This window comes from Drosophila mauritiana, chromosome 3R (assembly GCF_004382145.1).
Source record: "Drosophila mauritiana strain mau12 chromosome 3R, ASM438214v1, whole genome shotgun sequence".
Taxonomy (NCBI): Eukaryota; Metazoa; Arthropoda; class Insecta; order Diptera; family Drosophilidae; genus Drosophila; species Drosophila mauritiana.
In genome coordinates this window covers 2,311,835-2,377,345 of record NC_046670.1, presented here as the reverse complement: position 1 = coordinate 2,377,345, position 65,511 = coordinate 2,311,835, and the positions used below count along the sequence as shown (strand labels likewise).

The window sequence follows — 65,511 nt, the reverse complement described above, 5'->3', positions numbered from 1 at the left end:
AAAAGTAAATATAGCGGGACTGGGAAGGAAAAGCCATCGCGGATGAGGAAAGCACTCGAGGAACTCAGCGAGCTGGGTGCGGGGACTGCGGACTAATTGCCGCACAAAGCACTTAATTGACCTCTGGCCCGGTAGGTGGCGCTGCAGCCGGAGATGGCTGAGGGCTGCAGTAAGGTGAATTAATTATGCAGCCGGAGATGCACCGACTGCAGTCACTTGGTCATTGCGTGTCTGTAATGCCCTTTTTTTATTATGATTGTTTCTTAGGGTCCGCTGGCATCGGGGAGCAGTGGAGTGCGCATAGTGGAGTGTCATAAAGAAATTGCTAACGTCGGCTGCGGCATCTGGCAACTGGGGCAATGTCGTGACAGATAAGAAACCGCAAGCCACAACTGAAGTGTCGTCTTTGGTCGTCCCAGCCTCCTGCCCCGTGCCCCGTGCCTCCTGTGCCCCAAGTTCCCTGCAAAAACCCCCTAACCCCTTGGTGTCATCCATGTGGATAACGTGACCAACATGTGCGTGGCAAAGAAGCGAGAGCTCCAGTCGCAGACTGCCTGCAAATAAAGTGACTGCATTTGTGTCTACCCATGTATGGGGCAGGCCATGACTACGGGGCTCACTGGGAAGAATTTCGAATTCCTGAGCTGAAATTGTAATATTTTTTAATAAATTAATCTCTGCAACTTCTATCTCAAAGATAGTTTTCGTTTTCCATACTATGGTTAAAATGCCATGCAGTGTAAACACTGAGACTTATGTAGCACTCTTATTGCCACAAATTTATCGATTTCATTATTTATGTCATTTAAAATCAATAAAGTTTTTGCCTCATAAAACGTGTTCGTAAGCATATGGTATATAACTCATCTTAAATAATACTCATTGAGAGTAACTAATTTCATTTCCAGTGCATCCCTCTCCCCAAAGCGTTTGTTCATGGCCTTATGACTATAGCTGCATCTATGGCATGGATATGGCTTTCGTGCCCGGTTCGAACCCAGAGTCAGACCCCAGCTCCGGCTGCAGCTCCAACTGCAACTCAGACGTAGACTCATACTCATACTCCGACTCCTCGTCTGGAGGAATTGACGGCTGCTGCACGCTCTTGTGTAACCTTTTAATCCGTTTTGTAAGCAGAACGCAACGCACGTTCGCATAAAAAGCAACAGCAACAAAAAAGCAACAGCAATTGCGGGACCGGCAGCGGAAACAAGCTGCACACAATGGATCCATACCCGAGCTGAAGCCCTATACCCATACCATACTCATACTTATACCATCCATACCCATTTCCAATCCCATTGCCATTCCCATGCACATGGCAGTCCACGTTGGAGATGCTAAAGCCTGACAGGGCTTAATTTAAATATTTTCAAAACCTAAAGCATTCTTTCATTACCTACTATATATATATACTAGTTTTATCGGAATGTTGTTGTAAGTCCATATAAGTCTAACTGAGACCGAAGAAACCCCAATTCTATAGAAGTTGGCTGTAACACTGAGCAACAATTTTTGACTTCATATACACATCCCCCCAATGGTATATATGTTAAATAAGAAATCATTGCATTCAACGTTGACTGAAAAATCGCCAAATTGGTGGCACCGCCAGCCGCATCCACATCCAGAGGCAGGCAGGGGCGATTTCCGAACCAAGCCCAGATCAGACTGTGTCCATTGTTGCCACTGCAGCCGCTTCTTTTTTGCAAACTGTTTGCGGATAAATGGGCGAAATTGGTATAAATGATGGAATTACATTGTTTGGGTTCGCCACATCGGGCCGAAGAGGCAACGAGAGCCACATGCAGTTGCATCCACGCCCGAAAATTGCTTTTGGAGTCGGGGCTCCGGCTAATTATTGTAACCCAGTTGAATCGCTTAGCCGACCAGCTCATAACTGCTCTATAAGCTGCTCGATCTGTCGGCTTTTTATCCGATTCTCTTCGGTTATTCGCTCCACATTTTGCGATGCGGTGGTTTAAAAAGAGTGATAGAAACTAGTCCAATGCGATGGAAGACCGGAGGAAAGCCCAAGCAGCCGCTAAGGTAAGCTCTTCCGTTAGACCAGAGTAATCCCATAAAAACATACTTATGCAGGCCCTCCTCTTAGGAGAAGCGGAAATTAATGATCTGAACAATGGATTCATGTAGCTAACAGCAATTGAAAGTCGAGACACGAATTGTGCGGTGTGCAGACAGGAAGAGGACAATTGGAGATGATTCTATCAATAGATACAGTTTGGGAAAGTATGTTCGACTAAACAGTCATTGAATGAAAGCCGCGTTCCGAATGGCTTTAATAATAGTTACTTGTTTTAAAACACAGTTGCCAGTTAGATCGCACAAAGCGATATTTGTGTTCAGGCCAGTTATTGATTAAAGTAATCCGATTAAAGCGGAATGCATGGTATTTATTCTTAAATAAGAATAATAACGGTTTTAATCCAACCATAAAATGATTCGCGACAATGGAACGATGGCTTTCATGGGCAAATGCGTCCCGTCTCTTACCCACCAGACAGCATCAATGTTTAATTTATGCCGCCAATATTAATCAATTAGTGTGTGGACAGCAAACAGCACTTATGGTCGTCTGATTGGCAGTGAATAGGGAGGGGGAGTGGCAAAAGAGGGTGAAACACCCCCAATGACGGGCTTCAACGCCCTCCAAAGACCAAAGGGTCGGCCCAGTGGGTCTAGACCGCGTGTATCGCATCGTTGCGGCACAAAGGCAACAAGCAAATCCAATAATAGAATTTATTATCAATGCCAGTCCTCGGATCCACCCCCGAGTGCCAAGGATGCCGGGGTGGAGGCTTCATAAATAACGCCACAAAAAGCCAGGCCAGGACCGCTGTTACACAACATACTTTCAGACGGGCGGAATGTCTTTGCCACATGCAACACAATACAATTAAAACCTAATTAGGTTTTAATTAAGGCTTATTAATTAAATTATAACGCCAGGCGTAAATAATACGCGATTCGTTTTAATTAAAATGCGAAGTGGCTGAGTGTAAGGCAGGAACCCCGCCGAATTGTGCCTTGGATTAGTCGCAGTCAGCTGCATCTGACGGATGCAGATACTCGCACTCGCTGTTGTGCAAGAACCGAAAAAAACTGGCACAAATGTCACGCAGCCAGATACAGATACAGCTAGAACTACAGCTACGGATGCGGATACGGCCACAGATACTGGCACAAATACAAATAACGCGACTTATGGGCCGACTTCTGGGCCATATCTGTAGCTAAAGAAGATTACGTTAGCGCAGTTGCCAGTTGCGGTTTCGCTCTGGCTTTTGGCGCAGTGCTAACAGAAATAAAATCCGACACGAGAAGGAGAGGCAAATAAGAAATAAATATCTTGTGCTAAAAAGCAAACACAGATACGATTACGGTTACGGCTATGGCTCTGGTTGTGGCTGTGGTGGCCGTGTAAAAGTATCTGTGGCTCCGTATCTGTATTCGAAAGATACGCATAAGGCATAAGGCCGGCCGACCGGCCAGCTATTAAGGGGCGTTTCATTTTATGTTTCATTTGCGCCGACGTCGCTGATGACGACAAAATGATAATGACTCCAACAAAAGCACGATGACGGAGACGCTGGGAGGGGATGTAGCTACCTGTATGAATGAGCCGCTCGGCTTGTGGGCCATCTCGGGGTATCTGCCGGGGCCCACATGTATTTATAGTGGGGACTGGCTGCAATGAATGGCCGGTCTGGTCTGCCCCCCTTCGGAGCCACCGCTCTCCTGGCCGGCGATTGGGCCCAGTTAGGCGCATGACTAACTCGGCCGGCTCTACAACAACCAACTCGGCAACAACTATAAAAACAAGCAAAACTACGACATCGCAGCGCAGCTTGTCGTGTCATCGTCGAAGTTGTTGTCGTGCAACTGTAAGCAAAAAAGATACAAGGCAAAAAACAGGCGTGTGAAGACGAGGGTGAAGTTAGAATACTCTGGCGAATACTTTATGAAATACTTTCGAAAACACGTCTGCTTAAAATAAGACTGCAGCTAAAGATGCACAACTAATAAAACTTTATTTTGCGGAGTTTGCGAAAATAGAAGAATTCTTTTGACTCATTAGGAAGCTACAAAATGTAGATACATTAGGTAAATACTTTAACTGCCTGAATTTTAATTCTGAATCTTGCAGTAAATTGTTAACGTAGCGTATATTTGAATTATATTTATTTGTTTCGTGCTTAGAATTTAAAACTATATGTTAGATATGTTAGGAGGAGCTTGCTTTTGTTATTTCTTTCACTTCGAGCTGAAAGATCTGATCGCACACCACCTGCCCTGCCGTAAGGGTAACCGAAAGGAGTTATATCTGACAGTGGGTATATAATCTGATAAGACAAACGAGTTTGACGCTTCAAATAAATGTTCGCCGGTCGGCTGTGCCCTTCCCCCAACAAAGTAACCTTTTTATGTGTGCTCATGCTCGGATCCATCTCTATTTATGGTGCGACGCTTGATGCTTCTGCTTCCCATGTAGAGCGCAATGTTATCTAGCCGCTGGCATCTTGCGGATGCGAAAGAGTATCCGAAGTTGCCATGTGGGATTCGGTCAGCAGTTTGCGGCCGGGGCTTTTCGCATTTATTTGCAATTAATTTTATCTCGACGTCGACAAAAAGTGTCCCCAGACCAGGACGCCTCCACATTGACACGTGCTGCGGATGCCAATATTGCTGCCGACGATGATGGGAAAATGTTTCGGATAGTTAGCCGACTCAGAATCGAGGACCGACGTCCTCGCCTCCGACCACAAACAAAAAGTCGTGAGGCAACGGCTGATGTCCTAGTCTATGCAACGTGGATGCAGCTAATTTCATTTGACAATCGCTCAGTTTCGGTGGGGCAGATGAGTTCTTGAATGTATGTAAGTGCAAAAACATGTTTCCAAGAACTTCAAACCGAGTCGAGACGAGTCGAGTGGAGGGGCAACACCACAGTGTGGTGGCGATGATGTCGTTCTGTGGCTGTGATTACACCAGGCTGATAATCAGCGAGTGCATTGAATGGTCTCGCAGTTGGAGGTCGTTCTACCCCAAAAGTGCCTTCGCCGACCCCCACCTTCCTCTCGAACATTAATGGACAGCAGGCGGGTAAACGCCCAACGGGAACAGAAGATGGAAGACTGGGACATGACTGACATGTAGTAGAGAAGGGCGGAGTCGGCGGAATGGGTTTTACAATTGATAAAACTCCGGAAAGCAAGAGTGTGGGGCTACGCTTGTGTAGTCTGCGGGCAAGATTGACATTAAGGAAAGGCATTAAAGATATTTAGATGAAAATGTGCTTAGCCTTCCACTCGGGGAATGAGTTTTCCGATGTAAGGAACTGTATAATGAAGTTACAACCACTCAAGACTAGTGCCTCCGATTGAGATCTAAAAACCCATTCACCTTGCCCTCCAATCAGACACATTTAGAAACTAATAATAAAGATGAAACATATCTGGTTAGATAAAAAGCTGAACAGAATGGAATGACTCTCAAAACTCATCTAAAAATAAAATATCATAGGCAATAGTTCAGACAAAGAAAATCAGATATACTATACAGCCGCGTTAATATTAAATTTTATTGTGTTTATTTCTTTGTGTTCGCTGTAGCGTTTCAGATGCGAGAAATCTTGAAATTACAAGCTGAGCAATTAACAAACACGGCACATACGTGTTTCCTGAATTTCAAAAACAGAAAAAATGACTTCGGCGAAAAGGCCTGCCATAAACAAACAAATTTATGTATTGTGTTGGCCAGACTTTGAGATACAAATGGCAAGCCAGAACTAAATGAGGCTCGACTTGCGGCGAATGACTTGATATTTGAAGCACAAAAAGCCACTTAAACAGAAACAACAACGAAAACGGCGAGGCGGCCAGAGAAGTTGCCATAATAATGGCATAAATAAGGCTCGCAGCTAATGATTGTTATAAAGCGATAAGGCCAAAACGTGGAAAAGCCAAGGAGCGAGTCAGGGGAAAAAACCGAAAACCAGGGGCCGCAAAAGCACCGTGGAAAACTTTGATTGGCAGTGGGTGGGCGTCGGGTAGCGAAATGTCATGCTCCCCTTGAATCATTAGAAATGGCCAGCGACGACTCTGCGGCCAATCACTCGCCGCGTAGTTTTGATTAATGAACTCCAATCAAATGCCAAAAATACACTGATGGGCCCTTCATTCTCCATATTCATGACGAGCTCCGGCGGAGTGGGCGGCTGGTCGAGTGGATTCCTCGGTTAGATATGACTGGAGCCGGCTATGTAAATGTTTGTTTAATTATGCCCATAAGTAATTACGCCTGAGTATGTGCACGGGCATTAATTGGGAGCGACTGGGTTTCTTGCCGCCCTGCTTTTGAGCCCCTGAGTTCTCCGTCGACTCAAAGTAATCCCATTTTTCGTGTCTGCGGAGTGGCAGGCGTCATTAGGAAATCGTCTGATATATTCCTTAAATAAGCTGGGTTGTCTGGAATGGTTGTCTCTAACTTTCTGACTCTAATATTGAATGTCAAGTCACACTAAAAGCTTATCTGTGCACATAGTTCAATCGATACAGCTCAACACATAGTAGTTCAATTCCAAAGTTGTAGCCCCTTCTTTTAGTTCCGGCCACACATACGAACGAGTATGAGATATATGAATATGCAGGGTACTTCCAGTCGAGCAGACTTGATCACTAATCAGTGGCTTATGCACTTCGCGACAACACATGACGCCTCTAATTATACGAATTTGGCGCCTTATCTGAAGGCGAACACGACATATGGGCGGCGATGTGACGCGGCTGTTTCATGAGCAACATGCCATATAAACGGACCAATGCTCTTCGCCAACCAGACTATTTTCACCTCAGCTCAGCTCCACGACCAAATCAAGAGACAATTATCCGCAAGACGCTTTTGGCTTGGCGAACACAACATGAAGCGTTAGTTTCCTTACATACCACTAGTAATGGCCAACATACAAATAGGCGAATCTAAAAGCCCGGACAACGAAATCTACTAGTACTACAGCCAAATATGCAGTTTGTTTTGCCGCTTTTGGACTTGGGCGGATCATTACAAAGCTGCAATTTGGGCCTAAGGCTATTCCAGGCAGAAAATGCTGAGACGTAGGCTTCATGATACACAGCGAAAAATCAGTGATGCTGTTGCGTGTTGAACATTGAAATTAATATCAATAACACTTAAGCATCTTTTAATGTGCTATGCAGTACTATTACATGGTTAGTGGGAACATTTTAGAAAGTTCATATATTTATTCTTATGGAAAACCATTGTTCGTCACTAAACTGGTCATCAGAGTTTTGTATGTTGTTAATAGAGGTGCATAGATCATGGTACATAGATATTGGTTTTAGTATCGCCAGTATTGAAAATCTATCTTTATACTTTCCCTCACGTTTCCTTGTCTGTAGAGCTGCAGAAGTGAGGAGAGACAGTTGTTGGTTCTTGTGCCTTGGGCTTGGCTAGGGTTACCTACTGCCAGGGGGCATTAAAGCCGTATAATATTTAATCCGTGTAATTAAGTCCAAGGAGAAAGAGTATCAAGGGAGAACAGGGCAATTGTGCATGTGTTGTTCGGCTGTGTGCGTCCCGCCCCGGCTTTAGTCTTGGCGCATAAAAATGAAATTACAAGTTGACTGTGCCGGCTGTTAATGTTGTTGTTGCGTTTAATTACCACCACGAACTCACTGGGCCACAGGTACTGCCACTTGCACACGGGTCTGTGCCTGTGCCATAAACACACACATGCTGTGTTGCCATTACTCTTTGTGTACGCCGTCCATGTGTCCATCCGTCCGTTCGTCCGTCTAGTTGTGTCCGACTTTGTCCGTTTGGGCTGTCCGTCCGGGATTTCGGGGTCTTGCGAGTGACAAACATTTTGAGGTCACGGAGCGGCATTGTCATGGAAATAAGAAATGGAAATGGGAAACAAACGTCCGAGCAGGGAAACAAATAAAACGAAATAAGCCCGTGGAAATCCAGGTACCAGCGTCCCCTTGAAGACACTCTTCGCCGAGATCGAAATACGTAGACTGCGCAGCGGAAAGTGCGACTTGAGCCAGTGCCTAATGAGCTGATTAGGGTTTGATCTTATTGTTCCCGAGGACCGGGCTGCGAAAGGTGAGATATCCCGAGATAACGCGAGAACATCTCCGAAAATCCCACTGCAGGAGACCCCGACTGCAGGCAAAGTATGACAAAGCTGAAAACTGATAGATCTGCATTTCATCGTAGATGATCGTTCTACACGCGGTGATCTCAAGGTGTCTTATGGCCAAGATAATCTTTTCAGATGTCAAAGGGTCTTATTAAGTATTGTGTAACATCGCAGGATGTTGGCATGAAGGCGACTTAAGGATTGTACAGAAGAGCAATCTTTCATGGGTGCTCATAGAGGATACGTTCCTTTAATGATAGATGGATTTATCTATTCTTCTGCTAAAATTTCAAGTTTCTATATTAATATTCCACCAATGGATGAGTTCAATGGGTATCTGACATTAACCTTCAAATTCTTTTACTTATTCATGAATTTAATTATAGTTTAATCTATCTGAGAAGACCGTTAGCCCCAAGAAGAGCATCTCTTGACTTGGTGACTTCAAGAAACGCACACCGAAAGCCATTGCCCGCCATCTTCGAGGTCTGGGGCTGAAAATGGAAATGGAGATACTGGAGATGGCTGGGGAATGCTGGCCAATGTATATGACTTTGCTATTTGGTGCGTGTAAGATTACACTTCTCCCCAGCTGACACCACTTTCCCCCAAGTGCCCCTCTGCGCCCCTGGCAAAGTCGAAGACGTGTCACTAAGCCGCACTTGTACGTTTGTCCGCTTGTATTTCTCCATCTAGTTGCGGTTGGGAGCGTTGTCAGCTTTCCACTCCGTGTTCGCAGCTTAATACCCATTACACCTTAATATTTCGTGCAAGTGTCATACAAAATTCACTTTAACTGTGAGCGCTTTGTGCTACCGAGCACGTAACCCAATCCCGAGCTGGTGAGTACACTCTAAGAAAACCTTTGGACTCCAAACACTAATCTCTGCTAGTCGGAGCCATATAAGCGGCTTACTTTGAAAAATAACGTTTTATATTTTTGTCGGATTAGTTGTCACATGACGAGTTTCAAAAATGAGGCAGTTGGTTTTTACCAAGTCAATAGTCAACGAAAAGTCAAGTCAATGAAATATATTTGGCAGAAATATTGGTAATAAACAATCGGAGTATACAAATCTGTAATAGAAAATATCGCCGAGATATTTTGATATAAATTAAATATATTAACAACTAAATCAGCAATGATTGATGTATGCCAGCTCAGTCTGTAGTAAGAAAAGGTTTAAATGGTTACATGTACATATGTAAATAAGTGATTGATTTGTTTCAGTGCAGGCCTGACCGCAAAGTTTTTAAAGCTGAGGCGGAGTGCTCGACTGATACTAAAAAGTAAGGCCAAAAGCTGACATCGGCCTACCTGAGCCGGGTCCACTTCGCAGTGGTGCGGTTCGATTATTATCAGTTTCTTAAAATATTAAATTGCTTAATGACCTCGTTTCGAATTTGTGCCCCAGGTCCTGGCCAAATGGCCACGTAAGCGCTAATCCGGACGATGGCCAACCCCAGTGGCAGGCCAGAGCCTGGGAATCGGCACGGCTGCCGCTCCTCCTATGTCCTTTCGCCCTTCGTCCTTCCAGCTCACCCTCGATTGAGAGAATGACTGGCTGATTGACGTGTCGTGGACAGAACGGCGCTTAATTACAGGCTCCTGGCGGCCCCTGTAATTTTCATGCGCCCGTTAAAATAGGAACTCATTTAACTTTTATACTCGGCCGAGCGGGGCATCGACGAAAGTTACTCCGTGATGGTGATGGTGCAAATTATGGCAAATAAAAAAGTCAGCCAGCCGGTCGATCTGATGAATAATGCAAAAATGGCCGCGTGGGGGAGGCATAGGCACAATGGGCTTACAATTTAGAGGCTCCGCGACTATAATTATATATGTGTACATGGAGGGGCTTGGATAATAAATGGCCTGATTACCTGTGACTAAGCCACCGCACATTCAGCCTTATAGTTATTTTCTGATCATTGATGGTCGGGGGGTGGTATTACTGCTAGTGGTTTAAAGTGGCCAATTACAGGAGGTCAGGAGTATCCATTACAATGCTATTAGGTTCGATATGAAAGTGGCTGTTGTTTATTCAGTGCCGGCCAAGTGCTTGCATTAATAAATGGGGTCACTGTTGATCTACTAGTTTAATTGAGTGCGGCGTTCCTAAAAGTCATTAAGTCGTGGGATTAAGGGACCGACAAATATGCGTTCGAAGTTAATAATATAGATGTATTAATAAACAGGATATGACTGTTCACAATCGGATGATGTTGGAAACGCTTTGAAATTAAGAACCATGCTATTTTATTTTATATCTTGTATCCTTAAGATTGGCTTGTACATTTTAAACTTAACACTACTTTTTCATTTACGAGAAAAGGCTTCAATGAAATATTGATTTCAAATATAAGCGGACTTCGCATGTTAGGCAATCAACGGCCATATGTTCTTTAGCAAAGCCGAATTTCAGATCCAGAATCGTGGAACCAATTCCCTGCGGTCATTATGCTTATCCCCTGCAATCTGTTATTCTTCCGCCTGGGTTCGACATCCAGCCCACAAGAAATCCCAGGAGGCATTCATAAGTAATCCATCAACTTCATGCATAAAATTGAATGGCGAAGCGAACAAAACGCCAGCATATGTGATTTTGTTTGCATACAATTAGATACAAATCGGAATCAGCTGCCGCCAAAGTCAACCCAATTGAACTTGGCTGGGAAACTCTATCCCAGTTCCCAGTTCCCACTTCGCTGACTGTTTGTCAAATGTGCCTGTGACAAAAGACAAGAAAAGGGCTGGAACCTTGTGCTTCCACTTTGTTTGCCCGATACCGTGGGCAAATAAAATTCCATTCCATTCCATTCTGCCCCTCTAGAATAACGGCAAAGTTAAGGTTCCTGTTTGCCAAACCGCACACACGCAAAAAGTTTTAAAATTCGAATTTGTGTTTGCATTTGGCACACAATGTGAACCCGATGCGAACCTCAACCCCAATCCCAGTTTCAATCCCAATCCCAATCCAAACCCGAATCGGAATCTGAAAGCCGAAAACCAAAACCGAAAGCTTCACTGCGTTTTTGTATCTTTATCTGCTGGATGTGCATCCTCCCTGCTCCCTGTGCTCCCACCTCCGCTCCGAATCATCCTGACCCCTCGGCGGCATTGGCGCTTTAAAAAGCAAACACTGGTTTGTGGGGGCCACTGGCGAATTGTTTGCTCTGCACTGTGACGCCGTTTTGTTTAAATAATGAGAGGGGAAATGGCAAAAAAAATGCGAATGTTTTGCGCCGCCTTTAATGTAAAATTCAAATGTTTACCCAACGCGGGCTTCCTCAACGGGGGAGGGGGCGCAGTGGACGGAGCGGGGGATGGGCGGCTGGGGTGGCAAACTTATACAAGCGGTCGGCATTTGCATGGCTTTCCTTGTTGCTCGCCATAAGAAAGAAATTTAAATAAACCAAAAACATTGTTTGAGTAACGTGTTCAAAATAAACGAAGCCATTCATGGGCACCACTGAGAATTGCAAACAGAGCCGCACACACTGCACAGTCGAGCTTCCCTAACGAGAACCATTTGTAATTCAACGGAGTGGAAGTGGTGTGGAATGTATTTAAAGGGCTTTCTATTAGTTATAGATGCAGTGCGTACGTCGTAGTGCTTCAACCTCTCAGACCTTAATTTAGGATACGACCTTAATCTGTGAGATATCTTTTTTTTTTGTTAATTATTGGACTATCAAGCACCTTTGAATGAAATTATTTGATTTGGAATTGGTGTTTGACCGAAATCCCAACATGTTAATGAATCATAAGCGCATAATATCAAAAGATACATTTTCTTAGAGTCTCATGCTCCATATGTACATAAATACTCAGATATGCCCCGCCGGTTGTGCAATTCGCAGACTAAAAGCGAGGCCCCTCAATCATGCTCAATCATCCATCGTGGCGCCTCTTTCGGGCCAAGTCGAAGCTAAAGTTGCGTTTCCTGTCGCGCAGAAAACTCAACTTAACTCAACTCAACCAGACCGATCCCCGGACCCTTCTCCACTTCGTGGGCCACTACGCCACTGGCTCTGCCGCTGCCATCCAGCGCAACTCGCAGCTCAAATGAAATGAAATGAACGGCGACAAACTCTGCTCGTAAGTGGCATGCATTCATTTCTGGGCACGAAACACGACCAAAGTCCCATTCGATTCGCACAGGAATCGCTCGTTTCCGTTTAAATCTTTCGCCAAGTGTCTGAGGCCCCGGCACGTTTGTGTTTCGCTTCTTTGTACTTATGCGAATATTTGCTCGGGACCAGCGAAAATATTTATTGAGCACGATTTTGAAATATGAACGTTTTCCAGCCGCCCGTCCCTCGCTTCGCCTCAGGTTACGCAAGCAATTAGAAGGGACTCGAGCTCATGGCGGCAAGGGTTGTCACTCATGCCATGCAGGCGAAAAAAGGCCAACCGCAGTAGTCCTCCTGTGCACCGAAGGGGAAGTAAGCCGGACTACCGTGGAGGGTACCTCGAACCTCGAACCTCGAACCCCTCACCACGATTCCGTACCCTCGATGCTATCAAAGCAATCAAGTGAACAAAGGACAAGGCCTCTGGCATTGGAGGGCACTAACAGAGGTGGCAAAAGCCTCGAAGGGGGCTAACGACCTATGGGGAAACGTGACCCTTCTCAAAATATGTATGAAATTAAGCTCACAGGCTCAACAACTTGCTCTGCTAATGATAACTACTATGCCCAGTGAAAGGGAGCAGGGACTTCACTCAATTCGCACTTGAAAAGATGGATTTCCTGGGAGCAACTTGGACAATTGAACTGGCTACCTGTCTACCTTTTGGTTTAAAGAACATAGAAGACGAAGCTTACACTGTAATGCTTCGCAGATTCCAGTTCCATTTGACAAATATATATACATTACTTGGTGTCAACTTCGGTATAAATGGATACTCAAATGCCATCAATCAATACTGAAATATATTCAACATTCTATACATCTGAGGCAGTTTTCCAATTATGAGCCACCAAGTAATTGCTTTTAGCTAAATGCCAAGACCTTTTAATAACTCCACCCGGTTCTGGGCTGGTTTCTATATATATGGCTATATCTTTCCTCGGGTCTGGTACAACGCCCTCCCCTTCGCCCCCTGCACCACATCCCCTTGCCCATCACCATGGGGTCTTCACATGCAAACTGCACATAAAGCTCCGCCCAGGCCGACTTGTCTATCTCCTACGAGTGGAGCTCAACTCGTCGCGTGCGTGTCTGAGGCCATCAGGAAAGATATATCACTAGCACACTGCGCCGACATTGTTGCATACGGGAGGGAGTACATGTGGACATGTGGACATGTGTAGACGGGCAGGAGGCAACAACCATCGGTATTCAACAACTAGCACGGGTGCGGCCCCTCCAAATTCATTAAAAAAGTCTCTGATAATCAACAAATTTATAGGCGTATGCCAACACACACCAATGGCCGAGGGTCGGGGAGTGTGGGGTCGAACCTCGAAGCCCGGGGCAGGTCTCTCGTGTAATTTGCGCACGCTTATCATATTGTAAAATCAACTTTCAATTCGAGACAAGAGACTTGCCGCAACCCGAGACGTGAGCAATAACGAGCCGAGTGATATTTCGCGTTCTCCATAATAATTCTGATTATGGGAAATCGATAAAAATCAATTTGCAATTTGTAGACAGCGCCCTGCCGATGGTCGGTCACACCCAGTCAGTCCCGAGTGACTCCAATCCAACTCAAATCGCATCGAGTTGCACACTCCTATAGTTATTTCTATACTAGATACTATACTGGGAAAATGTAAAAGATACATCATATTTAGACAAAATGTATATGGTTCGAATCGATCAATGAAAAAGTCATTTGCCGTAGAGCCTTTAATTACACACGCCTCGAATTAGATGCAATTATTTTGTAAATGAAAAATGCCCGATGATTGAACCAATTTAACCATCCCCGATGAGGGTTAGAGCCCCCTATAAAACCCGCTACCCCACCACCCACCATCCCCTTCGACTCAACCTGCCGGCAAAACTAATTAGGTGGCGTGTGAACGGATACACCTGAGCTGATGTGGCTTTTGTCGACGGAGCCAGCGGCGAAAAAATCAATTTAAAAATGTCAAAGACGAACGCGCATGGGACAGCAGCCCCCGTCCCCTGCCCACGACACCCAGCCCCAATCCCCTCCCAACCACCCCTCGTCCTGGGCAACAGACCGTGTGAAGTGACAAGGGCGACAAGCGGCAACGCCCTTCACCCCAAAGCCACCCAACCCAACCAACCCAACCAACCCACCCCACGCGGCTAAAGCAATTTGTATATTTTAATAGATGAAAGTCAGCTCGCTTTGAGGACGCCGAACGGAGAAATTCTTTGGGCGCCCTGCCATCCGAGCATCGGAAATCGGTTGCTTCTCGTTCTCGGTTCTGGCCAATAGCTCTTAGAATGCTCTGCCTCTAATTGAATTACGCGCTGGGTTCTTCTGTTGGCCTGGCCTTTGTTTTTTGGCTCAATGCGCCTTCGACTGACGTTCAGAAACCTCTAAGAGCACTGAACACTTTTCAATGCCGTCCATTTGTTTATTTGGCTTTTAGTTCGGGAAGCAAACCCAATCCAAAGATCAGAGGAGCACAACTTCTTGACATTCGATCGCATCGCATATGGGGCGCCTGCCACACAAAGTTGTCTGCCAGCTCGCTGTTTGAATTTAATTATGTGAAAACAAACAATGAGGGCACAGTAAACCAAGGCTCGGGAATTATGATGAGGGTCGCTAAGAAATGTCGTGGCAACTGGCAAATGGAGAGGAAATCAAAATAATCATAATAAGATACAGGCCAAATAAGATACAGGCCATTCGAGAGATACTTTCGAGTTGAATTGAAAGATGGTCCATTGTGCGCTCATTTAAAGTCCCTAATCCCTCCGTGACTCATTCAAAATCTATGGGCAGCTTGGGGATCTGCAAATGAGATCTTCATGAATTAGTCTTATGAATATTTATTATGCCAAGTGCCTAGATGGGAACATTTGGCATCCAGGTCTAACGACTTTAAAAGGGATTTCGATATAATGTGTTGAACTTGGAAATAATTTATTAATGAATACTTAATTCTAATGTCGCTTGGGTATAAGACCTTTAACTAGCTTAAGATGTCGGAAAGAAATACTTCTACCCAATTTTGAAACGACTACTATTCCCTACCTGACTCACTCACTTCCGAATTAAATCGTTGGGTCATGGGTAGTTTTGGACCATAAAAAGCTATACGCATGAATTTAATCCCCCCACTGACGCAATGCCCTCATTGATTCCCATGGTCTTTTTGCCCGGTGGTTATCTTCTCCGCCCGATACAATTGGATAGGATACCCAGCCCAGACAATGAGCTCACTAGAGCAGGCCCCGTTCTCAAACTGCGAGTTTATGAATTCATTTTGAAAAGTCATACGCATTGTTTGGGCCACAATTTATCACCGCCGGAGTCTCGGATCGGATTGGAAGCCGGCTTTGTGCGCCGAATATGGCAGAAAGTCCAAAGCCGGCTGCCAGCAGCCAGCAGCCAGCAGCCGCTGCCACATCAATCACCGGCTGACAAGCCACCTAAATACAATATAAATATATTGTGCTGCCAGGGAGGCCAGTCGCAGTCCGCAGTCGTTATAATCTCGGATAGGCTAACCCCGCCGACTTATCGCATATCGCATATGTATGTGCATTACATTAAGCTTAATTAGTATTTCAGAGAGCTGACTGGCGGAGGAAATGGAAGTTTGTACACAGGAAAAACGAAGGGTTTTATAATATTATTATAACAATTTATTATATTTACCATACTAATTTAATTCCTATGAGTCCGTTTATGTTGCATAATATTTTCAGCAATATATCCATCACTAGATAGCTAGGTACTACACTCCCGAAGCATATCTATCTCATGGATACGCATGGCTTTCGGTCTGTGTATCTCGCAGTCTTGGAGCTGTGGGAAAGCTCGGACTCTGATTAATGAAGCGTTGTGTTCAACATTTTGTGCATAAATTGCGGCACGTACAATAAATTACGCCAAATAATAAATTGTAAATTATGCAAAGCGAAATGAAAAGTTCTGAGTAATCGACGGGGAAGGTCGTCGGGGGAGAATATCTCTGTCTATGTGTCTCGTTCATGCGAAAGATATTTGCAAACCTGATTCGCTTGAAGCCGCAGACCGATTGCACACAACCCGATTCCTCTGAATGGTTCCACCACAACTCCGTAGAATTATGGATTCAAAATTCGAATGAAAATCCAATTCGCTTTTCTCAATGGCTTCGAGTGACCGAAGAACGGCGAATCGGATTGTGGATGAAGCGACTTTCGAGCATTTCCCTTGAATTATGGCGACCTTTTCGCTGTGCCTCGGCCCTTCATTTCCCCCTGCAATTTATCGTAATGAGTTTTATTTTTATTGCGCCAACGTGTCGAGTGTCTTCAAGAGCCAGATGAAAGGAGATCCGGAGGGCGCAAGTTGCGGAGTGAGTCGGAGTCAGCAATTAATTTCCAAAGTGCCAGTCGCTTTGATGAGGTTGAAAGTTGTTGATAACGCCGAAGATGCTGACTTCCCCGCCCGATGTGCATTTTAATTAGAAATCAGCGGAGGGCCAGTGCCGCTCGCCAGGTAAATGACATTAAAAATGCATGCGACACAATTAACAGATACTCGCAAAACATTTTAAGCTCACACTCGAGTCTCGCAAATCGCAAATCGCCAACTGCAAGATGCACGAGAACTCCTACGGGGAAGTAAATTGCTGGCTGAGTTGAAGTTGCTAAATTGACATGTAAGGTGTAATTGGGCGTGCAATGCACCAAAGGAAGCAGAAGGGGTACTTTTGCAACTGGTGTTTGCCAGACTATGAGTCTGGCAATCATTAACCGAGGTCAATTTGAGCAGTTAAGCTTTTTAAAGTATTATGATCGGAATGGAAAACTACAAATGCGTAAAATGTTCCTTCAATGTACGGATTTGCTATTAGATTATATTTATTCTATCTGTTTATAAGTTGGGTTATCACAGAAAAGATAAATAGATGACCACTTGCTACACCAGTGATTCCAGTGAATTAAAAAACTCCCAGAATGAACAATTTCCAGCTTAGGTAAAAAATATTTTCGTAGCATGTTTCATTTGCCACTGAATTTGCCAGTAGGAATCGCTGCTCCATTGTTATTTCGGTTCTTCTTCAGCTATCTTGAAGAATATCAATTCTCACCTCAGCGCTTTCTGAAATTCACAAATGAGGAACTTTGCACATTGTAAATTACCGAATACGAAGCTCTTAAGAGCTTCGAACTCTACTGCTGCAATGAATGGCCATTCACAATGAGTTCACACCACATCGTGCGGCAAAACACCCACCGTACGCCCCCCCATTTGGCACCCCCAATCGCGAAGTCAGTGTGTGTGTAGATTGCAGATGCATGAGACCGTTTCGTAATGCAACATCGGGCGAGAATGAGTTCGCAGCCATACGCCCGCGTAAGTAGCAACATTTAAAGAGCTTCAATACCAGCAGTTCCCCCACTTACCTCCTTACTCGCGGCCCCAACGGCCTTTCCCCATCCTTTCAACAATGGCTCATTTGCAGACGCGTCGGCAACTAAAAACAATTTAACAGACACGCTAATACACATCTCATGTGCGACGTTTTATCGCGGCTCTGGTCCAATGTGGGGCAATGTCCGTATATGTATGTCCGTATATCTGTCCGTTGTCCGTATATCTGTCCGTGGGTCCGTGGGCAAGTGTGATTTACAGTTTTCCCAATACACGCTGGCGGCGAAGGCGGCGGGATCGTAAAACCCCAAATATGCCGGCATCGAAACGGATCGGATCGGAATGGGGCATTATCGCGGGGCCGCTCCGTTCCCTTGCCCCGCAGCAGAACCACTTTCGTTAGCTCGTAAAACTGTCTATAAAACGCAATGACAATAAAAACCCAGCACGGACGACTCATTTACGTACTACGAGTATATACGTATGTGTGTGTGTTCGGAAGACCTCGCTTTTGTCTGGGTCCCTGAGAGCTCGTCCTCAGCCGCGTCTGAGTTTTGACGCCTCGCCTCGACCTGCTGCTCCTCGTCCTTTGGAGGCACTTAGAGCCCGATGAACGAGATCCGTGCATTGCCTTTCACGATGCCTTGGTAAATTGCTTTTTGAATTTCGTGAATGCGCATACTCACACTGGGCAAGAAAAAAAAACTGAGGGACGGGGGACAGACTCATAAAACGGGGAAAATCTTTTTATGGTTTTCTCTTGGCTGGACTCATTTTTATTGTTGGCCCGCTTTGTTGTTGTCACCAACTGTTCGTTCGGCGTTTCTTGCCCTCGGATCCTTTGACATTTGAATAGTTCATTAATTTCGCAAGAGAAAGAAAAATGTGTATAAAATACACTCACATTGTCGCGTTGGAAACTTTGAAAGTCGCTTTTCTATGCCCGGTTTTCTTTTGTCCCCGCAGCCTTTGTTGCTGTTCATCAATTTGAAAGGTAAGGTAAGCCGGCAGTTCTTCCAGTTCCACATCCACTTCCAAAACCCACTTTGAAGCTCAGTCCCGATCCGGGCAACAGTTTCTTTCAATTGAATTGTGCGTCGCTCCATGGAGCGAAGTGCTCTCCTCCTTCATTCGTTCATTCATTCAGTCGGTCATTCAGGCATTCACTTGGCAGTCAGCAACACTGGAAAAAAAAGGTGTAGAAGACTCGATGAAGCACCCGTTAAGGATGTGTCTTTGGACTTAAATAATATACAAGATATACCTACAGATTAATATTTTCTTTCAGTGCCCTCGTTTTAGTTACTAGTCACTCAACAATGGACTGACGTCCAGTTTTCGTTTCGACTCGTTTGTTCGCCGCTCATTAGCATTTCTTTTTTGGACCACTGAACTGCTTTTCTTGCCAATTTCGGGCGACAGGAACTGGCCGCTTGTCTCGACCCTAGTTTTAGCTAATGGGATGGGATGGGAGCGGATCGGATCAGATCGGATCTGTGCGGTGATTGGTGTAGCCTCATCTGCCTTCCAGTCTGCAATTTGGTGGCCGACTAATTGTGAGGTGCTCTCAAATGGCCGGAAATGGTTTGCATTGTACCATTGCTAATTAACATAAATGGAACTTATTCACAATGTCATAGGATAAAAAGCAATAGAGTGCATACAAAAGTAACAAGTTTGCATCACATTTTTATGAGGCATTTATGTTTTCAAAATAAATATGTACATATGTCACCAAAGTTTTGACTATCAAAAACAAGAAATACTTCGTTAGGAAACATCCGTTGCTGAATTTATTTTAATGGTACAAACTGTTACTAAGACCTACATATTTTTGTATCATTAGCTTACTGAGAAATAATCATAAATAATCATATGACTATAACTTTAGAAAGGTTGATTTGCTTCTAAGCTGCATTGAAGTTACCCATAATGAATACTTTCCGAGGTCCCCCGATTTGATCTGACAGATGTTTGTGCGTTCTGTGGAAAACCTGAGATTATGAAAGATATGTATGAAATTTACTGCATATTCCAGACCAGTTCGAAAAGATGATCCTCCCCCTGAGGATTGCCGGCCTCCATCTGTGGTGTCAGCTTGTTCCGTAACTAATTCCCAGATTAATGCATTCAGACGAAAATATTTATCAGGCATGCTCATACGATACCCGGCAGGCAGCTCGTACAAACACCATATTTCGGGGAAGCGGGACTCAACTTCTTCTAGTAAGTCAGTCGGTGCGGTGCGGTGGCAACCATCGGCAGCCCCTGCAACGTGAACAAATTACACTCATTCGAGTAATCGGCCTTTCTGCACAACTAAGCAACCAGCACCACCAGCTCGAACAAAACAAGCCCGAAAGGAAAAACAAAGCCGAGGGAAAATAACAAAAAACACATTTTCGGGGCAGTCAGCTCGAGTTTACTAACTAGGTTGGATTTCCCAGAACTCGATCCGAGCAACACGTCCACCAACGACGACAATAGACCACAGGCTCGACCGAGGGCAGATAGGAGCTCCCATCTCGTATCTATTACGAGTTTACTGCTTCATTTTTTAATGGGCGAGAACACACAGGGGAACCCGAGCACGGAACACAACAGTTGTCCGTGGGGACCTCAATCTCCAATCTGCAATCCCCATCCGCATCCATGTGGCCGGTTCTCATGTTGCCGCTGCTCGACAACAAAGATGATTATGTATTAATAAATGTACAATATTTCGCCGTAAGCAGCGTCCGCACAAAGGGACAGGGCTCGCGGGGAGCAGCGCCATAAAAAGCCGAAATGTAGTTAAAGTAACATTTTTGGGGCCGGGGGCGTGGCAGTGCGTGAGCTTAGCCCATTCACTCCGAAGTCCCAAGGCCCAAGTCCCAAGTCCTAAGCCCCCAGCCCGAAATCGTACCCTTTCCGGCGCATTCCGAGAATCTTCTGGCTTCCCGGACGATTCGGTTTGAACACCGAGCTCTGCGGAATGAATGAGTTTCAGCTCTACTTTGGGTTTGCTTCTGTCGCCGCATATCTCTTTGTTTCAAATTTTCAGTTTTAGTTGCGTTTTAGTTTTCTTCAGCTCGTGTTTTGTTTCTGTTTTGCCATGACCGAAAAACACACAAAAACCACACGTATCTGGAAACAGTTTCCACGGACTTTGTATTGCTCTTTCCAAATAAATTTGCACAATATCCTTGTCCTGATTTGCAGTTGGCATTGACTTGAAAAGAAAGTTTTTAATTGTATTATCATGGATTGTAAATGAATGGTGTCTTCAAATATATATCACTTTTATTAAGATACATAGATAAGATAAGATAGACTTAAACTAATTAATATTATTCGCTTATCACAAATATAACAGATTTCCTTTTACTTACTATTCATATTTTTATTGTACATAATAATGTAATAAACTCTCTAGTCACATCCGGGATTTTTCCAATTATTAAAACCAGTCCAGAGTACCTACCTAAGGTATTGTCTTGCATTCACTCAGGTTCGATCGAAGAACATGATTTCCTGTCATTCTGGGAGGATCGTCGATAGATCGAGGGGAAATCCCTTAAGATTCCTTGAAATAGCAATGTAAAGAGCATATCCAATTCGATGACATCCTCGGCAGCGGCTATTCATCTTGTTTTCGACTTTATTGTTCTCAATGTTGACAAGAACGTACCGAGGACGAGGACGAGAACGGGAATGGGAACAAGAAAGGGAATGTGGATGAAGAATACATAGGTTGAGGACGAGGACAGGACGTGCTCTGGCGGCTCTGGCTGCTGGTGATGTTGTTGTTCGGGGGAAAAATGTTCCAAGTTTTCTTTGAACAATCCACTTTGAAGGCATAAATTATGCCTTCAGTTTTCACTGTGCATGAGTTGTTGGCTGTCAGCTGTCGCCTTGTCCCCTCTGCCCCTCTGCCCCTCTGCCCATCCTCCCCTGCTCAACCCCTCTACCCCAGATAGTCCCCCCTGTGCAGTCACAAAAGCTTAACTCGCTTTTGTGCAAAAAGTTTTCGGGCCTGCAGAAGAAAACAATCTCCAAGGGTTGTCTGACAGAGCGGCAGACAGGCTGGTCGGGTCTGTCCACCTCCCTCCCTCCTTCGGGGGGCCTCGCTCTGTAATTAATTTGATATGCAACGAAGCGTTTTTGAAGTTTATATTGTTTGTCTTACTCGAATACGCCCGAGTGTGCGTTTGAGCCGGACTGCGAGGCCTCGACCCGGAGAACGGGTTGAAGTGCCTTTCGGTACTCGAAAGTTCCTCCTCGGACACCAAGCTACACGGAAAACAATCAGTTTCGCATAGAATAAAAAGCAGCTATGGCCGAAGAACCTCTAGGGAAGTGATGTATCTCTGGAATACCCAGATATCTTGTATCTTTCATTGGATTTTTCTTCAGTGCAAACACTGAGGCAGCTGATAGCCAGCTCATCTTTGGCTCAGAAATATTTATAGGCTTTGATTTATGCATGCCTCACCATTTTCGTGCCCTGGCCCAGACAATAGTTTTCCATCCATATCCATAATCCCAGCCCGGATTTTGTGAGTTCAGTTCGGCTGAGTTTGGATCAGTTGGGCTTCTGTCGAGTTGGTCTCCACCGGAACACTTGTGTTCTTTGTTGGCCCAGACTCTGATGAGGTTCGGTGTATTGAAACTGGAACTCGTCATTGTTATGCATATTGTACAATTGTTATGTGAAATTTATATTGTACACACACAATACCTTCGATTGTCTGAGCTACTTCTTAGAAACGTGCTTTACGAGTATTTTTCATGACAGAAATTTTCAATTAAGACCCTCCAAAGACCAAAATCGAGGGGCGAGATGTGTGCCTCATATCGCAGAGGTAGGTCGTCCGATCGCGAGGTGCGGCTGCCATTCGGTTGGTGAAGTTGGACGAGGGGCGTTTGATTGATGCGAATTTTGATAGATGATTCAAGTAGTTTGGACATGCGTGAAACGTGAAATAAGTCACAAGGCAAAGTTTTGTTCATATAAAAGCTTTTCTAGCGAGGAAATGGTTGCTCTAAGTGATCGACTGACACTTTAATCATTTCAAGTGAATAAATGGAGATTGCAAATTTCAAAATCAGGAAAAAAGCAGTACACTGATTTATGAGATTGGGCCAGTATATAATCTTCTTTGATATTTTTGTAAAAGATTGTATTTATTGTGGATATATTCCTTTATAACAACTAAACATAAAATCCTTCCTTAATTATTCACTTTAAAATACATATATGTACACAGTTACACTTGTCACTTAACCACGAGATTTTTAAGTATAGCTCAACGAATTAAAGTATTTATGCAAACTTCACCCTGCCAGCTTGACAGCAAGAATTTGCGCGAACATAAACGCTAAAATAACTACTTAATTTTTTGCCGAACTTTCAGACGAATAAGGCCAGAGCATTGTTATAAGTTTCAAGTTTATTTCATATTCAGGAAAACCCATTAATATGCCTCAATGTCTAAATTTCGTCATGTTGCAGGCTAATGGAATTCCTCCTTAGTTTCATCATCATTTCCGTGAAATATTCATACGCCCGAGACTCCGTCACTTTGGCCGTGTCGAGAAAGGCTTGCAAAGTTTCCCGAGCTATGTACACACATGTGGCGATGGCGATGGCGATGACGATGGCGATGAATGGGAGGAAGGCTGTGCCGAGGGCCAAGAAAACTTCCCGGGCCTTTGGTTCCTGGCCGGCATTGTTGTCGCAAGTGTTTCATATTCCCCGCTTTAATACTTTTATTTCTGAAGTTGTGGCAGCACAATCATCCGTGCGGCGTATGCAGCATATTTTATAACAATAAAGCAGCTACGACAGCAGCAACAAAGTGCAAAGTGCCAGGCACTTTTGTTTGCTTGAGCACATGTACGCTGTGCGTACATCTCACACAGATGTGGCTAAAAAATTGCATATAGAAAATATATAAAATAGTAAATATGCAAAGTTTTTTAAACCATGCCATTCGAGCAGGGACAAAAATTACATTTCAGTTTGAGCAAGCCGATAAGTTAGTTAAAAAGTTGTGTATGTAGGGGGATTTAGAAATAATATTAGTGGAACATATGATTTTATGATTCCAGTAGCACTAACCACCATGCTGTTCCATCCATGTATCCATCCGACAGTTCTACACACCTATGGGTATACATATACCTTGGTAGGAGCACTGCCTCATTTGTTTGAGCAAGTGCCGGCAAACGACCTCGAGCTGTACATAGCACACTTGTGCCGAATCCACCTCACATACATACATACATACTACAGCCCAGACTCGTCGATTCTTCACCCTCGTCTGGGTGTTTTAGCCAGAGTCTCGGTATTCGCATAACGAGGTCCAAACTATCCGCACCATGCCACAGCCCACCCACTGTGCTAAACCCATGCCACCCACACCTACACCCACACCCCCACCCTCTCCCACTCCCACGGATGTCGTCGGGATGGCTCGGCTTAAGTTAATTACATGCCGGTCGACGCCTCGTTGCATAAATGTGTGACCCTCTTCTGCGGGCGAGCTGCCGTCTCTTTCGCCGGACTAGCCCCGTCTCTTTCGACTCGCCCGTCCAGCTGTGCGGCGGCTTGGGCCGTTTTACAACTGTTGGCAAACGACCTTCCCGAAATGCGGCGATTGTTGCTGTTGTTGCATCGGCTTCCTTTGTTTTCCGGCTGCTCCTGTGACACGCCTTTCTACCGCGCAGGCGCTCGCCATTCAGCGGAGAGCCGAGAGGAAATCGGGAGAAATGGGGGGCAGAAAGTGCGCAGAATCGCTCCCTACGGCTGACGAGAGTGAGACTTCTGCGGGGCAAGGCGAGCACACGGGAACCGTCGATGGCTTCCAGTGAACCTGAAACAGAAAAGCCGACTGTCTGCGCTGGAAGTGAAAAGCAGGAAAACTCCGGCAAGGCGTGGCGGTGGGCGGAGGGGCCGGAAGGTAGGTGGGCGGGCGGGGGTTGACGGTCTGGTCTGGTCTGGCTCATGAAGTTACTCAGACATGCATAAAAATGCCGGTTTTATTATGTCGTTAGGTTCAGTTGGGTGTCTGCATGTGTGGGTGCTCTATAAGTATCCGTGAGGTTGTGTATCTGTATCTGTGCGAGCCTCTGTATGAGTGTATGTGTATCTGGGAGTTGGTCCTTATAGAGGACTCCTTTAAAGGCGCGACCTGAAAATAAAAAGAAAACGGGAATAAGAAAAGCTGCTTTTATGTGTATGCCCCTCGTTTCGGAAGGCAATTTGACTGAACTTCAGGGTGCCGGCTATATAGACAGATACTCGTACATACATATACAGATAGATAGATAGTTAGTTGCAGCTCTGGCGAGCAGGGCATCGTAACATTTTCGGACCCAACCCTTTTTGGGCATAAACGAGCTTTATGTAACACTCGCCCACGGCATACATAAAATGATATATAAAAACGTCTCTCGCCCCGAGTTCTCCTTGTTTTATTTGCTGGCCTGCATCCTTGGCCCCGTCGAAAAGAGAGGGCACGACTTAGCTTATATAGATCGTGGATGAGCCTGTTCTAGTGCATGTACAATTTTGAAATATGCTTGTGACTAATTTAATTTATTTGCCATTGTTGTTCGTGAATTGTGGGACTTCCTCTACTCTTCTAGGTTTTCATTGTGCTCGCCATTCCTCGCAGCACTTTCTGTCGCTGCTGTTTGGGAATTGCCCTGCCATTGATTTCATTCCATTTCATTTTTCTTTCCGTATTTTTTATTGGCCTAACGAGCTACCAAAGAGCTGTGTGGGTGTGGGTGTGGGCGGTGGGTGGTGGGTGGTGGGTGAAGGGCTGTGGGTCGCGTCGACGCTGAATCTTCGCCGGTAATATATTGGTATAATTTTGTCATAAAAATGAAAACTTTTACAATTAGGATTTCTGGCGTTTTATTTATGAGCTCGAGCTCGCAGCCCGTGGGATGCTGTACGCTTGGCAATTTGTTCAATTGCCAGCACCCTCGAAACGACGACTGAGATATATATTCGAACATATATAAGCGGACCTTCGAGCGAATGGGATGCGCTCGAATGAGCTGAGCTGAAAAGCTGCTGACTCTGTGACGCAACGGAAATCTTGACAAATTGTCAACTGGCTGGGAAAGTGCAGAATGGCTTCTAGAAGGAGCACCCACATTCCAAAGTGCAGGATTTTACTCTGGTACAGTTATCACACTTATCTGAAATGAATAAATGCTTCGGAAACCATAACAATTCAAATACAACAATACATAACAAATTATTAAAGTTAAGGAATTCAGAGAGGAACATGGTTAAAAGATGAATGGAATAATTCGATTGTATCTCATAGCTGATGTTTCCAAATCAAGCCGATGTTATGTAACAAGCCACAGAGATTCATTCTGGCCATGTCAGAGAACCGCATCTGCGAATTGAAATTCCGCCCGGAGCCGGCAGCGACTACCATAAGCATTGGGCTTATATAATTCAATTTGGTTTTATTGTCCGAAGCGCATTACAAAACATTTTCAAACGGCATTTATCAAAATTTCCAATCTCTGGCTGCCACAACCGAGTGTGTGTGTGTGTTGGTCCCATTGATTTGGCCAGTGGTGCATATCTGATTTCCCCAACCCGCACGGAAACACCCACCCACACGACCTTCACAGCTTGTGCGGCCATAAGCGCCGAAATATATGGCCAATAATTTAGTGTGCGCCAATGCCAAATATGCAAGCTGCAAAAAAAAAACCGGCCAAACTATCCGGCAAAGTCAAATCTAATCCAATCCGAAACCCGTGGGCAAGACCAAGCCAACGTGATAAATTCAATTGAAATGGGGGAATCGGGGGAACAGTGTCATTGAAATGGCCATCGCAGAAATGGGAGAAAGAGCCGAAAGCATTGAAATAAAAATAAGAAGTAGGAATACAAATATAAATATAAATTTAAATTAAATGCAATTTTTAATTCCGCTCCGCTGTGTCTGTTGACACAAACTAATTTATGGCACTTACACGACAACAACAACGGCGGCGCAGCAACATTTTTGCACATCAACAATTTCCATTGCCTGCTGCGGCAAATTAGCCAGCAAGAGCCAGTAATGTTTTTCTCCTTTTAACTTTATTTTTTTTACTTTATCTCATTTTATTTTTTGCTGCGCCAGCCGCGCGTATAAATTTCGCAACAGCGGCGAAGGAAAGAAACTGCAAGAGATTTGCCTGCAGCCGCAGTCGCAGTTGCAGTTGCAGTTGCGCTGCTGCATGTATCTGTCGCTTGTTTTCTGCTTAAATTATAGACATTTGACTTGGCTGCGACTACACAAACAACCAAACAGCATTTGGCATGCAATTTTTCTTGCTAATTTGCATGACAGTCGCTGGCGCATATTTCTCTCTCTCCGCTCCCACAGCGCCTGGGAAGTTCTGGGGACAACTTCCTTGCAACTCGGGGGCCGCGGATGCCTCCAATATTTGTAATTAAGCAATTTATTTGCCGCCGCCTGCTGTGGACGCCGTGGATGCTGCCGAGCAACATTTCCGGCTTGACTAAGCTCGAGTGGAAGGGAAAAAGACTGAAAACTATTTTCGATTGATCGCAGAGCAGGGCGACGCGACGCGAGGCGGAAGGGAACTGTGCAGCGGATGTGACCATTTTGGCTCTGTAACATGGCAGCAATTAGGGAGCAGAACAGAACTCGGGCCACTTGTGAACAGGGCGTATGCGCAATGTCTTGCAGGGAAATGAATGGCGAAGCTAAATAGTTTATGAGAGTTCGCAAAGTATGAAGTATATGTAGTAAGAACTGGAACTATTTCTGAGCGATGCCTTCTTATCAGTCGGACCTTAATATATCTATGCATCTATACATGGACTATATTTAAATTGAACATTTTATTTAAAAATTAAATAAGGAGAACCAATTTGCGAATTTGTACGGAAAGATGATACGTACATATATCTCAATTTTATCTGTATTTTAGTAAATAGGACCTTCCAAAGTATCTTCTTTTCTTCGGTTTGTTTGGAATGTTACAGAGCTGCCATGTAGCAGTATTTACATGTGTCTTGAAATTCAAACATAAAAAGGTGGCAACAGTGTGCATTGTATGTTTAATGAATTTAATTATCAAAGCCACTTAGCAACCAGTGTTTTCGTTTTCCACCAAATAGTTGGTCTAGAGCACTGTTTTTTCTTGGAATAGTATTTCAAAGCTGATATTATTCGAAGATTTGGTACGTTTTGTGGGTTTTCAAGTTAAAGGTAAATTTAGGTTGGCATAAATTAAGTTGCCCATATGGCTATCTGGAAATATCCTGTCCAGCCAAGACACCAAATGTCCAGGCTGCGGAGCTTTTCCTCCTCGGGATGTTGGTAGCAGCTGCATTTGCTGGGCTCGCTCACACGACTGCACATGGAAAATGGCAGGATGTGTGCGTTTGTGGAAACTTCTTATGGCCACTCCCATGATGACGACATGGGTTTGTTTGCCAAGAGCCAAGACATGGCTGTAACTTTGTCGTGGCTGCCACTTCCACCTCCTTTTCCCCCGCCACTTGCAATTCCCCTACGTCCTGGCAGCCATGTCCTCATTGAGCTGTTCGCCTAAGTGGGCGACTGTGTGAGTGGCAGAATTCAGATTCCTCCGGCTCCAGTCAACATTCATGTCAATATTGATTTTTCATTGCTCTTGCCGGCGACAGCGGCAGTGGCAACAACAACAACTACAGCTCCAACAGCAACAGCAATAATAATAATAAAAAGCGTAGAGCAATATAATTGGAATTTGAAATTGGAAATTGGATATTTGCAACAAAAAAGAGAGCAGAAATGCGAAGAAGTCGCACAGCAGCAGCAGCAGCATATTTTATTCGATTATTTATTCAATGAGCGTCGCTCTGTTTGGATTTTATTGTGTGGACGAATGGGAATGGGCACATGTATGCCATACACGAGTGCACGAGTGTCCGCACAAAGGCCAATTCAATTTAAAGCAGAAACAGGCACGCGGACAGACGACAGACTCACTCCATGGGTAACTCACTCCATGGACTGCCGGGTACACTTGGACCAAGATGCACCTCCTCGAAAGTTACAAAATGCGTATATACTCGCACTCATCTTGCAAAATGGTTGCATACTTAAGGACGCTAAAGCGGATAAGCATATCTTGATAATTTGTGTGCGCAAACAAAGGATTTCAGCTGCATCAAAATAGGATCAATAGTCAATAACTGCAATGTAATGTATGTAGCATGCAACTTTGGCCCCAAAAACTAAACTATGTACCTGATGTTTCCAATTTTCTCAGCGTGTAAGTAGTTCGTCAGGAGGCAGAAAGAGAGAGAGACAAGAACTTTGACCAGACAAAACGCAAATAGCTCAATTTAATTGCACCAAAACTGAGCTCGAACTGAAACTAACAGCCAAGTTAGTGCTGCTCGTCGGCCAAGTAAAGCATGGAAATAAATTGGAAAAACATTTACCATCGCCTGATCGATGGCCACTGACGAGTGCCTGTTCCACCGCCCACTGCCCACTTGGCTGAGTTAACTGGAAATGGTCGAGTGACCAACTGGTTTGGTCTTTGAATGATTGCGAGTTGGACAAACATCAATAAGCGGCGGTGGTGGCAGCAGCAGGAGCACAAGCAGCCGAGTGTTTATATGGAAAATATAAATCAAATAATGGCGCAGACATTAACAAACAACGCATGTGGCTAGGCAGACAGACATCCAGATGATTATCGGGCTCACAAAGGTCTCGATGTGTATTTAATTGCAGACACACAATGTCCGTGTCGGGGGATCGGAGGGTGGGGGATCGGGGGATCGGAGGGGTTGTAAGTGCCTACAATTTAATACGAGTAGCATCTACCAGGTTGCCGTTGCCACAGATCTGCTTCTCAACTAGGGTGCAACGTCAATTCGATTTAATTGCATACAACTATGCATTGTGATGGAAGACGAGAAAAGCTTAGAGCCGATGAAGGAGGCTATAATCAATTTGGCTTTCGGGCAAATCAAGCCTTGATTTGAGGACTTACGTAGGCTTATTTCAGCTTGTTTTGTAGGTATACATTAGGCTGACCTTAAATGGCAACAGTTTTTCCAGCAGATGGAAATAAACCTTATAGTAATGTTGACTTCCAGCATTAGTGCAGAAGATTGAAATGAAAAACTTGGCAAGAAGCCAATCGCCTGCTTCTGTATATTTATATTTTCTAAGATACAACTTGCTACTTACGGACTGAAATTTATATTTTTTGGCAGCTTTAAATTCCTTGCAGCACAGTAACTCCATTTAGAGAGTAAATGACTACACATCGCAGTTGCCTTATTGATTACACAATATGAGTTGCACACATTTCAATCTGAAATTTACATCACTTTTAGGCACAACCTGCAAATGCACCCAGGATGACTGCGAAAGTCTGGGATCAATTGCGGCATGAATACCCGATAATTGGCCAATTGCTCGGGGATTGGGACACCGCGCCGATGGAAGACAATGCGGCGTAATGCATATGCCCACATGGGTTCGCAGTGGTTACAGATGTAGCTACAGCCATGGCTGGTGGGTTGTGGATCAGTGGATCGGTGGATCGGTGGATCGGTGGATCGGCGGATCGGAGCACAAGCCACTTAACGAGGTCGGGCCCATAGCAGCACGTAGACATTAGCCATATAGTGCGGCGAACATTACAACGAAACCTCGAAAACGAGACCATAGCAAAATATCAAGTATACGGGCTGTTCGCCGCTTATGGGCCCGTTGGTGCGGTAATTATAATGCGCCATAGTCACGCCAGACACGCTGCATAAATATTTAAATTAAATAATAACAAGTGCTAGAAGTAAATAAGGCGAGCAACTGTAAAAACAATACGTAATGCCACAAACGCGAACACGGGCAAATATGAGCCGTCGTCGAATTCCAATTCCCCAGCTCCAAGTCCGATTCCAATCCCCCAATTGACTAATGGTGCTGTGGGGAATTTGGAAACGAGTTGCTGCCGTGCCTGGGTTGTTGAGTGGCTTTCCGTGCATCTGGCCGTGTTCCTTTGTTCTGGCCATCCTCCGCATCAGATACTCGGCTCCGGGGCGCCACTCCCCCCTTCGCATTTTATTTTAATTTCTGCCCTGGCCCAGCTCGAGTTTCAAAAACCAATAATGCGGCTGCCATCAGCAACATCCAACATTGCTGTCGAGCAAAAGCAAAAGCAAAAGCGGTGACGACGACGACAGCAACATGGCGCACAACAAGCAATAAAAATGGCATAAAATTCAAAATGAAAGCTAAACGCTGCCCCCGCCGACCCCCCTGCCGCATACATATATATATGGCCCCTTCCCCGCCGATCTGCTGTGAGCTGCATAAAAATAAGTAATATCGTAAAATTACAGGAAATAAAATCGCAACGTAAATACGTGTAAGTGCGAGAGTCGGCCAACTTTCCCAGCTGCTGAAATTGGCAGAAAAATTATGGCAAGAGCGGGGCACAGAAGGATGGGCATTTTGGTTGATGGCGGGAGGGGAGGAAAACCCATTAAAGTTCAAGTTGGACATTACATGGCCATATTCTGGGCAAATGTTTTGGAAAATAAATAATTCCCCGTGGCCATAAATGTGTTTTCGAGGGTTGTTGGCCCAAAGACCGTCCTCGCTCGGCCTACGATAAAAACAAATGAGATAACTTTGCCGAGCAACCCGAGCGGAATACGCAAGTTCATCGATCCGGCAAAGTGGAAGATATGAAAGCGTTTTCTAATCCTGCAATTAGACCTTTCCATCAAGTAAGTATTTCAAATAACTCGAAAATAAGTCATTCATACACCTTGCAGCACTATTTGAAAGTACAATTTTGCACTGATTTTGACACTTGTCACTGATTTCAGCACGACTTATACTCTTGAAAGTGGCACATGAAATGATATCTAAAGCTTAGATTTAATTTTTTGAGTTCCTCCAATGGAATGGTATCTATATTAATTGTACATATATGTAGCCAGTCCGTGGATTAATAAGCCTAACCGCATAGCCCAGCATATTGTGCATGGATATTTTCTTTTGGAACAACCATGAGCATCTGCATCATCGCCAGTTGCAATTACCGAGTGTGTAGCCCCATAATCATTTCAAACGGCAAATTACGACAGCGGGGGGAAGGCACTGCAACAACAAATGCAATTGCATTTGCAGTGGCAACAACAACAACTGCAGCCACATGAGCGTACAACAGGCAATGAAATGGGCTTTTAATCAATTTCCGGTATTAAAGTCTAGTCAAACCCAGGCAGCCAAACAACCCGACAACCATCCCACAGTTGTGTGCCCATTGTTGATCCTGCTGGCCGTTATTGTTGTTGGATTTAATTAACAAACAATTTATATTCATAAACCTCAATCGGTCACATGCAAATGCGAATGCACAGGCGACTGGAAGCGGGGGGAGCTCAATATCAAGAGGTACTCATTTCGTCGAGTTGAGATATGAGAAGTGCAGATACCCTTTGTGGAGAGTATGCAGGGGATGGAAAATCAGTATACACCACTTATCGCCTTTTGAAGATTCGCGATTAGCACTAATGAATCGAATATTTTGATTAGATAAATACTATTAATATGCCGCGGTGACCAAAGATAAAAGTTCCAGGGGAGATAAACAAATTTGTAACTATTAAATATATTATACTTATAATATATACTCTGCCATTGCATTTGGAAAATATTACGTGACTAGTTGTGGGCAAGTAGAGTGTTCGATTGAACTTCGCTACGTGGATGCAATAAATGTGGCAAGTGCGTGGCGTGGCAAGAAACTTAAGTGTGCATGCTTACGTACATACATGTGTAGTAAGCTCTCGCATCCGCAAATCTATGCTTTCCTGACCACCGAAGTAACTTGGCCTTTGTGTAACGAAACGTGTCAGTGGAAATGAGCATTCGCCGCAACAAAAGCGCCACTGCAACGCAACAATATGGGAGCTGATTGGGGCGCCCCGCTTTCGGATTTTGCATTTCAGATTTGACGCCGCCACGTGTTGCGAACACAACACCAACACACTTGAAAACACATTCGTTTGAATTGCACACGTCGTGCATCCTGGCCACAAGTGAACCCTGGCCATGGGATGTGTGATTGCATAGTGAAAAACACAGTGAACTGTAATAAAAATTATTTTAATTGGCTTGAGCAATATAAAATACTTTGTTGAACTAGACTCGTATCTTACCCCCGAATAAAGCGTTACTGGAAACATTGAATACTATTTTTGTACGACCCCCTCCCACTGCAGCCTGAATTAACCCACGTCGTCATCAGCGATTCAGGAGCGGCACCTGGCAGCCGGCAGCTGGTAAATCATTAATTAAGCCAGGCCAAATACAGAAACCAGACAAACGCACCAGAAATTATAACGAGTATAATGAACCCACACATAGGGTGGTGAAGGGCAAGAAAAGCTCTTTGGCAGCGGAGGGCGAGTTACCTCCAACTAATTAGCATGCCGAAATGTGGCTAATATGGCTAAGATGTGCTTGGTGGAAATGACCATTCCGTGGCACGGGAAAATGAGGCGCGAGCGAGGCTTGCCAAGAAAAAACATTAGTTGCAGCAAGAAGGGCGACTAGCGTTGCCGCAAAAGGTCAGAAGGTGGGATAGGCAATCTATACGAACACGCTGGCTGAAAAAAGGCTTAAAGGAACAACAGAATAGTTCTTGTTTTATCTTAGCCATGTAGTGAACAACTTCTTGTCCCGCATTTACATCGCCGCTGACATTTGTGCCAGTAGAATATGTGTATAAATGGTGATTACGAACGTCCGGTGACGCAAAGCACTCGCCGCCGAGTGGAAAGCAGCCAACATTGTATGGCTGCAAATTGCACGAGAACAAATATAAATATGAGTGCTTACACATTATGCGCTGCGGCAGATTCAGTCTAACCACAAGCTCATTACGGCCCATTCTGTCCGGCCCCGCCCCCACTCCTCCTCTTTCCGCTTTAATGACAGACGAATATTCCGCATAATATAGACATTTTCTACGGCCCCGACTTGGCCAAGTTGAAGAACCGATGAGGAGACAAAACCGAGCCAGCTGAATTGCGACCTGGCAGAAACCACAAAAACTTGCCTTTGGTTATTTTGTGTCTGGCATTGTCATTGCGGCTGATGTTGCTGCTGTTGCTGTTGCTGCTGCTGCGATGTTGCTGCTGTCATGGCTGTTTTGCTGGCCAAAACGTGCAATTAAATGCTGTATAGCTTCTATAGCTGCCGCTGCCATAAGCCATGGTCCGTACACAGAGAATTACTATTTGAAAGGCTGGCAATTAATTAGGAAAAATTCAAAGAAACGATCATTAACTCAAATTATATTTACACATTGTACTCGGCAGTCGAGGAGAGTAAGTGCAAAGTACGCAGTCGTTTATAAAGGGATTTCAAACGCCATCTTATACCTCGTAGAATAACGATGTGTAGATCCATTTGTTACTATCTGGTAAAAATCAAAGTTATATTTATTTAGAGCTTAAGAAAATCTCATTAAATTATAGTCGCCTGAATGACTTTAATCTGGAATCAACTTCCAAATCAGACAGGCCTTTCAATTTGAAATTTATGTTGTCTAAACACCTCTTTTGGATTGATTGAAATTCTTTGAAAAAGCTAGAAGAGACGAAATAAAAGTAAAGATAAAGCAGTGGCGGTACATAAAGCAACCTTTTTCTTGGTTTTATGGGTTTGAATCCAGACATAGCTCATTGTTTTCTAGTTGTGTGAAAATCATGCAAACGATTATTTTCCGTTTGACTCGTTCGAAAGATTACTCGTAGAGATTTGTGCTTTATAGATCTGATACGATTGGATTATAATTATATTGAGATACTTAAGTACATCCGCATTTCTCTCTCTGCAGAGCAGTGGATGCAACTTATTGGCAGTTGCTTGCCAAATGCAATGAATGAAAATTGCACAAAAACAGAGGCAGGGGCCAGAACACAATTACAGCCAGCGGAGGCATTCACCAGGCAAATTATTGATTGGCAACCGCAGAGATGCATTCCGCCGAGAGACCCAAAGATACAAAGATACGAAGCTACACAGATGCAGATGTGCAGAATCGGTCGGCACTCACTAATGATGATGACGCCGACCACTGGCCAGCGGCCACTATTCACTCTCTTTTGGCCGCCATTGACATTGAAATCTGGCAATTTGCAATCTTTGCAATTAGTTTTTATTTCTTGGCCGAGGCGAACGCCTCGCGAATCGTCGCGAGCATTTTCGAATAAATTTCTGTTCAGGATCGGAGTGCGAGGAATTTGTACGGAAATCATCGGGTATGACAAACGATGGCAGTTTTCATAAGTTCCTAGCGCATTTTCAACTTTCTCAGACCTCGACAGTGCGAATCGCTAATTGCCAGTGGATTATTTATACGCGTGCATTTTAAAGTTCAAATTTGCCATTCGTCGGAAGTAATTTGTAATTTGCCCCTTTAGCGCGTCTATAAATAACGCCCGCTTCTCACTCGTCGACGATCATCGAGTTGGGGCTATGGGTTCCGCTCCCCACCAATGGGTTTCTGGTCCCCAGACCTCCCGCCACTCCCCTCCTCGCCACCATGCGACTGTCATTCGGCCCACAAGTGGGTCACATCGTCATCGCCGCAGAGAAGCCTTGCTCCACATTGCCCACTGACTGTTCTCGCTTCCGCTAATCTCGAGGCAAACTGCGGCAAGCGAATGTATTTATATATATGTATATATAATGCAGGGCACATCGGGCATGAATGCGGCATAAGTAGCTGGCGGTCTGCCTGGGGCTAATACCCAATGCATATGAATGCACTGAAAGAAAATGCTATCTCACTTCGCTGAGATATCCAATGATCATTGGTTGTAATCCTTTAGTACGCCCTTTGGAAATCAAAGCACGAATATCTTAAAATTCATAAAAATTGTAAATATCTTGGGCAGGCTGTCGCATTTATTTCCGGTGTAAGGCGAGAGTATATCTCGGTCTAAACTTATTTCCATGCGACGTCTTTTTAGTTTTCCAGCCGAGTTCGTGCAAAAGCCAACAGCACTGATAATGAACAGGTTTATGCTGATTGCTTGCCTTCCTTTTTCCACCTTTTTCCACCACGCCGCTTTCTGAGTCTCTTTTGAGTGTTTTGAGTGTCTGTGCGTAGGCACAAACTTGGCGGCCCGTCCCCGGCCAGGTTCCATTCCCAATCCCTGTCACATTAATCACGGCTACATTTGCCATGCAATTAACCAAATGAAGCCTGCATTTAAGTGCTGACAATGATGATGATGATGGGGACTTCGACTTGGACTCGAACTGGGAATGGAACTGCCAATGGGACTGGGAATAGGACTGGGAGTGGGCAAGCCGGCGAAATCATTAGGCTAATGTGGTTAGTTGAACATCGATAAGTGAGTGTGCCCCATGGGCAAGCGGCGATGTGACTCCGCTTAATGCGCATTTAATACCCCTTTGAGTCATTAGAAATTCAATCGAGCCGCTCAAAATAATTGACCCCCCCTCGGTTTCGATTCGCGACAGTCGTTTCTGGCTATTCATCAAGCCCGAATCACAATCGAAATGCAATTTGCTGATTTTGTGATGGCAAATTGAAAAAAAAGCACTCGTACAAAAAAAGAATTGACGCATTCAGTCATTCATTGTCGGCGTGGCTTTTTTGCCAGCGCGTCTTATTGGCCAAACAAAATCCCGCCGAGAGCCGTGAACAGCCGGTTAACGACGAAAAGGACAAACTGCCAAAAGCATTCCGCCATAATTGAATTATAAAACAAATATTACACAAAGTTGTTGCTTTCCTTGCGCAACAACAAAGCTGCACTTCGGATTGTGAGCACAAATCGCTGAAATGCAAGAGTGTGAGGGCAAAGAAATATCGCGCATACGCCACGTTGCACGGCCAAGCGAAATTGAATTAAAAGGCAACGCGAGTTTCCTTGGAAGCGTACATATTATTCACTTTCTACGCTACCTTTAAACAAGAAAACCTGAAGAGATGAACTTTTTGCTTATGTATATCCCCAATATCTAAAATGTAATATCTAAACGGTCGTTCATGCACATTGCTCTGTATAGCCGTCATGTGCTGGTAGCTAATTGATATGTAGCAGTCATCAAAGATCCTGAAAACTGAACTACGCAAATCGATATAAGCCCGTTCCACTCAGTTGTTGTGAGTTGTTGAACAGCTTTTCCGCGATTTTCAACCTGCGTTCGCTGTTTGCAATGCCGTGTGCCCACTTTTCCGGCGCCCCTTAACCCCACGGTGGCCGTGCCTTTCTGTTTGGGTCGCCAATCACGTGTCGCAAACATGATTTATTTCGTCAATTTATGCCAAGAGTGTAAAACGATTTGCTGCCGTGTGTCAAACGAAATATTATGACGTCCACTATCACTTACATGTGCTTTGCAGCCCCTGGTGATGTGTGTGTGGGCGCAGTGGGCGTGGCACTGCGTTTAGGAATGCGACAGTTGACTGGAAGCCCGTCTCGCTCGCACAGCCTGATGTGAGATGGCATTCGCAATTTAGCAAAAAGGGAAATTACATTTAAATTGAATTGTAAACCGTATAAATTGAGGGGTTTTTCGGCTGGCGATGGGAGGGAGTTTCTGCGCATTTGAATTTGCCAGAAATTCACGATTACGATTGAACGCAAATGGCATTCCGCTATTTCTGCGGGCTACTGTCTGCATAGTTTTCCATATATTTGGGAAGTTATCAGCCGTTACATAACCTTCCCAAATGCCCAACTTTATGCGTCTCCAAGGTGAGCATGGCTGACAAATTGCAGTCAATTAACTACGCCTATTTACAGTGTAGTAAAAATGCGCACTATTTTTAACCAGAACCACATTAGAGATAATTTGAAATAAGCTTATGCTGATATTTTAGTCGTCAGGTGTGTGTTCAGTGTGTAGAGGGCATAATCAACTTTTGCGATAAAAGACAATTGCCATTCGATTTGCGTTGAGTTGTGTGTGCTGAATGCGGGCAGTCAATGCTGAATTCGTATTTATTGTGACCACATCAAGTCCGGCAAACAATGTATTTCGGGAGAATAATAAATAAAATTTTAATTTATTTAGCAGATGGAATATCCCACACAAAGCCGGCGGAAAACCAAACACAAAATTAAACCCGTATTTGTACTGCAAAACGGCAAATTGTTGCGTGGGCATCGGGGAAAACCAAGGGAATTGAAACTTTTCTATTTAATCCCGTCATTAACGTTATTGAACTGTGATGGTGCCTTTTGGGGAGCTGGAGCTGGAACTGCGCTGGAAATGCCGATTGCGCAACCGCAAAAAGCCGACTAATTAAATTAATAGGAAACAAATGCATAATGAGTGCAATGAGTGCGATGAGTGCGACCCAGACAAATCAGTCCGTATCTGCAGAGCCAATTAATGATGTCGGAATTGATGGTGATTTAGGTGATTTGCAATTAAAGTGCAAATTCTCAAATATTTTTCTGCTGAGACGCCGCTGCAGTGCGATATGCAAATTAAGCAAATGCCAACTAAGCTATCTATGGCCAAGTGCAGATACAGATACCCGTATCCACAAGACACCAGACACCAGATACCGAATTGCGAATTGCGAATTGCGAATAGCGACTACAAGATACCAGATACCAGAAGCCAAAAGCCAGAAACCAGACGTTGCAATAGCAAAGCCATCGCAACAACTTTTATCGCATGTGCATTTTCTTGGCCCACGACGCCAACGACGATAAATGCAAATCTTGACAGTTTTCTCTGAAACATTTTTATTTATTTTCGGTTGCAGTTTTTCTGCCTGCGCTTTCATCCCGTCTATTTTCTTGGCTTTAGTTTTCATTGTCTGCCCGTCTGGGTTTGCTTTGGTTTTGGCCATTTCGCCATTTGGCCATTCGGAAAGCACGTTTCGTGCTCGCACATCCGCCGCGTTTGGATGGCCCATTGCTGGTAGTTTTGGCTGCAGGCTGCAGTTGCAGTCGCCGCTCTTAAAGATACAAATGTATCTAACCCGCAGGGGAGAGCAATATGCTGACTTCTCTGAGACATCGGAGCAAACAGAGGCAACTTCCACAACGAGAATACCTGTACCTTTACTTTTCCCTGATACTGACTTTAGTTTATACAAATAGCATATGGGTGCTAGTTCTGACCTTAAGTGTAATATTTGATTTCTCAACTTGGCTCAAGGATGCTGCAACTCGTCCTCTGATTTCATTATTGCGGAATGCTTATTAGTCCATCAGATCTATTTCAAAGTTTCCGTTCTCGACCCGTGTACCGAGCATGAAGGGCAGGGAGATTGGGGTTTTTCTCGTCCGAGGCTGCGGAATATTCAATCGCAATCTCAATATCGATTGCTACTTACCTTCTCATACATAATTCATTGAGGCCTGGTCGGGTCGTTTAATATGAAAGCCAATTAATTAAACTCTCAACAGCGAGCGTCACGACTAAAAGCTTAGAAATTACTTAATAAATTACTTTCATTAAAGCCACAAAGGAAAAGTCAGCGGGCGAGGCACCCACTCCCCTTTCCCTTTCTTTTTCCCCCACACCAGTCGCAGCCCCAACCCCAACCCCCCTCTCAACTTCCCTTGGACGACACCGTCAGGCGTTGATTTATATTAATCGACCCGCTTGCACAGCTCCAGGCATTATTTATTTCAGGCAGCAGCAAAAACAAAGCAGCGGCAAAAAATATGCCAAGTAATAAATTGAATGAATCTACACATCACATGGGGGTTCGCAAAATGCACGGAAAGAAAATGGGGTCACCCGGCACGGCACTTAACTCTTTTTGCTTTTCGCTCCCTTCAACTCTTTTCTTACGATATGTAAATAGGTTATTATTAGGCTGATAATGTTGTTTAAGGTAACTGACGCGGTAAGATGGGGCATTAAGATGAAAATGTCTTATCCGTCATGTTATATTACAATAAATTTTAAGTAACTAATAATTGGGTTACAAATCCAATACAGCTTACTTAGTGCATGCTTACGATTTATGCGCTAATTTTTTATTTAAATTGCGTTTGCCAAACCAACGATTCGGAACAGAGGACAAACAAAAGAATCCCGAAGAAAAGACAAGAAAAGAGCACACACAATGTGCCACATGATTTATTGGCCAAAAAAACGGCCAAGGAAAATATTGGTATTATTGCAGCCTAAGTGGGTAGAAGCGTCTCCAGTGGGTCACCGGAAAAGCAATCCAAATCAGCTGTCCCAATCCGGCTCGGGGTTAATTCGGGAGGTGAGCTTGCTGTTGAGTTGGCTCACCGAAGCGGGCCAAGAAACTGCTGACTACACAATGCAGTTGCCAGCCGGGCCCAGAAGAAATTGCCTCATGATTACGTCGACCGTCCGCCTGTCTGTCCGTCTGTTCGCTCGTCGGTCTGGGTCCGTCACGTCCATGTCGTCTAGCTGTCTCTTTGGGTCTCTGAGGAAACACAAAAGTTTCCAAATTTCTGCGCTATAAGCACGTGCCCGACTCTTTGCCAAAATTTCCCACCGCCCCCGGCATTTTTCCCGGCTGTCCGTCCGACCGTCCATCCGTCGGTGTCCGTCCGCCCCCCTTTCGAAATTCACTTCATGTTAATTTTCTTTTCTTTGATTTTGCGTTTGCATTTCGGCTTGCCACTCGGGTTTTAATGTAATTCTTTAGCATTTGCCTTCGAAATGAGGTTAAGCTGGCACAATGCTGAATGGCAAATGGTGAATGCTAAATGGCAGGCACTGTGCAACCGAAATGGGTCACCTCAAGCAGATATTTCAGGGTAGCGGAAAATGTGCGCCCGGGAAGACAACATCAAAGTGGATTTGTGGAAAACGGGCTTGGGGAGAACGGTCCAGATTAATTAGTGCAATTTGAAGGTTCGAAAGGATTAGCACATATTGAAAATAAGGATTTCGTAATGGGCTAAATGGATTGAAAAGTATATCATTCGCGTCTTAAAGCAGCAAATCCTTAAAATTATAAAAAATTACACTCTTTGAGTAATAATTACCAGCTTGTCTGTGATATATTTGAAGTACATAGCTGACCATGTTCACGATGTCGCTTCAAAAGCTTTTAAAGCCTGTACGTAGCTTATTATAATTAATTCCCGCTCGATTCATAAGTAGCCCATCCCAGATACTCTTCATCTGCTTTTTCGATAAGCAGTTAATAATAGTGAGGGACCCCGTCTAAATTCTAAACGCAGTCCAGGTACGGAAACGGGAAAAGGGTTCGGGAAGTGGGCAACTGCTACCCGTAACCCGTAAATGCACCGAGTGCTCATGCTTGTAATTTGAGAGACCAGCAGACAAAGTCCGGACCCTGCGCGCCATCAATGTAATTACGAAAACGGCACGCAGTCGGCCAGCCACACCCCTTTGCCCAGTTCCCGCGTAATGACTACACCTCAAATTGCACAGGGGCACACAACATACAAAATATAAATTTAAGCCCGAGGTTTTTTCCAGCGCGATATCAAAGCGAAACAAGGAAACGATGACGTACCGAAAAAGACTCGTAGCTGGAAAAAACAATAACCCCAAATGGGAAAAAAGAAAATCGGACAAACAACCGAATTAACAGAACGCAGCAAAAAATATCTGGGAGGGAGGAACATAATGCGAGTTTAAGTGCATGAAATTACAAACTGCCTGGAGTTTTGCTCATGAACGGATGGCTGGTTCGCTGGGATCATCAGGGGCGTACGATGATGTATTTGAAAAGGGGACACTGTAGATGATTAGAGAAATGAATTTTACGTAAATGGTTATTTTCACAGCTGATAGAAAGAGCTTAATATTTTTATTTTTACATTATTAAATTTCAGCTCAATATGTAGTTAAACATTATGCGTGTTCGTATATGTGACGAACAACCTTTGAAATGTTTGTATATATTTGAAGGGTTGTATACCCTTGCAGAGTGCATATTGACTTTAGTCAGAGTTTGCCACTTATTATATTTACCTTCGTTGTCTTCGATCGTATAGTATATATATGAGCTTAAAAATTGATATATTTTTCTCTCATTTTATCTAAGCAATTAAAAAGAGCATTTTGACTTTTGCTTTGAGGAAATAGATCTTTCAATACCTAATTTCTAAAACCCCTCTCAAACACTTTAGTGCGTTCCTGGCTGGGATTTTCCTGGGTGCAGGGTCTTTCGTTTCAAAGCTGGCTGCACCCTTTGCCTTCCCATTTGTCCCACTAATTTCGAGTGCCGCGCCAGTTTGGTGACGAACTGAAATGAGGCATAGAACGCTGCACTTCATGGGGCATTGTAAATAAATGCGGAAGTGTGTTGAGCCTGACATTTAAATCGCAGATGTGTTCGAACTTTTGATACTCGTGGTAAATTGGGCTCGCTGCCGGCCGTTCGCTTATCTGGTAATTGTTGATTTAGTGCTCGCTTTTTTCCCTGCGGTTCAGGTTCGATGCAGTGGAAAGGTGCCAGGGGCTGCGGGGCGCAGGGGCGGTTTGTTTGCCCGCCCGGTTCATTGTTCGCTCATTGACATCGCCCGTGGTTGTTGTCGTTCCCGGCGCGTGACAAATGACTTTGACGTTGCATTCCACATTATCGTATCTACATACACTCCCCCAAAAACTAAAATTTTTGGAAAACTATTTATTTTATTAATGAATGCTTTTTGGAAACAATTTATCCAATTGTTTTTGGCCCAGAAGGAATACGTATTGGTTCGGATAATTTTTCTTAATCAACAGGAGGCCATTCAAGTTGCACGAGATATTTATAATATATTCTTCTACCATGTGATAAAACTAATAAAAATACTAAATATAGAAAACTTCCACAGGATACCCAATTTACGGTTTGATTCCGTACACCACTTTCTCCAAGTGTATGGACTTAGTTTTGCTGCCACATATGGCTCTTTCAATGGGTGTCCCTGTCCGCGTCCTACGTTGCCATCAATCGAAAGGCAAGCGGGCGGCGAATCAACAAATTGAACTGCTGCTGTTTATATAAAATATCTACGAACTCGCATCTATCTATTGTTGCCGTCGGTTCGTGGATGTATGGCCTCAGTCGGAGTCGATCCCACGAGCACCACGACCATAATTGACAGTTGTGTCGGCATTTATTTATTTCCATTTTTTCTAGACGAACTCAAACGCAAATACACACACAGGCCAAGTGCAGTGAACCGGCCGCTAAATTTGGGCACAGCTTTTTACTGTTTCACTGGGTTCAACGGAACCCCACAAGCTTCCACCCATCCGATGGTGCCGGTTACCAGATTGCCGTGAATTCATGGTCGTTCCTCGGAGCTGCGGGGTGATTTGCCAGGGAAGGATGGCTAAGTGAGCGCCCAAAACCTGAATGAATCGGGGAATGGGAAGGGAGAGTGATTGAAGCTGTTTAAGCGATCTGGGAGTGCTGTCGACAAGCCTTCGGGACTTTCAGTCAAAAGGAACTTGACACAGATCGGTACGGACTACCATACTCACGATATATCCGCTTTCTTATAAACTTATTTAGTACGAACCTTCCACGACTTGAGGTACAGCGTCTAGGTGAATCGAATTCGATTTCAAATTTTGAATAAGCTTTAGAACTGTTTTGTTTCTAATACAATGCCAAAGGGCATATAAAAGGGTATCTATGAGTTTAATCACCCTACCTGAGCACTAAAATATATCGTTCTTTCCTGATTAAAGTCGTGGCCATTTCGACTTTCATAGAATGACAGTTTTGAATCTTTTTCGCACTCAACGGTTGCACATTCCGCCCACCCGCATTCACTTCGCTCCCTGGTGGCCGAAAACACCGAACGTCAATTTGGCACAACTGCTGGCCAAAACTGCCTGGAAAGAGACGGGTAGCTGTGGAAGAAAGAGAGGGAGAAGCAGAAGCAGAAACCCACTAAAGTGTCATGCACGTTTGATGGCCAACTAATAACCGAGAGCCGTTGTCATGTCAGCTGCAATTGACACTTGTGCGTCGGATGGCAATACAAGTATTTATGAATCCGATGAACTCGGGTCCGCTGCCTCTAATTTCAATGGCCTCCCTGACAATCTGTCGCCCTTTCTGGCCGTGTGTCTCCATTGTGAACACAGTGAGGTCGGAATGGAAACAAGGCCAGAAGTAGGGATTGGACATGGATGGGCTCAAAAGGATATCCTGAATAGAGTCCTATATTTCCCAGGCCTGTTGGCTAATACCAAATATTCAGAAAGACTTGTTTATACGTTTTTTATTACGTTATTTGGAACTTAAAACCGAATCTCAAAACGTGTCATCTATGTAGATGGCTTAGGAAACCGCCAAACGGGCAACACTGATGGTCCTGCGTCACTTTTATGGGCTTCCTCGTCATTCCAGTTGACAATCAAATTCTACGAAATTGGATTCTCTTGTTGCACGGCACGCTCTGGCAGGCTCAAAATTCACCCTCCTGCGGACCTTCTGCCCAAAGAAAAACAATACGGTATGAGTATTCGAAAAAAAAGAAAATCAAGCAAATTGCCTGCAATTGCAATTGTTTTCGCTCCTCGCTGTCGGTTATTGTATTTTATGTTTTCCATTTTTTATTTGCCCGGCCTCTCATTTTTAATGCGAAAATGATTTCATAAATTGTTTGCCGGCATTGTTTATTCTTTAGTTACCGTGGGCCCCCGGGGATGGCTAAAAACCGAAGGAAGGAGATGCGCACCCATTTCCACTCTATTATTTCAGCTGTCGGACATTTCGACACTTGAAATTGAGCGTGTGTTATGTTTCCATTCCTGCCAAAGGGTAGGGGTCGTAGGTGGATAAAAAACCCGACTGACTCAGAATAGAAGAGCCCAACACGGAAAGAAATATGTGAATACTTCAGACAGTATCATTCGCCATGATCGAATTTAACTTCGTAAGACTGTAGTCTCCCTTCTCGCCGTGCACCAAATGGAAAGGGGAACGACGGAAATTCGCACAACAGGAAGCTGTAATTGGCCAGGAGCGCTTGAGCAAACAGCAGACATCGCCAAAGTAACCGGCTGTGGATTGTGGATTGTGGAGGGGGGGATTGCTGCTTTATTGGAACGGCAGCTGTTGCCCGATAAGGTCGCACCCAGACTTCAGACCTCAGACTTCAGAACCAGGTCCCGTATCCCGAAACCCATATTCCATATTCCCTATCACTATTCCATATCCCACATCCGAAGACCGAACACAATGCCAACTGATTGCCGTCTTGCGTGTTGGTTTTCCCCTCCAATTTCCACCCGAGCCTTATTAATTATGACGGGACATGAATTGATAATGGCCAGAGTTCAGCCCCCGAGGAACTGCCGATGAGCAGCGATAGATAAGCACTGTCCGGGAGGAGGGCTCCTCATCCTCAACGACTGCACTTGATTGGGCTTGGAGTCTTTGGCTCGGAATCGAGCTGGGATCCGAGTCGGGACTGGACTGGACTGAATTGGGGTCGGGCAGCTAATGGCGCCCAGCCCAAATGAGGCGTAATTACGGCAGTTTACGAATCGCTTGAAAAACGCTACAGAGGAAGTTGTCTGGCCCAGAAGCTTTTACAAAATAATAACGAGGCACAGGATGGAACTGCCTCCTATCATTGCCTTCAATTACTTTTGTAATTATCTGGCGCAGGGTTGCATAGCATAATCACTAGCCTGATGAAAACTGAAGTTATCAATTACTCTACATACAACAACATAAACCACAAACTTAAAAGCGCCAGATCAAACGAAAGTTAAAATATCTCTTCCCTATAATTTGCATTACTTTTGTGGGCAATTCATAAACTATAAACTATTATATTTGACGATCGGATCACATGACCTACAAGTTTTAGGGGAAATACCACACTACCACAAAATATAGTTTAGAAAGAACTTAATCGTGAAAAACACAATTTAGACATTCATATGAAAAACACCATTAACTAAGAATTAATCCGGATTGGCAATCAAAGTTTAGACTCAAGGGTGTGAGTCGCAACATATTTTTATATAATAAGTTAACTTAATCTTATATAACCCCCGCAATCGAACAAAACTGAGAAGTGCCAGGCGCTCTCGATGAACATAGAATTTATTCAATGGTGTATATTGCATGTGCTGCTTCTGCCACACCCCTGGCCCCAACCCCTCCTTGCCACACCATGGGACCTCAGTTGCAGACATGTAAATATCATAAAACTGTGTACAAATAAATCAAATCACGGTGCAGGGCGCTGGGAACAAACAGCCCGCATCAGGCGGTAATAAATACACATGTTCGGATGTATTCGAAAAACTGTGGCATCGCCATAACTGCCCCACTCCCCTGGAGGTCCCCCTCCGCCAGCTATTAGTCAGCCAAAGTTCAACAAACAAAAGCCAAAAAACTGGAGGGGAGTGCCAGAGGAGTTCACTAAAAACTACATAACTTGAAATCAAATAAAGCGCCCTTCTGTCCGTCTGCTTGACAGAGCGAACGCAATCAAAACTCGCACCTTCAGATACGGCCATTGATACACTACAGATACAGATGCAGATACGTGTATACACGCACCGGGATACAGATACAATTGGCTTCGTTTCTTAGGCAATGCCCTTTGATGTGGGCCCCTTGATTTTAACAGCCTGAAAAAACAGCCGAGTGTGAAGTTTTCTGTTGCAAGGCGAATGGGACTCAAGATGAAAGCAATTGATAATCAATAATCATATTTAAGAAAGGAATCACTTGAATGAACCGACAATGGGTGTTAAATTAAGGTCAGAGAAATATTATTCTTGGGAAGATATGAAGTTCAATATGGCAAAGCACTTCGAATGTTTCCTACTGATTCTGATTTTACTTAAGCAGAGATACGAGATTTCATTTAAGCTTATGAAGTGTTACACTTTTTTCCAAATTAAAGCCGAAATATAGCAATCTTAAGGTATTGCAGCATTGCAAAAGGGGTAGGGAAGCGATGGACTTCATTCCCTAGGTGAGATCGTAAAGCAGCTGGCACCATTCCCTGTCTTGGACTCCGCTCCATTCCCTGCCGCTGTGGTCCGTGGCAATTCACTTGGCCAACTTCAAAAGCCGTCCGAGTGGCGGCTGCCACTTTTCAAGAGTGCGAAATTAAAACAAAATGTTGCAAGATGCTGCGGGCAGTCGTGCAACGTGCAACTCCACAATCTCCGCCGACTTCTGGGCCGTTTGATTTCTCTGGGCTGATAAGCCGAGTGGACGGGGCTCCTCACATCACGCGTAAAGCGGCGTCAAAATGCAAATGTTGCGCAGGAAACAGCCGGCGAGTTTGCCCCTTTCTCCCGACTTCCCTCCGACTCCCTCCCGCAGCGTAAATAAACATTTTGCGCCTTAATTTATGTTGCAAGGTTTGTTGCTGTGCGGAGCGCGGGGAGCATTTTATTGCACATTCGCCCGGGGCCACAGTGCAGAATTTATCATCAACGGCGAACTAAATGGCCCAAATGGGGGCAGCATCATCGCCAGCCAGTAAGTTTTCCGCCCATGAACTATGTAAGTTTATGAAACCGGGCACAGCGTTCTAGAATGAGGGGAATATAATTTAAACTTGAGCCTAACACAATTTGGACATTGAAAACCATAAAATAAACACTATACAGCGATCGAAAAGTAATGATAGCAATGATAGGTAATTTCTAAGTAAAAAACTAGTGAATTGAAAGGGGCATGTTCCTCCGGCTGAAATAATTCAATATTATAATAATTAATATTATATATTTACGAACGTTAATAAATATTCTAGAAATCAGTGCTGTCTCTTTGTCCACCTGCCAGTTTCCCCTTTCCGGGATTCTGTCCCCTTTTTGTTTTTCCCTTTTTAAAAGTAAATATCTAATGGTGCAATGGAATTCTAATTATAAGTTGCCGCCTTAAAGTACGTGGATGCAACTGCAATTGACAAATTCTCAGAGCTGCTGCTTAAAATTTGCAACCTTTTTTGAGGTGGAGAGGTTGAAATGTACCGTGATGATATCATCATTCTGTCATCACTGTAAAATTCTTTGCAACAGAAACCATAAAATGTAATTTAAGCAACAGGGTTCGTATTTTAATTAATGTCCTCACTGTTAATGGATTAATTTATATTTAAAGTTTCGACTTAAGACATAATGAACCAAATTATTAGTACTAATCTTCGCAAAAGCAAATTATCTTGACTGGTAATAAAACTCATTCAATATTTCAATGGTTTCCATCAGCTGTTAGCACTGCTGAAAATACATCACTTTATTCGTTTTTTAATAAATTTACTAAGTTGCAAGAACCATTGTTCTGTAACTTCGTTGTGCAACTTGCATAATAAAACCGAATGCTCCTCAATCCTGGGTTATACGCAACGTTTTACCAATTTTTTACCAATATTTTACGAACGCCAGTCAAATTATTTCTAAACCCTGATTGAGTTAAGCAAGGACGATAGTCGGTGGTTGGCGATGGAAACCACTGAATCTGAATCTTTCAAAGCCGTGCCCCAATCGCCCGCACAATTAGAAGTGGCACTTCAGTTCCACCTGCTCCACCTGTCCCCTCGCCAGCAGAGTGCAACTTCAGCAGGCTGCACTCGCTTAAAAGTTAAATGTGAAAATAATGCAAATTAATGCGGAGGCAGCGCTTTGTTACCCCGCTGACGAACAACAACGGGGCAGCCTGTTTGGACAGTAGCGCGGGAACAGGCTGGCTTCCCGGATCCCTGGCTACGGACAAGGACAACGTCGGCACATGTTAATTACTTGTGAAAATATGCAACAGACGGCAACAACAAGGCCAGTTGCCATGGGGCGGGCTTTTCACACCAACCCGAATCGGCAGGTCGCTTGTTTTGGGATCGGAACGTGGATAGTATCGCCGCCACTCCCCTCCTTTCGTTTCTGCTGACGAGTGCCCTTCAAGCCGAACCAGCCTTTCTCCGTCCCAAAGGGCCCACTGTTCGCCGGGACCTCCGCTTCCGCTTCTATTTCGGAGGGCACAGGGCACAGGGCATGGCGAGTGTGCGGGCATACTAATTACAAGAGCCACGCTGCACTGAAAGAAACTGTTCCACTCACATAAATTAAATTAAATCTGAAATTAGCCAGACTTGTCCATCCAAAACATCTGAGAAGTTGACCAAAGCATAATGTGTGTGATGATCCGCTCAGTTACAACTTAATCCCTTGGATGGCCAAATATAAATGATCTAAGTATAGAGTTCTCTATTCATTAGAAATCGATTTTATTAAACAGGCCGTGCTCAATATCTGGAGGCACTGGACCACACCGCTACACCTTTTTCTGATAGCCTCGAGTGAAATTATTTTTTCGGGTGCAGGACCATCAGCTGCAGAAGCAACAACCCCGACGTGCCGCACTGGATGTGGATCTTTAATCGCTTCCCTCGAAGCGACTTTTTGTGCGGCAAACTCATTAAGCGAAACCGAAACCAGAAACAACTTCAAATCACACATCGTTTCTTTCTTCTTTCGCTGCGCCCCTTCGGTGTATTTTGTTATTTTTTATTACATTTCGGGACTGCCGGTCGTGTATCTTTCGCCCGGGCCTAATTGCTTTTTATGACAGTCGAGTGAATATGATAAATCTTTGGCCGTGGCCCGACATTATTTCGACATTTGTTTGGCTAGGAACATTCTTGGCAATTAAATGTATGTTTGTGTTTCGTTTGTAGTTGCTCGATAATAATACTTGACATGTGTTACTGGATGGCGGGCACCACCCCCTCTCCATTTCCAACGACCAACCCACCTCTAAGCCATCCATCAGTTCAGAGGAGAGTCCAGAAGTGCCAGCTGTGCATGGCTGACACTTATTTGCAATTGCCTTGAGCTGGAATTCTCTGGCTAAGTTAGCCACTGTCGAGGGAGAATAATGCGGTTGAATTTGGAAAGGCCACCAATAGCAATCAGTACCGATAACTTTCTAGGTCGTATGAGTTAAAACCTCACATTTTGCGAAAGTGAAATCCGCCAAGACAAATATGGCACCTAATAAAACTAACCCAAGCGAACTCAGCCATGTAAAGCCCACCGTATTGATCTAAAACAATTTCTCTTTCAGCGTGTTTATAGCACTTTTGTGGAAGTGGAATTGGAACTGGCACTGACATTCGACGAGATCATCACAAAATGTTCCGTAGCTTCGTGAATTTTACAAGCAAATACAAAGTCCTCCGCGGCATGATATCGTATGGCACCCTCTGGCCCTGCGGCTCCCTCATCGAGCAGACCATGATCGAGAAGAAGACATTCCGGACGTACGACTGGATGAAGTGCCTCAGGTGATGAGAGATGTGCAATGTGCACGGGTCTTGGCCCGATTCGATTGCTAATTGGCCCCGATATGGTTTGGCTAATTCCATTGCAGGTTCAGCTTATTCGGCTTCTTCTTCATGGGGCCCACCATATATGTGTGGATCAGATTGGCCGGCGTTATGTGGCCGCGCACCGACATTAAGTCATCGCTCTGCAAGGCGATCACCGAGCAGACCGCTTACGATCCGATGGCCATCAGCTCGTTTCTCTTCTTCATGACCTTGATGGAGGGCAACTCGTACGCGGAGGCCAAGCGGGAGGTAAAGAATCTTCCCATTTCACTCCCTAAGGCACAATAAATTCGTTTCAAATTTCATTTCAAGGAACCACATTTTGGGGCTAACGATATCTAAAAAACAGAAGAGTCTTTATTTTATGTACAGTTTTCGTGGATAGATTCGCTGAATATAATTTTATTACTCGGGAAAGGAATATGCCATATTATTCATGCCCAATCACTGTCAGTTGGCACAGCTAGCCCAAATCCTGAATCAAGTTTTAACGATTTTAAAAGGCTGACAGTTATCTGGTCTGGTCTTGCATCTCCCAGATGTGCTCATTACTACATGTGTGCCCAGTATGCATTGCTATTTATTTGGAAATCGGGTTACGGTCTGTTGTTTTTGATTTCGGAATCCATTTTCTCACGACACGTTCAGAGGCAGTATCTCCATCTTTGTATCTGTATCTATGAATCTGCATCTGTGACGGAGACAGAGGCTGCAATGTAAGCATGCATAAATATCACCTGTCTGTCGCTCACCTCCGTCCATTCCCGATTTCTGCGTCTGGTCCTCCGTTCCGAGCTGTCAACATTGATTTGTTGGCTCTGCGGCCGTACTGCGAGATACTTTCAGGCACTGTGCTCCAGGGCCAAACTCGGTTCGATGGCTGACTTCCATATCATTAGAAACCATTTATCTTGATAAATGTAAATGTTTTACCATATATTTGTGTCAAGCGTGCGTCGTCTCATTTGCTTTGCATGCGTTCTCCAAAGATATATCACTCGACTTTTCTGAGCGATTTGGTTGAGATAGGCTCAGGTTTAGGCCGTAAAAAGAGTTGTGTGCTTGGCCGATAGAGACGTTAGTCCCTCGACCCTCACCTAAATAGTTTCATATTGGGAGTGGGTAGCACTAGTTACAAGATGGCGTTTGGAATAGCCATCGAAGTTCCATATTTTATTTGAGGATTGTAGAATTATCCAACTTCTGTAGATCCACAAGGGATAGTCTTTGTAGTTAAATTAAGTTTTCATGCCAGCTGAAAATGTGCCAAAGTGCTCTTTGTTAAATTTGTTACACAGTCTGTGCCTGGATAATAATATTTCGAGCCAGGCGTTGCCTTTTAATTAACAACATTAACCGAATGCCACGCCCCAGTCTAGCGCCCCTCAAAAGAGGAGGAGAGATCGGGCCATAAATAAAATTTTAAACGTCTCCTACCGCCGCTGGACGGCGGCACTTAATTACAATTTTCCGCGCTGGCATTTTCCATTTCCATTTTCCGCCCGCTGCCGGGGGCATTATGTCACTGCACTCACCCACCCCGTTGCCCCCTCTCGTTCCCAGGTCAGCGATAAATTCCTGGACGCCTACAAGGTGGGCGTTATTTATTGGCCCTGCGTGCAGACGGTGAACTTCGCCTTCGTGCCGGCGCGAAACCAGGTCGTGTTTACCTCCTTCTTCAGCATGTGCTGGACCACCTTCCTGGCCTACGTCAAGTTCCTGCAGCTGCACCCTCCCGTCGATGTGGACCACCACGCCCTGGACATCCACTTCCTGGAGATGTGATTCTGGGTCGACCCGCGACTAGTTACCCCCAAATGCGATGGCACCAAAAAGCACGCCCTTGGCCGGAGTTAATGACATGTCATTTCTTTGTATATATTTTGTGGGCCGCTAACTGCGCATAGAGATCCATTTATTTTTTTCTGATAAATAAGTTTTGATAAGTTCGTCGTAGCTGGTGTTTTTCTCGGAATGATTTGAAGTTGGGCGTAATTGTTGGTTTTTTAAGTCCCAGGAGACTTGAAACGAAATCGGAGCGTTGGAGAGATGTTGCCAAGCATGCGAAACAGTGCTTTTAGATCCAATATTTTTAAATTTAAATTGAATTACAATTTACTGAAAACTAAGTACTAAGCAAAAGGCATTGCCCCGTGACACATACGTTTGAAATCAGCTGACCTGCATCAGCATTTATTAAAATTAATATTTATTATCTGAGCACTCTTTTGGCCGAGGGAATTGTGGTCCATTAAAATGCATACTGTATGTATATGTATCTTCTATGCATACTAATTATATACACGACGGTGTGTACATATATATGTATTGTGTATCTGTGGGTTCGTTGAAGTGGAACCGCTAAGTGGTTGTGATGAATGCTAGAACTGAATGCATAAATAATGCCGATTTAGATTATTCTGAAACAGAAACATCATCGTCGAAGTGTGGTCTGCATTCAGATATTCTCGCATTCGCATTTGGATTTGGATTTGGGTTTGGGCAAAACCGTCAGGAAACAGAACGCAGACGATGACGATGCCATAATCAGGGGAATTAATATGGAAATATATGCACAGCTGAACAAAACCGCAAAAGTAAACGCAGAGCACCAAACTCAACCCACGAAATCCCAAACGCATGTATGTTAGTTCTGTTATCAGTAAAGGAAAACGTGGCAAGCTTCCTGTGCAAAAGGGGTGTTTGTGCTGCACAGAGAAAATATAACCACATGCATCTATAATTTTGTTTTTATTTTAATTTAAAATTAGCGCCTTTATTATATTTTTATTCTTGATACCTATTGTGCAAAAGGATAAGCTGGATTCGTTAAACAGTATTTGTTAGGAAAAAGTACAGAGAAAAAGGTCACAGGGACGGAGTAACGGATGGACAAACGGACTGAGTGACGGACAGACAAACGGACGTACAAGCGGACGAACAAACGGACGGACGGAGATACGGACATACGAATGGAATGCAGATACAATGACAGACAGTCGGCGATCCTGATCAAGAATACACATACAGTCTTTATGGGGTTGAAAACGCTTTATTCTATCTGATCAGTACTTTTGGACAAATCTTGAAACTATATATTTTACAAGTAATGGGTGACTTGGAGTAATTTAATTGTATTTTAACTGCAGCAGGGAAGACTTTCTGTCTCTTTATAAGGCAATACTCAATGTTGCAAAATTACCAACTCTTCGTTTTCCGTGTATCCCAGCCGTGAAAAAGCAATTGAAACAAGAGTTTCATTTAATTCTGCGTCGACCGGCACAGGCAGGCCAATCCGCCCAGCGCCCATTTCTCAGTGTCTTGGCGGGTCTTACGTTGCTGTTTTATAGCGCATTAATTTCGAAAGTAGCGCTACGTGTGCCAAAAATCATTAGCAACGGAATTACGCTCAATGAAATGCAGTCGGCGTCGCCGGCAAACAAAAGCCCTCCGAGGGGAGATAATACAGCGTGGCCAGGCCAGGCCAGACCAGAGCAGACCATGCCGTCCTCCGTCGATTACGATGGCGATATCGGTGCCGGAACAGGGAAACCCAGAATGGTCTGGGGGTGGGTCTGGGAATGGGAGCTGTCGAGGAAAACGGCAGTGGTGGTCGGAGGGGAAAAGTCGACAGCCGCTGGCGTTAGCGTTTCTGCTGCTTATAAATTTACCCTAACGACAAGTTAAATGCTGAATACGAAATGCTTCAAACGCAAGGGTTCCCATTCCAAAAACCTCGGATACATTTGAATACAAGTCGCTGAATCTGCCGTCAAGATGAAGGCTTCATACTCGAATTTGAAAGAACACGTGAACTGATTAAGTCCATAAATCCTAAACGAAATGCACATCTTCAATCAAGACTTTTTATACTGGTAATAAGCAGTCCTTTCTAAATCTAATATATTTATTGACACAGATATGGAAAGTATAATCAATATATTCAATTTAATTAGTGGAACTTAACCACCTAGAATTACATTATCAAACAGGTTCTGTAACATTTGTTATGCCGGCAATATTGTGATATTGTATTTCTTAATTTAATTCGTTTATGGGCACTTGAATGTATAATTATTCGATTTAATTAGTAAAACTTGAGCAACTAGAATTACGACAGCAGCCCATTTCAATGACTCTGCGTTCGGAAAACAGAGCACATCGCGCTTATCCGACTTTAGTTCGTATCGATGGCAATCTTATCAATGGGGAAAAAACCATTATCAGATAATAGGCGGAACTAATTCGCCTAATGAAATTATGCAAATGGCAGTCAGTTTGATTTTGGCGCGGCAGGTGCGAGCACTCCACACCTCTGGAAACATAGACGCATACTATGTTTAAGTCCAAGTCCTTCGATTTGGTCATTGAGGAAAAGACCAAGAAACCGGAACGGCTGTACCAGCCTCGCCGGATGCGATGGCTAAAATATATCATCCTGCCGGCAGTCTTTTCCTTCGCGCTTCTGCTGATCCTGGTCAATGTGGACTTCTCCGATAATAGTGAGGACTCCACGCATCTGGGCAATGAGACATCGCTCCTTATATCTAGCTATGGATTTGAAAATAACACACTGCACCGGGAATTTTTCTCCGGAGTGGTTGCATTTCACAGTCTTGTCATCGAGAACTGCACCATAGTTCATATCAACGATGGGGCTTTTGATCAGGAAAGCACTGCGAACATAACTAGCCTGCAGCTCATTAATGTGCAATTGGAAAACTTCACTGAATCCGCACTGCATGGTCTTCACAAGCTTCAGAACTTTACTCTAGTCAATGAAAATAATCACTTTAGGCCATTTGGATTCCTCTCAGCTGTGGCTGAATCGTTAATCAGTGCGGAAATTCACCAGTCACTGGCCACAGATATATCGTATTCAGTGCGCGACTTTTTGGGATCCCGGAATTTCACCCAGTTGAAATATTTAGATCTGAGTGGCACACACTTGGACAAAAGCCTTATTAAAGAGTCCTTTGACAATCTGCCCGCCTTGGAGCAACTGATTCTAAGGAACTGTGGGTTGGGTCACATCGAGTGGGAAATCGTGAAGCCAAGACTCAAATTGTTGCACCATTTGGACTTGGGTGGGGCTTGGAAGATGGGAAACTATGAATATCAGTTGGACGTGTCCGCTTTCTCTCCTGAGACAACGACTAACTCTGAAGAGATATCTACAATCCTGGCTGAGAGAGCGATGGGTCCAGAAGTAGTGGGCACCACTACACCAGGAACGACAACGTCCATATATATGCCATCAACATCAATACAAGATGATACATCGACATCAACACAAGGTACAACACCCAAATACGAAAGTACATCCACGACAGAGACTACGATATCGACAACACCATCGTCAAAATGCGAGGAGGAACTTTGCCAGGATCTAGTATGCTCCAGAATTTCCACCGATACGGTTTCATCTGCAGATCTGGGAAGATCGTCGTGCCAGGATGGCTTACTGGTGGAGATCTGCGAATCGACTTGCACCACTCCCACATTCTTCTGTGTGATATTAGGCGAGAACTTTACCTCCGCATCCAACTGTTGTTCCCACCAGACCATGCGATGTGAGGTCTCTGCACAGGTCTCCTGGTTCGAGGACCACAGCGGACTGGTCATTGGCTTGGGAGTGGGTCTCCTCTTCGTCGGCAGCTTCCTCGGCATGCTCATCGTCTTCGGAACCCTGCGCCTAAAGCCCTCCTGGTTGCGCGGCAGTAGGCGGCGGGAGTCGAAGACGATAGGGCTGATTCAGGGAAGATTCGAGAAGGACCCGTATGAGCAAGTGGGGTAGGTCCTTTATAGAGCACATAAGTGGCAGCACTTTTTTATGATCCGTAATCCCAGTCATTGTTTCGCCAAATTCGACGTTTCCTCTTATGTCGCAATGATTATTGCCATTTAAATACGGTCTGTGATGTGTGATCTTTCTAAAATATACCTTTCCCTAAGTTCATTTATTCCTTTCTTAAAATCAATTTATTTAATATTTTGGAAATTTATTTCAAAACCATCAAAACTCATCTTCCCGTCTACCCAGAGGTCCGATTGCAACTATCGACAACAACGAGTACGTCACCGCCTATCACCGTTACCTGGAGCAAGCGAATCACCGCCCCACAGAGTCGAACAAGTACATCCGCCCGCCCAGGGATAGGGCTCCTTCAGTTCCGCCCTCCAGCGATTATCCACTGCCACTTCCGGCAAGGAATTGCAACGTGTACGAGAGCTGTGAACTGTACGAGGAACTTCCGTAGGCATATGTACAATAAAGATATAGATGTGCATACGAGTTCGAAGGCAATATTCAGGCACGATGAACTTAACACATTTAATTTGCAAAATATTGTGGGGCAATAATCCAACAAATGAATGTTTAAGATTAATGTTGAGATGTTTTGCTTTCGCCACACATACAACTGGAATACAATCAAAATTTCTGCTAGATATATAACGAATTACGTTCCAATAAAAGCGAAAAGTAAACCGAGTTTGAACGGCATGAGATATGAGTATCTCAAAGTGCGGCATGATGACATACCCAATTATACTCGCTTGTTCTGGTTTGCATCATGTTATAGAACTGGGCCCCATGTCTGGATTCTGTGGAAGTTTGCACAGTTCAATGCTTTTATTTAGCTTTAATGAGCTCCAGTTGGCGAGGAGGGCGCAAAAACGCCATCTGAATGCGCCCCATTGTGGAAACAGCTTTCATCCCGGCACTTGCCCTTCCACGGACCCGGAGATACACTCGTAGTGCACAGTTTGTTGACTTGCCACATGCACAATAAAATATTTTTGCAAGCGCTTTTTATGGCTGACATGTCACTTAATACACACACAAGCGCTGAGATCTTTTTTGCGAGCGCTTTGCCAATTTATTTGTGCCCCTCGTTCCAGTTTGGATATTTGTTTTTTGGTGCCCTGCAGGCTGTCGCTGCCACAATTTCCCAGCCACATCCCATCCACGGAACCAAAGGGGAGGGGAGGCGGGAGTCGGGGGCCCTGTCAAAGTCCGGCCAAGTCTCTCGGCCATATGTTGCACACATTATGCTTACTTAACAATTAGAGACGCTCTTGTAATTCCACAAAATTGCTTTGTTCGCCAGTATTTTTTAGCTCCGGGGAGGGCGGGCGGCTTTGGGGAGGTCTGTACTACATACTGTACTATGAGCGGCATATAAGGGGAAGGGGAAGCAGGCAGAGGGGTAGGGTAAGGGGAAGGAAGTGCCGCAGAGTGACTTTGTGCTCCTGCTTTTCAGAGCTCCTTGGTCACTGAGCTGTGAATCGTTATGAGCTTTAAATCCGAGGAAAATGCTTTGATATCCAGACTGTTGTGTGTGGGAACCGGAACTAGCTAGGGGTGAGTCAGAGGGGAAGCTAAGAAAAGGCTCAGCATTCCGAGGAAATATCCTTGAAAGCTCAGAATATCTTAAACGCGCTGAAGATCGTGGCAAAACTGAACAAAAGTACGCTTCGGTAAGCTATTCAATCCCCCTGTTGCAAGGCCTCTACCCTAAAACAATATTATTATTAAAACAACAATTTCAAAATGGTTATGATACAAAAAAAAAAAACAATAACCTTATATAGGCAATACCACATGTGTCCGCGAAATGTTCTCTGCCTTCATGCTCGACCTAATTCTCAGATTACCGATGAAAACTATTTCGTCAAGCGATTAAATAACTTTCATGTCGAGAATCTTACGTTCCCAGAAGAAGCTACCCCTCTGCACACTTCACTGCTGGCAGAAAGAAGAGACCTGGATTCCTATTATCTCAAGTGCGAGACGAGGGAAACCCTAGACGAAGTCACAGCCGAATGCATCTGGACAATCCCACATGTGGGCAAATGGATCGATACTGTGCGAGTATCTGTCCCGATTGATATTAATGATTTGCCACAAATGCCATTAGGCCGTTCGTACCTTTCCATCACGCCGCACATGATAACGCAGCGTGAAGAGAGTCGGAAAAACAGGGAAAACTAGGAAAACTCTCCGATTGCATGGCGCAAAGCGAAGGCGTTGCTCCAGACAGATACGAGTGTATCTACCCTCGCAGCGAAGCCCCATGACTCGGGCGAGGAAATCAAAGGCCCTTCTGCCCGTTTTCCATTTCCCATTTTCCATTTCCCCGCCGATAACGGACACGAACCGACGGCCTCGTAACGTGGCATTTGTTTAATGGATTAAAAATAATAGGTACGAGGGGAGGGCGGAAGAGCAGTTTGGGTGCAGATAAAAATCATAGCACGTTTTGTATGCGCTCGGAAAATGGAAAATGTGCCGCGGCGTGTCATAAATTAATTTTTGTAAATTCTGCAGCCTGTCTGATTCGGTTACGGATCGGTATCGGCTTAAGCCGGGCTCGAGACAGGGATTCTGATTAATAATAATAATGCCACACGGCTTTGACGGGCAGACAAAGGACTTCCTCGGACGAAAACCACTTTCATTGCGAGGCCTTCAAGGGTTGAAAGCCTTTTTGAACTGCGGTTGGCGGGCGGAGAAGCTTTTAAAAAATTATGCAAAAATCATGATTAGGCAATTTCCCCCCGATGCGATGCTGGAGTCGGTTTTGTCTCCCAGCAACTAATTAGCCATTCATGGAGTGTGGTCTGTCTGCCTGGGGAATGTTTAAACAGTTGGATGGTTCCCAGAAACGGCGGCAAAAGTTTAATTAGTCCGACGAACGAATGCGCCTTATGAATATGAAATCCGCACACAAATCTATTCAGACCCGATCAGACTCGCTCGCATCCGTATCCTTGAGACCTCACTTCACTCCATCCCATCGCAGTTCAGTTCGGCTCGGCTGAGTTGATTTGAGTTGCGACTAATGAGCCCGAGCAGAAACAGCGCACAAAATGTAGCAATTATGGGGCGGGACGGGAAAAACTGGCATTAATGACAAAGGCCAGAAAAGTACTCGGCGCATGAGGAGAGGCTGCTTAAGACCCGCAACAAACGAGGTGCACTTAAAAGATGAAACATAAAACGGAGCCCCAGAAGCCCATAAAAAACACATTGCGGGGCCGCACTTGAAAGGCAACTTCTTACCATACCCGGTCGACACACACCTCCACTGAGAGAAACTAGCAATCATTAGACATGTCTTTGATATCAAAATCTATGGGAGATTGTCTGGGTAAACGCAAATCCATTTAAAGCACCGTCAAGTTATCCGAATCGAATGTAAAGAAGATAGGAATGCTATAAATAATTGGCAAAAAATGGATCAATTAAAAACAAATACAGAAATAGTGGCGTGGCACTTTTAGACAAAATAACAACTGAATTAATAGTGTGTCATCAGGATCGGCATACTTAACCTAAACTTTCTAGATTTTATAGCGCCCTAGATCTCAGCATTCATACGGATAGACGAACGGACAGACGAACGAACGGACGGACGGACATTGCAAACCGGAAATACATAAATACACCTGATATTCAACGACAATTTTCAACGAATCTAGTACACCCTTTCATTCTATGAGTAAAGGATAGGATCAAACCGTGTTCATGCTTAAATATGAAATCGTTTTCTTTATATATGCAGTCACACATCTCACATAATTTACACATCCCTTAACGTCCACTACAATTTCCCCCGGTGTGTGGTTGTCATATGGGACGACATTTGGAAGGGCTGCCATTAAACTGCACCATAAAAATAAAAATTAAACCACTAAACGCAGTCGCAGTAAACGCGACCGCCTTGAGACCAGACGCTGACTTTCAAGCTTGCCCGCCCCCTTCCGGATTGATTTGACTTTGAGCTGGCTGACAGTTCGGGAATCGACCCAAGGGCAGGACCTCACGTTCGCCAGGATACGGGTGGATGGGGTGGGGTGGGGAGTGCGTTCGAGTGCCCCTAATGGTATTCAATAATAATACATGCGCATAAAAACCACTTGCGACCCGCCGCACGAGAGTCGTCAACATTTCAGACATGCCCCGGCTGCGCCTTCAGAATTTAATGTGCTTATAATGCCGCCCGCTGGCTCTTCACCATAAACAGATGCAGTCCTCACTGCCGGATAATCCCCATGCCCGCCCATCCGGGTCCCGGGCCCAACTCCAATGCGAATCGGATACGCACACACGTAATGGCGAGCGCAGCACCCTCGACACATTTTTAACAGCAAATGATGTCAATTTCCATGCCCGCCAAGGGCAGCAAAATTCCCAGATGGAATCCGGGGCTGTGGGGTCGGGGATGCTGAGCGCGCTTTGTTATTCTATCGAAAATTGAACTTAATTGGTGCGTGAAGTGTGCTCCGAGTGGATTTGACGGCCGGGCTGCCAGGCAACTATTGTAGTACGGCTGCGAATTTGTCTTTTGCCGCCATTCCATCCGCTCCTTCCCCGGACTCCTGTCCCCATCCTCCGGCTCACCCACCCATCAGGCCTCATTATAATTTGCCAGTCAACAGGCAAAGGTAGCAATCAGATGGGACAGGGCACGGGGGTGGGTCTAAGAGATAGCTCGCCGAAGGTCCTTAGCGCTTACCAATTTGGAATATTGGTGCTAATAGATGTTGCCAAAGAAAACCAGTTCCTCCATCAGAAATGCACTTGGCTCTACCTGATCTACTATTTTGTAATAAAACGACAGAATGTTTCGCTATTTAATAGGAACTGTATCTATATCTAGCGTTGCAAATCGTTCTTATTGTTGCTCCTATATTAGTAATTGCGCTGTACCGGAACCGGAATTTAATGCCAAACGATCCCAAGCCCAACCCCTTCGGCCGTATGTGAGCCAGGCTGTCTGTGTAATCTCATCAGGCCCGACAATCAAATTAATTTGCCATGCCTCAGTTTACCACGAAATGGCCAAGCAACCCTCGTGGCCAAAATCCAGCAGGACTGACATCCAGGGCTTGGAGCTCCGGCGCTTCGGGGCATCCAAGCTGATTAGCATAAATTCGTCTATGTCGTCGCTGGCAACGTTGTCGTCTTTTGTCAACGTGTCTGGCATGCCAAGCTGCGAAACTGGCAAAGTTTTCCACAAGGTGAGGGAAACTCAAACAAGCAGGCGCTGGAAAAGGAACGGAACGAGAACGAGTACGAGAAAGGAAAGGAGCAGAGGCAGGAGCCGGAGCAGGAGCAGTCACGGACCTCGGCTGGGAAACATGTGTCACTGGGGCCTGTCTGCTTATTGCACGACTAATGTCACTCGCAGGCGGAGGCAGCCAACAAAAGGTGGCCAAGGCAAACTTCCTGGCACAAAGACTGGCTTTTCAGACGGCAAATGCAAGTGCTGGAATTCCTCGGCCTTTCCGGGGATGCGAAATTATTTCCGAGCCACTGACGTGGCTGGGTGAAGGACGGTCGGCGAAGGACGAGCCTTGTTTCCAAGAAGTTTTCAGTCCGGAGCCGCATGCTTCCACTGAAAACAATTCAATTGCCATTTCAAGAACAGATGACGATCCCTTGCGCAACAGTGCATTCAATATGGCGATGCATCGCGAATGGTCGTTTGGTGGCATTTTCTCCCTATTCTCATTCATACTTCTCTGTTTGCATATATATAATATATATATCTCCATAAATTCAAGCAATACCTCACATTCAGCACATAAACCTCACTCTTTCTTGGGTAATATTTACTACATTAGTATACTTTTAAAAGCAAATTTATATGATATTGGATTGTATAGAAACAAATGAATTCAGTATTTAAATGAAAACTTTATTTTAGGGAATTAGGCTTCGATGTGTCAGTTGTTATTTGATGTACTCTTAATATATTTCACATAAGTGAATAACGCAACAAAAGGTTATCCTTTTCACCAAACTCCTTCCTTTTTTCCACTTTGGCGTCACTTTAAAGTTCTCGTTAACACAGTTCCATTTTTGCCAGGGCTTTGAGGAATTTTTCAAGTGGAGATTTGAGTACGTGGGCATTGGTGTTGCGGACCCTCAGCGCGGCAAACAAACTCGACATCCGAAGAAGGAGTTAATGGGAGGAGGTGGGCGAGTGGGTACTAATCATATTTTAGTGCGGTCCAACTAATTGCGCTCGCGGCGCTAAATTCTCGCTTCTCCTTGTGCGGGGACACGCAGGGCACCAAGTGCACTTACACAAAGGCGACCAGGGACACAGATACTCACACGGACGCATACGGGCTCAGTCGGGAACAATGATGCCGTAAGGATGCAGTCGAGAGAGGGGGAAAACAATTTACACCTGAGATCTGTAAAGTCCACAAGGGATTGCTGGGACTGTGGGGAATCGACTTACACATACCGTGTTGACAGGCCCACAAATCTCAAAATTTTTTGAATTTTTTCGTTCTATTATTATGTTGCCAATTACTATCGCTAAGCCGAAGAGTCGAGAAAATAGACAACAGCGTGCTCTGTTTTCATACCTGGTCTGTGCTTCAGTTACAACACTCTATACCTAGATGTGTAGGTACTTTAACCATATTTAGTGAATCTTTATTTGAAAAAAAAAAATAAAATTCATACCTTTAATGTGACTAAAAGTGACTAAGCCCAAGGCCAAATTGCAATTTTAATCTCCGAGCCACCGCCGAAGTTCTACCCACGCTAGTGCCGAGCCCAAACGGCTTGTCACAAACTTCAAGAGGGTCGTGCACATTCTTCGCCAGCGCCGATAAGACAGGGTATACATACATGTTCAGGGGTCCGAGAATCGCAGCCAGACTCTAAAGACGTGTTAATGAAGCAGACATGCGGGCCAGAACGAAGTCGTGGTCTTCGTCACCGTCTTGGCTTTGGCTTTGGCTTCGGCTCAGGTTTTCGTCGGCGCTGAATGAATTTGTATATCTTGCAAATCATGTTGACTGAAGAAGAACGTCGTGATGGGGTGTGGGGAGCTGGGGACTTGAGTTTGGAGTTTGGAGACCAAGCTCGGAGCCGCTGACGTTTACTTTGGCCGGGCAAAATTTGTAAAGTGTTGAGCGCAGAGCGCAGAGCACAAACACCCAATCATATTGTGCCATACGTATTATGAAAATACCAGGCGACAGAGAGGCGATCGGGGTTGTCTGTTCTACTAAATCAACATCATTAAGTTTTCTGTTTATAAAGAAAACACTCGAGCATCGTTGCGCGCTCTTTTTTTCATACCCATTAGTCGTAGAGTAAAAGGGTATACTTGATTCGTTGAAAGGCAGTTAGCAAGTAGAAGGAAGTCGGAAACGCTATAAAGTACATATATATTCTTGATTACTAGTCGAGCCGATCTGGACATGTCAAGTTGTCTGTCCTACTGTCTGTGTATAGACTGTGTATAGACCTCGGAAACCATTTAAGAGAGGTTGTGATTACATATTCGAGCTAGACACGCCCACTCGAACGCCCACAAGCGGCCGACAACTGAGACGCCCATACTTTTTTAAAATGCATTGAATTTGTTTCCTGCCGATAACTGTGACGCCCCCACTTTTAAAAAAAGGTTTTTATGTTTTTACTGCATATTTCCATCGATATGCCAAGAACATTTTGACCACGCCCACTCTAGCAGCAAATTCTAAGCCAGATAGCTGAGTAACGGGTATCTTTTAGTCGAGGAAAGCAACAATAGCGTTCTCTCTTGTTTATTTTTGCCTTCCCGGGGGTTCGGTCCTCGGTTTTCGGCTTTTGCTGCGCCGGAGTATTTACACAAACCGAAGATGCGTTCAGTGTTTTCTTAGGCTGGTTCCATCACGAACAGCGCGAAGACTTCAAAAAGCGATACGCCAAGTGCCAAACACAAATTAGTAGTAGGCAGGCCGAGCACAAAGTGCAAGAAAGTGAAGTTTCCTGCATATTTGCTTGGCCATTTTACCAAGTCGATCGCCATGCCTTCGAAGTTTCCAAGTTTTCGGGGTTCCGTACACCGGCATGATACAAGTACTAAACCTAATAGTCTCTTAACGAGTTATGGCAGGTATACAGATTAAATTTTTTACTATATCATCCAGTTTAGAAAAACAGAGTCATTCCTTTCACCCGTTTTAAATTCAATGGAGAGTTAATTCCGAAAAGATAATCAAATATGATCACTGCCTCATCTGGACTTTAATTAAGCCTGAATTAACCAGACCACTGAAAACTAGCTCTTGATCCTTCCCATTTATGAACTGATCATTACGCGGAATGATTTTGCCATATTTATAAACGACCAACTTATCAAATACATACATACATAAAATATAATATGTATTTATATTCTCCACACATTATTTCTCTGTGTATCTAACGGCTGACTGCTGCAGACATCCATTATGTGTGTCGAACGAGCCGGTGCAACAAAATGCGAGGAAAAATAAACAACAAAGTCACGAACGAAATGGTTTATACAATAAATAAAGTGTGTGTGGAGCGCAGCGTCTGCGAGCGAACAGCAAAAGTATCTTAAAGATACAAACAAGCACGCATGCCGAACATGCCATCTCCCAGGACGTTGTGCATCGCCCAGATACGGAGATTCAAAGGCATTCTCTCAGATGCGCGTATCTGCACTTGCATGCGGCTCGAATTACAAGCGGGCAAATGTTTAAATACTTGAGTGCCGTACACATATATATTATAGCATATATATATAGCATATTAACTTTTACTCAGCGCTCAGGGTTCGAAATTGTCAACACGACAATTCACTTACATACATAGATCTGCACTTCCTTCGGCCGAAAGGCAGTTCTCCCTTCAGCGGCAGATGCAGTCATGTCATTAGGAGCTGGTTCCCATCTCCCACAGATTTCATGGCGCCCTGTTAAAAGCCGGCGGGCAAAAAAGGCAGGGATTGCTGAAGAAGTGCATAAAAGGTCCCCGTTCCCCGTTTTGTCCAAATCCAAATGCAATTGCATTTGCATTTTCAAAAAATAGTTTCTATACTAAACTTCACCTCTCATTTGGGACGAAATCATTGATTTCTACGCATTCAAAGAGAAATAAAAGCCTAGTCGTATAATTACCACAAATTTAGAATGGAAAGAATGAATGGAAAGAATGTTTACAAAAAAAGAAGTATAATTTTGAGCGCGATAAATATGCAAGGAGATATTCAAATAATTTACTGGAACAGCATACAAGTATGCTATGAAATTATTATTAAATCTTGATCTCTATTTTTGTTCAGTGCTATCAACAATAATCAAGATCTATGCGTGGATAAATCATCGCAAAGTGGCAGGACAACCAGCTCGATGGTGACAATCACCAGTGATTCCAAAACCAGTGTTGTCTGCAATAGAGTGGTTACAGCCGTGCCTAACACTTCTGTAATAAAAAACACTAAAAGGGTTGTTAACAACGGCTTAAACGCACGCAATTCAATATGATATAAGCTATAAGCTATTTGTAGGCTTTCATGAAGGGATATATAGATCGTACATTATATTATAATAAATATAAATAATAAAAATTATTTTAATTTAATTAATTAATTTTTACAAAAATTTAAAAACACTAAATATAAATTCCTTTTTTATATATTA

General features: G+C 44.3%; 2 protein-coding genes across 2 annotated transcripts; both read left to right on the top strand.

The window, feature by feature from the left end:
- Positions 1-34,943: 34,943 nt before the first annotated feature.
- LOC117145481 (mpv17-like protein) lies at positions 34,944-51,999 on the top strand. The gene is made up of 4 exons (XM_033311158.1): positions 34,944-35,034; positions 49,779-49,998; positions 50,085-50,292; positions 51,607-51,999. The coding sequence occupies exons 2-4, from the start codon at positions 49,847-49,849 to the stop codon at positions 51,826-51,828; spliced, it is 582 nt and encodes a 193-aa protein (XP_033167049.1). The 5' UTR covers positions 34,944-35,034; positions 49,779-49,846; the 3' UTR covers positions 51,829-51,999.
- A 2,380-nt stretch (positions 52,000-54,379) lies between these two features.
- On the top strand, positions 54,380-56,378 carry LOC117144928. Its single transcript, XM_033310381.1, has 2 exons — positions 54,380-55,836; positions 56,087-56,378. The coding sequence occupies exons 1-2, from the start codon at positions 54,380-54,382 to the stop codon at positions 56,301-56,303; spliced, it is 1,674 nt and encodes a 557-aa protein (XP_033166272.1). The 3' UTR covers positions 56,304-56,378.
- Positions 56,379-65,511: the final 9,133 nt, after the last annotated feature.

What these genes read in the sequence shown, in the direction of transcription:
- LOC117145481 (XM_033311158.1), top strand. Translation starts at nt 49,847, where the DNA reads ATGTTCCGTAGCTTCGTGAATTTTACAAGCAAATACAAAGTCCTCCGC. An exon ending in GACTGGATGAAGTGCCTCAG is followed by an intron (nt 49,999 to 50,084) that starts GTGATGAGAGAT and finishes ATTCCATTGCAG; the next exon opens with GTTCAGCTTATTCGGCTTCT. An exon ending in ACGCGGAGGCCAAGCGGGAG is followed by an intron (nt 50,293 to 51,606) that starts GTAAAGAATCTT and finishes TCTCGTTCCCAG; the next exon opens with GTCAGCGATAAATTCCTGGA.
- LOC117144928 (XM_033310381.1), top strand. Translation starts at nt 54,380, where the DNA reads ATGTTTAAGTCCAAGTCCTTCGATTTGGTCATTGAGGAAAAGACCAAG. An exon ending in GACCCGTATGAGCAAGTGGG is followed by an intron (nt 55,837 to 56,086) that starts GTAGGTCCTTTA and finishes CCGTCTACCCAG; the next exon opens with AGGTCCGATTGCAACTATCG.